This window comes from Triticum aestivum, chromosome 7B (assembly GCF_018294505.1).
Source record: "Triticum aestivum cultivar Chinese Spring chromosome 7B, IWGSC CS RefSeq v2.1, whole genome shotgun sequence".
Classification (NCBI taxonomy): Eukaryota; Viridiplantae; Streptophyta; class Magnoliopsida; order Poales; family Poaceae; genus Triticum; species Triticum aestivum.
In genome coordinates this window covers 729407566-729479654 of record NC_057813.1, presented here as the reverse complement: position 1 = coordinate 729479654, position 72089 = coordinate 729407566, and the positions used below count along the sequence as shown (strand labels likewise).

General features: G+C 44.2%; 1 protein-coding gene across 7 annotated transcripts; it reads right to left on the bottom strand.

Annotated features, from left to right (window-relative positions):
• Positions 1 to 16299: 16299 nt before the first annotated feature.
• Positions 16300 to 39396, bottom strand: LOC123155788 (uncharacterized). Of its 7 annotated transcripts, none has more exons than XM_044573918.1 (13): positions 39259 to 39396; positions 38430 to 38574; positions 35908 to 36166; positions 35488 to 35707; positions 35275 to 35398; positions 24553 to 24765; positions 24030 to 24452; positions 22672 to 23228; positions 22333 to 22558; positions 20120 to 20348; positions 19821 to 20016; positions 19558 to 19731; positions 16300 to 16933 (listed from the first exon to the last, which is right to left on the bottom strand). In XM_044573918.1, exons 2-8 carry the CDS (start codon positions 38568 to 38570, stop codon positions 22770 to 22772), a joined length of 1839 nt encoding a protein of 612 aa, XP_044429853.1. In that variant the 5' UTR covers positions 38571 to 38574; positions 39259 to 39396; the 3' UTR covers positions 16300 to 16933; positions 19558 to 19731; positions 19821 to 20016; positions 20120 to 20348; positions 22333 to 22558; positions 22672 to 22769. The 7 variants fall into 7 exon arrangements, with proteins under 7 accessions (XP_044429853.1, XP_044429855.1, XP_044429856.1 ...); XM_044573920.1 differs by having other exon boundaries at positions 22333 to 22555; XM_044573921.1 differs by having other exon boundaries at positions 22333 to 23228; positions 35488 to 35578; positions 35648 to 35707.
• Between the last annotated feature and the right edge of the window lie 32693 nt (positions 39397 to 72089).

Below are 72089 nucleotides of genomic sequence, written 5' to 3'. Positions count from 1 at the left end.
TCACTGGATATCTCATATATTTTCTTTTTGAAGTTAGCATATTTATTTTCTAATAATTGATGCAGGATGGTATTGACTGTGGAGTTGCTCAGTGGGTTGATGCCTCATGGCCTTCTATTCTGCAAAGATGTTTGGAGAAGATATGGGAGATGTTTCATGAGGAGAATCATGGCAGAATGATTGACCATGAGAAGTATAAGAAAGATTTGGACAAGGTGAACAAGCAGTTGGATACACTTGGGGATCAGTACAGTCAGCTGGTTGAGGATGTCACCAAGATGTTTGATTGGGCAGATCAGAACAACAGGGTCATGAGTGATGAAGAGTTCAAGCAGAAGCAGATGGATGTGGACAAGGACATGGAGAAGCTAGCTATCAGCAAGGAGAAGGAGAGTGCTGACTTTGGCAAGATGAAGGAGATGGAGAAGCTGGCTCATGAGCTGAAGGAGATTAAGTGCATTTATAGGTCTCAGGGTGAGATCATTAGGAACACAAGGAAGGAGAGGGATGAGGTAAAGAAAGAGAGGGACTGGCTGATAGAGGAGAAGAAGAAGCTGGAGTTTCTGGTGGGTGATCTTATGAAAGCTGGTCATGGCAACAAGGACAAGCTTGCCAAGATCAAGTCAATCCTTGATGAGTGAACAATGATGTTCAACACCTCAGTTATGTTAAGCTAATATGTGGCCTTGGAACAATATAGCTGGCCTTGGGGTTGTATATTTTGGGAATCCCCTAGTTATGTAATGTATGTAATGACTAGCTGCAAAACTTCCCCTAGTTATGTAATGTATGTAATGACTAGCTGCAAAACTACCCCAGTTATGTAATGTTGTTAGCTTTCTATAGTAAGAGCTATGCTATTATGAATCTGCAATTTATTAATCTGCTTCTTTGGACTAAATGGTGAATGGTGAAGACCAACTAGGCATGGCCAAATTGGGCAAATGCTTACATAATTGATCACATAAAGCACAAAGACCAACTTTCCTTGTCCTCCTTAATTGCCTTAGAATTTTAACTAAACTGAATTTTAACCCAATCCAACTAAAACAATCATTTAGGCTTTAGGGTGGCTTGGGGTCGACAAAACCACCCAAACCACCATTTAATCTTGAAGGTGGCTGCGGCTCGACAAAGCCACCTAAAACTATCATTTAGGCTTTTGAGTGGCTCGGGCTCGACAAACCCACCTACAACAATCATTTAGGCTTTACGGTGGCTTGGGCTCGACAAAACCACCTACAACTATCATTTAGGCTTTACGGTGGCTTGGGCTCGACAAAACCACCTACAACTATCATTTAGGCTTTACGGTGGCTCGGGCTCGACAAAACCACCTACAACTATCATTTAGGCTTTACGGTGGCTCGGGCTCGACAAAAACAACAACCCAAACCAACCATCAAATGCCAATATATTTTAGAATAGAAAAATCATAAAATCAAACAAGTAAATTGTTGATGACACAAACATTTTCTCAACCATAATAGTTCTCATCCATAGCAGTTCTCAAACTTAGCATGGTAACACAAACAAGTTCTCAAGCTAAATATTGATTACACAAAGCAGTTCACACATATCAGTTCTCAGACATAGTTTCTGAAATTTAGAAATACTTAAGGCAGGCAGTTCAAAAGACAACAGCCAAATTGTGCACTGACTAGTTGCCACTGGCATAAAAATAACCCCTCAGCCTGCTGCTCTGGAACCTCTTCCTTTTAGACCCTGCTGTTGCTCCCTCTGTTGTACTTGCAGCCCTAGGTGCCATGTAGGGCCTTCCACCTCTCCTGTTGGCTGCATTGCTTGAACCTGAAGCTCCTGTGGCAGCCTGGGAAGGAGTAGTACAAGCATCACTGGTGATGCTTGCCCTTCTAGAAGCAGCAGTTGTTTTTCTTGGCCTTGTAGAAGCAGCAGGCTGGGCAGGACCAGTAGAAGCAGCAGTTGTTTTTCTTGGCCTTGTAGAAGCAGCAGGCTGGGCAGGACCAGTAGAAGCAGCAGTTGATTTTCTTCCCCTGGAAGATGTAGCAGGCTGGGAATGACCAGTAGCAGTTGTTCTTCTAACCCTAGTAGCAGTAGAACTTCCCCCAGCTCCATGGTAGTGAGTTCTGGTTGTCTAAGAAAGCACACATCATAGACCAACAATTAGGATGAATCAAATGATTAAAACAATGACAATAATCAAAAGTGTGCATATTCCATACCTTGTGCTTGTCCTTTCTTGCCTGAAGATGAGGCTTCAGGGGCTTAGGGCAGTAGGTGTACCTATGTTTCTGCATATTGCAGTTGCTGCATGTGATAGTTGCCATCCTTGATGTATCCTTCTTTGTTGGAACCTCAAATTGCCCCTTCCTCCTAGCTATTTGCTTCCTGCCCTTCTTCTCTTTGAACAATGGTGGATCTATGTCAACAGTTGGTGTCCTAGGCCAATAGTCAGGCCCTGGTACAGGGTAGATGATGTGCCTGTATGTTTCCTTATACAATGGTTTTTTGAAGAACTCATGCACATAGTCTTCTGGCTGTCCCTTCACTCTTGTAATGGCAGAAACTACATTGTTACATGGCCAACCACATAGGTCCCATTTCTTGCAGTCACATGTCCACTTATCAAGGTTCACACAGTAGGTAGACTCCCCACTAGTGACTTGCCAAATACCAGGACCTGCCATGTATGCAGTGCATTGCCTTGAGTACTTCTTTGACTCCTCCAACTTCTCCATATAAGTGGGTGTTATCTCCCACTTACTCTTCTCTGTCTTCTCTCTGACTGCTTGGTACTTAACCATTAACTTAGTTCTGAATCCATCTACACAGCTCCTTATTGGCTTGTTCCTCACATCTAGTATCATCTTGTTAAATACTCCCTTCGTAAACTAATATAAGAGCGTTTAGAATACTAAAATAGTGATCTAAACGCTCTTATATTAGTTTACAGAGGGAGTACTTCACTAAGATTGTTGACTACTAGGTCTGTCTTGCATGTGTGATCCATAGCATGCCTTGCCCAAGTCTCTTTAGGGATATCACAAAGCCACTTCCAAGCATCTTCATCCTCCTTTCTCAGTTCATTCATTGCAACCTCAAAACCATTCTTGGTGTATGAATATGCAACATTGTCCATATGCTTCTTCAACTCCTCACTTCTGAAGCCAGCTGACTAGAAATTTGCATAGATATGTCTAAGACAATATCTTTGAGGTGATTGAGGGAACACAGCTTGAATTGCATTCAACAGCCCCTGTTTAAGTCATTATATAGATTATTAATCATATAACTTCATAATTGCAGCAGGTATTACAAATTATTAATCATATTACTTCATAATGGCAGCAAGTATTAATCATATAACTTCATAATGACAGCAAGTATAACAAATTATTATTTCTAGAAATTGCTCATTAAATTGTGAAATGAAAAATATACCTTCTGTCTATCAGAGATGATTGTGTATGTGCCCCACTTGTTCCCCTCTCCAATGCAGGCTCTTAATTGGCTAAGAAACCAAGTCCAACTTTCCTTGTCCTCCATATCAACAATACCAATTGCAATAGGGAATATGTTGTTATTCCCATCCCTACCAGTGGCAGCAAGTATCTGTTGCCCAGTACAAAGCTTGATAAAGCAACCATCTAAACCTGTATTAAAGCATTGGGTAGTGAAATCAGTGCATTATTAAGTACAAGATATGGGCAATGAATTGGAGTAATTTAGAATACATATAATACCTATAAAGGGCCTACACCCATTCAAGAAACCTTCTTTTGAAGCATTCAGACAGTAGAACATGTAGTGGAACCTAGGATTTGGGCTAGGATGGAGTTGAAGCTCTCTGGTAGTCACAATGCATCTGCTCCCAGGGTTGGTATCAAGCACAGCTTGAAGATAATCCCTAAACCTTGTGTATTGTCCCTTCATGTCACCTTCCACCACTTCAATGGCCAATGACCTTGCCCTGTAGGCCTTGGTCTTTGGCACTTCCAGCCCATACTTAGTCTTTGTTCTTTTTAAAATTGCATCAACACCAACCCTTGGATTATCTCTCAGTTGCTGCTCACATGTTCTGCCCATCCAGTCAACTGTCACTTTGGTTTTTCTCCATGTGCACCACAAGTGTCCAACAACTTCATCTTCTTGATGCAGAATGTCTTCTCATGAGCAATTGTGGATGCAGTCATGAAAAAAGGACACCCATTCTCCCTTTCTGTGCAATGCACAATGATCCTATCCTTGCAGTTCCTATGGTACTGGAAATTTCTAAGGATTCTGATATGAAAATTCCTAAGTGCTCTTCTAAACTGATACACATCAGTGAAGCACATACTGAAGCAAAGTTGTTCATGAGCATCTGGCTTGCTCTCATCATACCAGATCCTAGTCCTGGCCCTCTTGGCTTGACTCTTCCTTCCACAAGGGAGTGGTAGACCTGACTCATCATCTGAGTCACTAATGCCATAGTCCCCAGGGAAACAAGCAGAATCATCAGATGGAATGAAATCAGGAATTACCTCAATGTCAGCTTCATGGTGTGATCTTGTAGTGGGGCTTGCTTTGCCTACTTTCTTGAATGTTTGAGGAAGAGGTGTCTCAGGTTCTGTGTCCGAGTCCTCTGCCTCTGGACACATCTCTTCCACTTCCGTGTCTCCTTCAAAGTGATGCATAGGATCCTCTCTCTGTTTCCTTTTCTGCTTCAGCTTCTCAATGATTTCATCTTCCTCCTCATTACCTGTGTCATGCTCTTCCTCCTCAATGATTTCATCTTCCTCCTCATTACCTGTGTCATGCTCTTCCTCCTCACAGCAGTTCAAATCAACAAACACTTCATCATCAGAGGGGCCGACGTCTTCCTGTAATTTCTCTTTGCCCTTTGCTTTCTTCAAGTTCATGCTCTGTTGTGTGTTAATATATGCAGACTCTTGACCTGGCTCTACAACAGCAATAGGCACAGCATAGAGCTCTTCAATTGTGTCTTCAAAAGCAATAGGGAACAATACTCCTGCCTCATCTATAGAAATAATGTTGGAATCCCCCACATTACTTATAGGCACTTGTTCCTCCACAATATTTGACCTGTTAAACTCTCCTGGATTAGGCTCATTAGCCTTAATTATAGTTATGTTGAGCACCTTCTGCTCAGCATAATAGTCTAGCATCTCTTCCACACTATCTTCACTGTCAATAACTTGCATTCCTGCTGCCCCCTTTCCTTCTTCTTTCATATAGAACATGTAGTCAGCTTCCGTATATCCCTCTTCAGTCTCTAGCAGTGCTAACATGCTAATATAAGTAATTTCTGACAGAGAAATGGTCCTCTCCAAGTTGTCTCTCCCTTGAAAATGGTACCTTATTTCCCATATCTCATCATCCAAACTACAGAAAATTGAGGAGAATTAGTGCTTGATTGATTCTGTTTCAATAATGTAACATGTTATTCAGACAAGATATTCAGACAAGATATTAGCACTATCTTCACTGTCAATAAGGAGTAAACAAAGCATTCATGCATAAAACTATAAACCCAGAGCTATATTTCCTACTGAAACATGTTATACAGAAAAGATATTAACTATATCAGCTAGAACACTTGAGTAAATAAACAATAATCTTCAGTAAACAAAACCCTAAAATCAAACTGCACTAAAATCTCCTAAAATCTAACAACCCTAAAATTTCCTAAAATCTAACAACCCTACTGTAACATGATAGGTTTATATGCAATCTAACAACCCTAAAATTTCCAATGAATCCAATGAAGAGAGGGGTGGAGGGGGAAGAAATCTTACCACACGCCGCCGAACCCTGAAGCCCACTGATGGCCTTCTCCAACGCCTGAAGCCCTGATCTTGCGTGCTAGGGCCGCCGCCACACAGCGCTCAATGTCCCACTCCGGCGGCGAGGGGGGCGAAGGGGATCGCTCCGGTGAAGGAGCCCCCTGCGTCGGCAAGCTACTGCTGCCGAACCAGTTGTCCACCTCCGAGAATCCATCACCATCGCCTCCAGTCCCTCCGCCGCCTGCTGACTCGCCGCCGCCGCCGCTAGGTTTAGCCGCCGCCGCCATCGTAGGACACAGAGAGAGAGACGGGGAAAGAGGGGAGAATGGGCCAAGCAGTCAGAGCCGCGAGCGCTTTGACCACGCGCGTGCCCTAACGGCCGTCAACCCACTCGCCGTCTGGCCTCGCCCACGTGGCACCTGACGGGTGGGCCAGCCCTGTCAGAAATCGTGTTAACTGCGGCAAACCGGTCATTTGTTTTTATTGAGAAAATTTACAAGTAAAGTGGTGGATTTTTGGGACATGCTAGAAATGTGGTGGCAATTGGATGCTTCAACTTCAAATGTGGTGGTTTTTTGCAATTCACTCGAAGGACAATACAGGAAATTGTGCCGCTCCTGTACATTTTGGTTCCACCTCGCATTAGAGCCTCTCGACTAGTTGGACCGGCTCTGGAGAATGGAAGTTGGGCGATGGATGTTGGCCCTGACATAGGACCGGACGCGCTGCATGAGTCTCTATCACTATGGCAAAGGGTTACAGCTTGGGAACCCATGGAGAATGTGCCGGATGAGATATCTTGGTCATGGGAGGCAAGTGGGATGTTCTCGGTAAAATCCGCTTATGCGGATGGCTTTTGGGGTAGAGAGGTCATTGCAACGGCGGACCTGACATGGAAGTCACGTGCAACCTCATGGTGTAGCTCCTTTACTTGGCTGGCTCTGAGGGATAGATGTTGGACGTCGGAGGCCTGCCTCACCAGGACGCGTGCCCGTTCTGTGACCAGGAGGAGGAAACAATCAACCATATCTTGCTCACATGTGTTTTTTCTAGGACTGCTTGGTCGAAGATTTGCAAGGCTTTGGACAAGCCGGATTGGTCCCCATCTCAACAGGACACGCTTGCGGAGTGGGCTGTCGGCAAGCGAGGACCGAATGGCACGAGTACGAAAGACCTACGTACCATCTTTGTGCTAACATGGTGAGAGTTGTGGAAGCACAGGAATGCTATTGTCTTCGATGGAGCGCGGCCTTCAATCGAGATTCTGCTAGGAAGAGTGAGGCAAGAGGGTCAAGTGCGGGCGTCCGCTAGACTACTCAAAGGGACTGTAGCTCCCTTCTTTAGTAGGGTAGAGACGTGGGAGAATAGTGAGGAGTAATACGTAATAAATCCCTTGTAACCGTTGGTGAAGCCTCTCTTTGCCTTTCTTCTTTAATATATGACTAGCAAAAATGCCCGTGCGTTGCAACGGGAGAAACAAATCCTTGCATGCCCATTTGTCTCCGAACATGAAACTGGTAGGACAAAGTAGTCGGCAATGTGGTCATAAGAAAGAGTAGACTTGTGGACAGATAGGAGGAGGCAGTGGTGGTGGTAAGATCGAACGATACGTGTTAGAATAATGGGGTAAAACATCCTCATTACCTTGCTCCCCCTCTCCCATTCTTCTTCCTCCCGCAGCCTTTCTTCCTCCTCTTCCTCTTGGGCCATCCAAAGTTCCCAGACCCTCCCACCTTCACCTCACCTCCGTCACTTGCATCTCCTCCGCATCTGATCCTGCTCTCGAGCCTCCATCTCCACATCTACTTGTTTCTTCGGTCCTCCTCGATCTACAATAGCTGGGCCGACATCCCTGCCACCCAAGACCCCTTGGTCCTTCCATTCCTTCACATCCCGTAATCGTCATTATCACCCCAAAGTTTTGATCAATAAAAATATTGACTATCATAATGAATTACTAACATGCGAGCAACAGCCTACCTCAGTGTGTCAATGCGGAAGCAACATTTATGTATGGTCAACTTTGTCGTATGATAAAGGACCTGATGACCAACCGGGTGAGCCAGAAGAAATAGGTCTATTTAGGGCTAAGAAGAAATAGGTAAGCAGCTAGCAACACATCGATCCCTCCATTGGACTCCTTAAACAAACCGGGCGTGTCGGGGGAAATATATTAGAAATTTTGTTCACCATACAATAAATTCACTTTTCTAAAAATTGTTCATAGTTGAAGAAAAACTGTTCGGGAATCAAAATTAGATCACAATTTGTTTGTTCATGTTTTCAAATTTTCGTTCAGTTTTTCAAAGAGAATTCACATTTTAGAAAATTATTCATTTTTAAAATTTATTAAATTTTTCGAATATGGTTCATCTTTTAAAAAATCGTGTTTTTAATTTTCATCACTTTTTAAAAAAAACTCTTATCGTTTATTATCATTTTTTTGAATTTAAAAACGTGTTCACTATTTCAAACATTATTCGCATTTTTTTAAGAAAAAATGTTTACATTTTTACAACAAGCGATTGAATTTTTGATTTTTTAAAATCTGCCACTGCATATAGTTCATAAATGTTCGCGCTGCATATTAATCACTCACAGGGAGCAGCTCAAGTGGTAAGGGATAACATGTCTCCTTCAAGGGCTTGCTAGTTCGAACCCATTGAGAGCACATTTTTTGAGGGATTTTCGGCTCGTATGGTGCCACTAAATGGGCCGGCCTTTTAAAATCATGACATACGCTCTGGCATTTGGCGGGCCATAAGATTGTTTTCGCTGTGGGCCAGAAGCTGACTCGACCCAGGCGAGCGACGGACGAACAGATCGAGGGAGCGAACGACGTACGAAGCTTTTTTTCCCCACATCAAAAAAGGAAAAACGTACGAAGCTTTTTTTTGACGAAAAAAGGTGGAGAAACCATCCTTCTTTTAATATTAGGTAGAGATTATTATTATTATATTATTATATATGACAACCAAGCGAATTTATTTTTTGCGCCCTAGGCGTCAGCGACGGTGACGGACGAAAACTTTGTGATGTAAGAAATCTATATATAGCTACATTAATAAAATAATAAATATAATATTGTGAATGAATTAAAATATCTCAACAATAATTTTGACTCTAGAATTGGTAGATTTTATGAAAAACGTGTTTTTTTAAAAAAATACGGATTTTTATATAAATTGCAAACATTTTTTTCAAAAATAAGAATAATTAAAAAATAAGAACGAAAAAAGAAAAAGGAAAATTTTACACTGGTAGAAAACCTTCTAAAAGGTTCCCAAAACCAGTAAAACCCGGCTGGGAAACCTCTAAAACATGCCACATGAAAGCTGTAGTTCTACGTATAGATGGGCCGGCCCAAAAGGCATAATGCGTTGTGCATGGATTTCAAATATTTGATCTCTTAAAAATCCGAAAGCAATCGGCAGGTGTGTTGGCTGTTGTTTGCACCATCGAGCGCATGGTGCACGTTTCGAATCCTGTCCCTGTCACTTGATCAATTTTTTTTAAACACATTGAGCTGAGGCCGCATGGTGCACCGTGACGAGCCCAGTAACAGTACCATTGAGCTGAGGCCAGGCCCAATAAAAGCTGTGTTCGTATATTATTTAGACGAACGTGCACAAAAGTTTAGTACCACCTCGAATAGCAAAAAATTAAAATTAATTATATGGATGAACGGATGAAAAAATTAGCGAAACGCACACTCGTGCATATTTAAGAAAAAAAAACAAGCAAAAGAAAAAAAAACTAGGTTGTCGGACACCAAGCAAAGATATATCAAGGACTCCATCGATCGACATGGCTAGGGAAGCAGCGGTGGCGGGCAACACTGACCTCTCCGCGCATGCCGAGTAGCAGCAAGTTGAAGACCTAGCGGTGCTACGGATGCCAAGATCGACCGCTATATAATTTGTAAAGATATTTGAAAACAAAAATATATTTTGGTATTGCAAATATTTCAAAATTAAAATATGTTTTTAAATGAGTAATAAAGTTCAAAAATGGAAAAAATGAAATTAAAGAAAAAGGAAAGAAAAACAAGAAAATAGAATAAAAAATTACGCTAAGGCCTTGCCCAACGAGTCGACAACATCACTTCCTCGGGTGTCTATTAGGCCGGTCCAAGCATTTGCCGATTTGAAAAAAGTTCATCAATTTTGAACAAGAATGTTCATAAATTTTCTTTTTCTTCTTTTAGTTAATAGTAGATGTTTAGAAATTTAAAAGTGTTCTATTTTTTTATGTGAGCATGCTTCTATTTAAACGAACAATAAACAAACATTTCTGTTAAACAAACAATAAAGAAAAAAAAATTCTATTTAATAGATGTTCATAAATTTAGTTATATATATGTGAGCATTTTTCTATTTACAAAAACAATTTTTTGACATATCTATACAATTTTTTTAAAAGGTGAATATTTATACTTTATGAACAATATTTAAAAGCGAACATTTTTTGAAATTTTGAACAAAATTTTATAACTGAGAATTGTTTGAAAAAAAGGAAACAAAAAAAGAAAAATTGAAAAGGAAATAGTAAGAAAAAGAATGGTTCAATAATGGCCCGACCCATCCGCGAAATGAGGAATAAGAAAAAAAAATGTAAATCGACACAAGCACTAGGATGTATTAGTTGGTTAGTGTGGTTCTCCTTTGACCAAAAGGTCATGAGTTCTATTCAAGTCGCGTACATGTACGCAGGGCGCGTATCGGCGCGGATGAAAAGATCATCCTATTCTTTATTATGAAGGGATATAAAAAGATCTAAGCCGTCAATATGTTTAGGGGATGTATCAAAGCAAAAGTGACAACTTAAACTTCTGCACGTGAACACCGTTCAACGATCACGTACAAAATGTGAATCTTAATTTTGATTGTCTTGCAGCTGGTCGGTGGCTGTTATGTTCAAGATTCTGCTTCTAAGTTTCACTATCACCGTATATATTTCCTTCGTCCCAAAATAAGTATAATTTTGTAATAAATTTACTATAAAGTTGAGACAATTATTTTAGGACGGACGGATGCCGGTCCTCACAATTAAAATTTGTCTGCCCGTTTTAGTACAGTTCTGCTAGCTGCATATTCTGTATGTCCTCCTCGGATAACCATTTCGAGGGCACACAAATTAAGTTTCCAATCGACCCTCTGTAGCACCGGCTTCACCATCGTTAGTTCCCCCAGAATTGGGTGATGACGAATGGAGCAGCTAAACGTAGAGAAGATATTAGCACCTCAGCCTGGTTAAGATGGCAAATTACCAATTTTGGTTATCTCCCAGACGTAGAGAAGACATTACCACTTCAGCTGATTCGTCATCAAGACGGACATGCTGAAAAGAAAAAGGAGAGGAAACGTATTAAACTCAAAACAGAACTACATACTTGTTGATTTTCAATTTCTATTAACAAGAAAACAATACCTCATCATCCCCTTCAAGTGACTCTTGTGCCTGCATTCATAAAACCAACCTGTATCAGTATCACTAGTGATGTACTCCCTCCGTCCCAAAATAAGTGACTCAAAAATGACTCAACTTTATACTAGGTTTCTCGACAAATGAAACTCAATTCTATGAGCATGAATCTTATTAATCATCAAAACTATGAGTCTACGACACATACACCAGTTTCACGTACATACACCAGAACTGATGTAGGGCAATACGTGGTATACCCGAGGCCTGCTTTATTAATCATCCTGAACCCGTAATACACAAGCAGTCCATCTTTACTGACTGATAACCAAGTAGACATAATTTTGCCAATAAATGTATTTCAGAAAATAGTTAGCGAGCTCACCTCAGTCGTTATGGTAGTTACTAACTGTAGCTCACTGAGTGCCTTCGGCATCTCTTGATAATTCTGATGGCCTGCACTCGACTTCGACACAGGAGTTGATGATAAATCCACCTCAGATTTCTCCTCGTCCACCATTTTATTTTTTTGCCTGATTGTTGATCATGTCTGTAGTGAGACTCTGGGGTGTGTGATCATCGCGTACAGTTGTGTTTGGCAGCAGTGACTCATCCTTGGACTGCATTTGCGATAGCAACTCTTTGTCGGTTTCCATCTACACACACAAAAAAAAAAAAACAGAAACACACAACTTGTGTGGCCTCAAAACCATAAAAAGAATACCCACAATTAAGTTCCTTCTTGTTGATTCGCTAATTATTGAAAATTAGACTTTCTTTCAGTAACAAGAAAAACAGGCAGAAACACAAGACAGTTTGATGCACATAATGTTGTAGTGTAAATTATTCTTGTATAAACTTTCACGAAAATAAGTTAATTAGAAAACAAACATAATGTGGACTATACCTGGTCTAATGTATTAAGCCCTTGGATTATATCCTTCGCAGTAGGTCTTTTGTCCTTGTCAAGGTTCACGCAATTGAGGCCTATCGTGATACACTGTTTCACTTGTTTGGTATATTTTCCTATCGGTTTATACTTTGGTTCCGATGCAAAGTTCTCTTTCCAACTTCCAACGACCTACACATTTGCAACAATCAGCTAGTATGATGATATATATGTGCAGATGCAAGACCTTTTTTTTCTTCTTTTTGAGAAACAAGGCTAAAGTAAGTCATCTTACTTTATCTATGTAGTCCTCAAAAGATTTTTGGGCACTCTGGGAACTACCATTCCCATTGAATAGCTGGAAGTAGGAATTACTAAGGGGATAATCCTTACAACCCGTAACTATCTGGATGATAATAACACCCAAACTGAAGATATCTGCCTTGGGGGTGATTAGGCCCTGGATCGAGTATTCTGGTGCCATATAGCCACTGCAACATAATATAAAATTAAAGGGCACTTTAGGCATAAACACAACAGATGGAAAGTAGCCTAGGAGAAAAATAATGGAGTTGCAAGGGGCATAGCTTACCGTGACCCTGCACGGTCCCCAAAGATCTTTGACAAACCAATGTCCGCAATTTTTGGTACCATAGTAGCGTCCAGCAATATGTTCTCTGGTTTAAGGTCTAGATGAACAATATGACATTCCTCGTGAAGAAAATGCAAGCCTCTGCAAATTCCATTGATTATCTCGTGTCGCAAGTTCCACTCAAGGCCTAGAGATTTATCTGCTGAAATTAATGAGCAATACAGAGAAAATCATTACATTTGTTTGTGGTACCGAAACAAAGCAACTAAACAAGCTCCATTCTTGGAACATACGAGTATATATGTGCAACACCTTGGCCATATTCGCTGTCAGCCTCCTATGGGTCACACTCAAACCCCTCTTATACTTTGTCTCGCTTCATGTTATCATCGGGCTGTCACGAAGTTGGTACATTCGGAATACAAGGGTAAATACTCCTTTCTAAACTCTATGTAGATCTAAACCCCAACATATAATTTGTTTTAAAACACCAGATGACAATACTTGGGCCACATGGTTCACTAATTAGACGGGGTATTGCAGTATACGCCTCCATCACCTAGGAGACTAACTATTATTTTTCTGACACAGTTTGAGTCGTCAGTCTACTTGGTTGTGTTCTCGCTGTTGGAGTTTAGGAAACTATCCTTTAGATGTTGTCGGCGCCATGTTTGCTCGAGTTGGATTCAGAGCTTGGTGAATGGGAAATCAGCCGATTGAAGGCACATGCGGGACATCGAGGCGTTATCATCCTGGTTTTCTGGTTTCTGGGTTCAAAAACCAGAGACTGGGCTGACGTCTCCCCGATTTTGTTTTGACTCAAAACATCCACAGTTGATTGCAACCTCTCTCTCTCGATCAACACCTGGCTGGAGCGCTCCTCTTCCAACTGCCGACACACACGAGGACCTGAGACAATGGAGCGGTGCCGGCATGCTCCCCGATGCCTCACCCGCTCCAGCTCGCCACAGTCGCTCCCCACTTCGTCGCCGCCCAGGCCCATGACCCAATACCGCCCCAAGTGACCTCTTTTCCCCACCGTCCCCAACCTATCTTCCCCTCCACCCAAAGCGCGCGGTCCTCGTTGGTGGGTCCTGGCCGTCATCGGCAATGCCCTCCGACGAGCGGCTCATCTCCTCCCGTGCGAGCCCTCCATCGCCTTCCCTCCATGTGCCCTTGGACGATGATTCTCCTACTCGCATGAGCCGACGAAGGTTCCTCGCGATGGCAGTCCTGTCGTTTGCTCCTCTGTTCACAGGCGGTGCCCAGCATGGGAGCGCAAGTGGGCGACGGGGAGGGGCTCGCCGACGATGGCGTGCGCAAAAGAAAAAAGGATTATCTTTCTCGCATCTTCCGCTCTGTCGCCCCCGCGCGGGCGACCGAGGGGATCCAACCCTCCGCCGCCGGTCCCCTCCTCCTTCCTGCTCTCCCCTCCACCGCCGCTGGTGGTCGGCGCCAGGCTAAGCCCGCGTGTGCGATGGCGGCGGCGGACCTCTCACTCCGGTCTAGGGATGCACGGGATCCCCGATCTCGAGGATGAGGCCTCGCTCTATGGCAGCGACCCCGATCTGAGGACAGCGGTCTCCGTGAGGACGGCGGCGGGGCAGCCGTGGCGGCAGCCTGGCTATGCTCTGCCTGATCTGGGCAGAGGGTGCTAGATCCGAGACGGCGGCCCCTAGGCTGGCCTCCTCGTTCGGGCGCGGCGCGGCAGGTGGGCTGCCGGGGATCGGATCGGGTGGCCGGTGGTCCTCCGGCGGTTTGGTGTTGCGGCGTCAGATCTGGTGGTTACCCTCCCTCCTCCTGCCTCTCTCGTCGTCCCGGTGGTTTGCGGCTACAGGCTCCGGTGATGATGAGCCCCGGCGGTGTACCTTGGGTCTGGAGGAAACCATGGCCGGTCTGGCTGGCCCAGCGGCGGCGGCGTCCATGGGCGTTGCTCTCCTTCATGAGGGGTGCAGCTGAGGGCCCAATCTACCCACCCTGATCTCATGCCGGGCGAAAACCTACAATTCTCTTCGGATTTGGCGGCAGTGGCGCTTCACGTCGTGACCTTCCTGGAGGTGTCGTCAGGGGCCTTGGGGCTCGGTTGGGATTGCAGAAGAACTGCAGGTGGAGGGGATGGGACCAGTGGCAGCAGGTGGTGTTCGCGAAGGAGGTGTGGCGTTGTATCTGACACGTCGACAACGGCGAATCCCAGCGGCATGGAGCAGCAGGGTCTCGCTGATGGGCGTGTGTTGATGGACGAACACAGGATGGCGGCGTTGTATGGCGTCGTAGTGGCGTCGACGACAGCTAGACCCGGCAAGGTTGATGCATCAGTACAACTCTGAAGATGGATTGGTGGCAATTGGTGGCGGCGGCCTCTGAGTGTGCGCCAGATCGGTGGGTGCCCCATATCGGGCAGGTGGCTTGGTTGGGGCCTCAGGTCTTAAATGTTATGTTTGGCTGCGAGGTCTGTTTGGTATTAGGCCCAGACTATTAGCATCCCTTCATCAACTGGATAGGAGTAGCGACAGATGTTGTCTAGACGGTGGCTACAGATGTTGAATAGATGTAATGTTTTTGTGAATACATTTTTGGGGGGGGGGGGGGGTGAATCTTCCGATCTATTCATCTTCAATCATGGCAGTACAACGAATACCAAAAATAATAAAAATCACATCCAGATCCGTAGACCACGTAGCGACAACTACAAGCACTGAAGCGAGCCAAAGGCGCGCCGCCGTCATTGCCCCTCCATCGTCGGAGTCGGGCACAACTTTTTGTAGTAGACAGTCGGGAAGTCGTCGTGCTCCATAGGACCAGCGCACCAGAACAGCAACCGCCGCAGATGAAGAATAACGTAGATCGGAAGGATCCAATCCGAAGACACACGAACGTAGACGAACACCAACGAGATCCGAGCAAATCCACCAAAGATAGATCTGCCGGAGACACACCTCCACACGCCCACCGAGGATGCTGGACGCATCACTGAAACATGGGCTAGGTGGGGAGACCTTTATTCCATCTTCAGGAAGCCGCCGCCGTTTTGCCTCCCTGAGCAGAATACAAACACTAACAAAACTTAAAGGAACGACTAAAAACGAAGCCCTCCCACCGGCCCTTGGTAGGATCCACCGCGCCTCCATGGCACTAGGAAATAATTAATAAAGTGGCTGCATGTATCGCCTAGATGCAGAGGTCGGGGGTCTTCCTCTTTTTAAAAAAAAGGGCGGTGAGACAGGAGTTGTAGTCAGCTCGGCAGTGTGGATTCACGAGGAGAGGGGGATATTTTGACATAGACTGTTGATGCGCCAGGCGGGATTCCAGTGACTCGTCAGCCTACACTATCCTCCAGTTTTGGATGAAAATTATCTACTTTTGGGACATGAATGGTCTAATGGTCAAACAAAAAAAATTCTTGTGGGACCAAATGCAGACTTTTGATAAATTTGATGGACCAAAAATGTATCTTTCTCTTTCTACTATAACAGTGCTCTGCATATGGTTCGTTCTAGCAGAGTAAACTTTCACATAATAAGACAATGAAATACCTCATGTATACTGTTAGGTGATCATGCCGTCAGAGGGGGGGAGGGGGGGGGGGGTTGGGGTTGGGGTTGGGGAGAATCTAGTTTGGAGCTTCGTTCTAGCAGAGTAAACTTTCACATAAGACAAATAAAAATGAAATACATCATGTATACTGGTAGGTGATCATATCGTGAATATATTTGCCAAGGCTTTTATTGCTTATGTACTCGAAGCATAGCAATCTGTGTTGTAGTACAGCCCAAATAGGCCTTCCAGTTGGTTGGGGTGTCAGTTCCCAATGTGATTCATCACAGTATCCTACAAACTGTACTACATTTCGATGCTTAATCCGTGTAAGGTAGCTGATCTCGTTCTCGAATGTTTTTTCATCATCTATATCTATTCCAAATAACTTCCTCACAACAATAATTTCTCCACTTGGAAAAAGTCCCTGTGTAAGTCAAACATCTTTCTTAGTAGATATAGTCTAACATTCCTAATGTGGAGAGAGAGAAAATATGGCCAAACCTTGTAAGACACTCCATATCCATCTCTTCCTAGCTCTGATTTTGCGGAAAAATTGTGTGTGATATCTTGCAAATATTTTAATTCAAAAACCGTCGGTTTAACTTTTAAACCGTCTAGATTCTTCTCCAATACATCATCATGTGCCCTAGCCAAGTTGTTGGGTTCGAAGGGCAAACTCAGCTTTTGCTGGACGACACGAAGAAGCTCCACGGAGCCTGGAATCACCTGCAGGTTAAGCACTTGTGTGGTTACCATCTTTCCAAATTTAGTTAAGAATGGGCAGTGTTATCAACATATATACATTTCTTGGAATGTTCATGCAATCTAATAAATTTTGCCCTTCAACTAAGATTGTAAAGAAAATACTTAATGAAAAATACCATCTGACCAACGAAAAAAATAGCGCGCTACAAAACTACCCCTCGATTCTCCCTCCGTTTTTATTTACTCTGCATATTAGAGTTGACTGAAGTCAAACTCGTTGAAGTTTGACCAAGTATATAGAAAAAAGTACAAACATTTACTATAGCAAATCTATATAATACGAAAGTACATTCAATAGTAAATCTAATGGTCTTGATTTGTTATTGTATAAGTTAATATTTATGTTTATAAATTTGGTTAAAGTTTACAAAGCTTGACTTTAACTAAACCTAATACGCGGACTAAATAAAAATGGAGGGAGTAACATCAATAGCCATAGTTCCTAGGAGCAATACATACAGGCAATCTCCTTCTGAATCCTAGTTTCTTTTGTTGGTGCTCTGGTCGGTGGTACAGTGGGAGACGGGGATACCCCAATTGATACTTTTGAATCCATGTTTCCTTTGGTGGTGCTCTTGCCGGTGGCACAACGGGAGACTTCGAGGGCATGGAGATGGCGCGAAGGAGGAAATGGGCATGTGGTGTGGAAGCAAGAATTACTTTGTGGCGGCGTGGTTGACGTCGTCCCTGCCAGTGCTAGGCTGGAGGAAGCCGCTGCCATGAGAAGATGATACCGCCGTTGCTCCCGACCAGATCCTACAGCCGCCGCTCACGACCAGATGATACCGCCGCTTCCGCTCACAACCCAATGTTGCCGCCGCCGCTCATCTCGGCTCGGAAGGGGAATAAGAACTAGGGTTAGGTCCTTGTCGTGTGAGAATCGTAGAAAAAGAGTGAGAAGGGTGTGACCGAGGGATGCTTTTGGCCTCTTAGGCCTGCTAGACTGTGGTTTTGTTATTTTTGCATCATCTGCATGCTACAACGTTACAAGTTACAACGTTATAGCGAGGCGTAGCGTGCTAATTACATATTAGCGCCGTAGCGGCTGAATTTGCCAAAATGTAGCGTCTTCTTTCCAAATACGCTATAATGGCCCTATAAAGGAGAAATAACATGCTATTTTATTCGTTCCATGTGACACAACATACTGAACTGGTTTCGGTCATTTTTATGACAAATTCTGACAAAACCATCATTTTTGAAGTATATGAATGGCCGGTTTCCTGAATACATTGAAGTTTCTCGCTACTGCCGAGCTGCTTCACCTCAGAAAATGTGTTGCTTGCATGTAATATCATTTTCCATCCAATGCATGAACGGAACCAATTAATCACCTTTAGTTCAAATCTTCACGTGAGCCACGAATATGCTATCAGACGGTTGTACACATGTTAGTACGTTAAACATCGTAGGCAAAGCTATTCTGTTATAGTAGTGCTATTCATCCGATGCATGTGCGACAGTAGATTTCCCTAGCGAGGATCCAGTCGCTGCTTGGATATAAAACATGGTACACGAAACAATTTTGATTCCGCTATGATACTAAATCAGAATAAAAGGGAAAACACACACAAGACAGTCTGTTGACATACTGGCACTGCCGCGGTGTAAAAACAAAAGGTAAGACGTATTGAGGCATACATCACTTTGTTGCACACATACCAGAACTTATGTAATGTAATTTACTGTAATACTAAGAACATTTAGAAAACCACCTCAACTATGCACGTATAATACTAAATGTTTTATTCACTATATAATCAAGTAGTCATAACTTTGCAAGTTATGTTCTCTCTACATTTCGTAGTGTAGTGTGCGTATAGATATTTCTAGAAGTCAATTTCTTAAATTTTGACCAAAGTTATAGAGAAAAGTATCAATATCTACACTATAAAACATATATTGTAGATAAAGATAAAATAATTTACCCATGTAGTTGGTCGAAATTTACTAAACTTGATTTTTGAAGAAAAATCTATACACACTATGTCATGAAGTAGTGGGAGTATTTCATAGTTAGTGAGCTCACATCAGTCGTTGTGTCAGCTACTGATATGGACTCACTAGATGCCTTCTGTCTCCTCTTGACAGTACTTACGCCCTTACGATTTTGATAGCAAAAATGCTAAACCTGCGTAAACTCTTACGTAGCCTTGCAAACAACCATTTCATCTCAACTAAACCATGTCTGCTGCTGTAAAACAAGGATCGCAGCTCAACGCATGGCGCAGGTGGCGTCCTCCAGCACGGCTGATGCCGCGACATAGCAGCTCATGTCAGTAACGGTGGCACGGCCTTACAGCGTGGTGGTTTCTATTCTTGCTACAACATAGCAGCGTTCTAGCAGCTTGCAGCAGTGCGCCCACCTATGCTTGAGAGTTGCGGTAGTGTCCGCAACGCCGCTGGAGCACCGGTGGCTGATCCCTTGCACTTGTTCCAAAAAAGGAAAGAAACACAAGACATCCACGCTTGACAGTTTGGTGCACGTACACATATATGTTCGAATTTTAGCAGTGTACCTTATTCTTCTATAAGCTTTCAGAATATAAAGTTGACTAGGACATCATATATAATGCTGACCGTACCTGGTCTCCCGTAGTAAGAACTTGAATTATATCCTTTACAGTAGGTCTTTTGGCCATGTCAACATCCACGCAACTGAGTGCTATGGTGATGCACTGTTTTACTTGTTTGGTATATTTTTTCATGGGCTTATATTTCGTTGTGGATGCAAATCTCTTCTCCCAGTTCCCAACCACCTACACATTTACAATAGTAGAAAGCTAGAATGATCAGAGGCAGGATTTTGTTTCTTTTCTTGTCAAGAAACAAAACTAGATTATCTTACCTTCTCTGTGAATTCCTTGGAAGATATTTCGGTAGCCTGGGGACAATGATTCTCATCGAAAAGCTTGAAATATGCACTAGTGAGTGGATATTCCCTATGACCCGTGACTATCTGTATTATTATTACACCCAAACTGTAGATATCTGCCCTGAAAGAGAGCATGCCATAGAGTGTGTATTCCGGTGCCATATATCCACTGCAAAAAAGTATTTAAAAGTGAGGCACTGCAGGTGTAAAAGGAGAGATGCAAAGTAGCTGAGAGAAAGAAAGACAATGGAGTTTCAAGAGGCATAGCTTACAGTGACCCTTTACGGTTATCCTTTATAACTAATCGTGTTTGTTGGTCCCCAAAGATCTTTGACAAACCGAAGTCCGCAATTTTTGGTGCCATTGAAGCATCCATCAATATGTTTTCAGGTTTAAGGTCTAGATGAACCATATGGCATTCCTCATGAAGAAACTGCAAACCTTTGCAAATACCTTTGATTATCCCATATCGCAAGTTCCAGTCAAGGCCCAAAGATTCATCTGCGGAAATTAAGGAACGGAACAAAACAAACGTGAAGTGCATTCAATCATTATAATTACAGTCTCGTAAAAATAAAGAAACAGAACAGGCTCAGTTATTTGGATATTTGAGTATACGCTCCGATACAAACTAGAATACTCTTTAACTTCAATTTATCTCAGAAAAGTAACTAAAATGACTTTTTCAGATGGAATGTTCTCTTTAGTTTTTCATAGGGCGAAATTTGTTGTTCGTGATGGAACAATAACAAGGTTTTGGGAGAATACATGGTTAGGAGAGTCGCCTCTAGCCCCTCAGTATCCCTCTTTATAGAATATTGTGCAACGTAAGGAGGATTACGTGGCTACAATATTACATGCGGTGCCTTTGAATATCCAGTTCAGGAGGTCTTTAGTAGGGGAACGTTGGAATTCCTGGCTACACTTGGTGCGGAATTGATGGATGTTCAACTTTCAGACCAACCGGACTGCTTTCACTGGAAGTTAACGGGAAATGAAGTGTTTACGGATAAATCTACGTACTTGGATCTAATTAGCTCTGGCCCAATCCCAAGATCGATACAAATTTGAAAAGTAAAGGTTCCCTTGCGAATCATAATTTTCATGTGGTTTGTCCACAAGCGGGTAATCCTTACCAAAGATAATCTGCTAAAGCGGTGATGGGTAGGTAGTGCACGATGTTGTTTTTGTGATCAAGACAAAGCAATACAACACCTCTTCATAGATTGCCCTCTCGCGAAATTACTTTGGCAAACCATTCATATAGCCATTAACATTACTCTTCCAGCTAGCATTGATGCGTTGTCGAACGGAAGTGCTAAAGGTTTCATGTGATGCTGACCTCAATGAACCAGACCTCGAGAATTCGTTCATCCCTTCGCTCCGAGGATTGGTCGAGTACTTGGCCACATGCATGAGTATGCCTGTTGCCGGGATGTCCCATTAAAAAGGCAGGTCCCATATTCGGATTAGAATATGCGCGCTACTTTGGTCTATATGGAACTACATGAACGATATATGATATTTAAGAGGCAAAATACATTAAATTTCTTGCAGGTTATTTTCAGAGCTACGACATGGATCCCTACGTGGTTGTTACTCACTCCTATGGACTCCGGCGAGCATTTGGTTACTAGGTGCAACCAATAAGAGATGGTAGCATGGGCTATTTTCAACCGGTTTGGATGGCGGTCTCATAATTTTTCGATAAAGGGCGCTTTTATTAACTCAAAATGTAGCATCAAGCGGATACAAAAGATCATGAGTACCACCCGACCTCTGCATAACTAGGATGCACATAGCCAAACAACAAAAGTATGTCAAAAGGAAAAGTAATAAAAAAGACAAGTCGACAACAGTAGAGTCCTACAGACCGATACTATGCCTATGTCAAAAATGGAGGTAGATCGATTCGGAGGTTATGATGCCACCCATGTTGGGAAAAAACCTACATAGCCGCCTGCTCCAACCGTGTACACACCGCCTTGAACAACTATTGGTGCTCCGGTCGTTGTAGCGTAGACCACATACGAAGCAAGTGCGTACAACGGAAAATAACCTGTAGAGGAGAAGCATAGTGCGGTCTCATAATAGGATAGGTGTTTAGTCACTTTGTCCTATTTTCCAGCCGGCTGTGACTATGATTTTACTTTGTTTTCACTTTTCTCTTTGCTCCTTTTGCGAGCTGTACTTGGATGTCAGACCTTGTTATTTTGTGCCACTTTTTTAATAATACGGCGCATGCATTTTTCGGATGCAGAGGCCGGGGTAATCCTCCTTTTCAAAAAAATATTCATAGGCGCATTCTCTGCATGGGCGTGGCTGAAATGATATATAGCTCTACAATAGATATACTGCTCTGCTATGAAGTAATTGTCCGTAGGCTTGCCTGATATGAAACAGTTTGAGCTGTGTTCCAGAAAATAAATTTAATTAAAAACACAAAGATAAACAAATTGTATAATAATGGTTTGGGAAATCATACCAGAAATATACTTGTCAAGGCTTTTGTTGGGCACATACTCAAAGCATATCAACCGTTTTGGCGTTTCGGCCCAAATAGGCCTCCCAGTTGGTTGCGGTATCAGCTCCTGACTTGTTTCAGCACAGTAGCCTAAAGTTTGCACTACATTTATGTGCTTGATCCCTGTAAGATGGCTCACCTCATCTCGGAATTCATCATCTCTTAGCTGACGTATTTCAAATAGCTTCTTCACAGCAATAATTTCTCCAGTCAGAAAAACTCCCTATGTTTGTAAGTTAAAACCGGTACGATATGTACATCTAATATTTGAAAAGGGGAGTGGAAGAAATGGTGGCATACCTTGTAAACCACTCCATACCCACCCCTGCCGATTTCTGAGTTAGAGGAAAAATCATTTGTGATGGCTTTTAAAATAGCTCGTGTCAGAACCTTTGGGATCAAATTGTCGGGTTCAAATGGGAAGGAGAGGTCGAGCTTGTCGACATCCAGAGGCTGACTTTGTAGTTGTGCATCAAAACAACATCTAAATTAACCTCATCAACCATGTTCCCTCCCTCTACTTTGAACATGTCGGTAGATATATCCTCAGCCGCAAGGCCATCTTTTACTTTCGTGCTCTGCAAGATGAATGCGTAGGCTTGCTGCATATGTTCCGGTGCCTTATGCTGAGATTGCAATGTTATCGTGACAATGCACTTGGACCATGGCAGCACAACACCTTTGTTTGGCTCTGTGCAGTATGGCAGGGGGCTCGTAGTTTTGATGTTGAAGGCAATGTAAGCACCTGTCTCGTTACTTAACTCAACCGAGCTTGATATCTCCTTGTTAAGCTGAAAAGGGAAGTGAAGCTCGAGTGGCTCGATCCCAAGCATATCATCCTTCATGTAAGGGCTTACCTGCAAAAAAAGAGCACAAATGACCAAGGAAAAACACATTATGAGCTTCTTTTGTTCGCAGGATTCTCAAAATGCAGGAATAGGAAAAATAGGATATCAATGCTGGTGCAAAACAAAGGATTGATAAACTTACAAACTCTATCAACTTTGGGGTGTTATTCACAGGAATAGGAAGAACACATGAATCATATTAAATATGATCAAATGAAAGTCAAACTACATTGAAATGTATAGTGAGAATGTTATTATGGCACCATAAGGATCATAGCCTGGTTCTTCATAAGTGAGAATTCTAAAAAGAGCTAAGTGAATGTTGGGATTCCTATGTTTCTCCTTTGAAAGTGAAATCAAAGGGAAATTTGCTCCATCATTTTTTCCCATTCCTTTGAATCAAAGGTATGAATGGTACGGCCATAGAAAAAAAATTCTATTCCTACATTTTTCATCCAGTTTTCCTTTTGGACCAAGGGAGCCCTAAGGCTGCATTCAGTTAACAGAAAATTTTGCATAAATTTTAAAGGAAAATTGTTCCTGTAGGAATTTTCTCCTTCATGGCGTTCGCAACGATGAATAATTTGGAACTCTAACTATATGGAATCAAAGAGAAATAAGCGTAAGCCAGTCAAATGTGTTATATAGAATAGGACTACTAATTATATTCTGATAGTATTAAACAATAAAAAATTTGCTCTGGAGGTCTATTAATTTGGAACTGTTAACTATATGCAATCAAAGATCATTTGCCATGTACAATACTTAAATAGATGAATGATTACAAGGTAGTGTTCTTGGACAGCTCACCTCACTGGTTTTACCACTTGCTTCTTGTGGTTCGGCGTCAAAAACCACATCCAAATTTACCTGATCAACCACGTTGACCACCTCCTTCAAGAACATGCTTATTGTTATATCCTCAACTGCGTAGCAATCATTCACTTTTGTGCTCCACACAGTAAGTTCATTCGTATGATGCCTATATTTCTGAGCCTTCCCCTCCAGCTGCACTGTTATTTCAACATTACATTTGGATTGTGGTGGCATAAGGCCTTTAGGTTGTTGTGTTGAGTATTGCAATCCGCTCAAGTTTTCAACAATGAAGGCAATGTAAGAGCCCGTCCCATTGCTTAGCCGAAGTGTGCATGCCATTTGTTTGTTAACCTCAAGAGGAAAATGTAGTTCGAGTGGCTCAATTCGAAGCATATCACCTTCAGAGTAAGGGCAAATCTACAATAAAAGAGCAGGAGAACATACATGTGTTAGAAGAAGTAAATAAACAACTGGAGGTAAGTAGTCAAAAGCTAACAACTAAGGACCAGGGAGCTACCTGTCTCGATGTATTTTCATCGGCATTGCTGATTTTTCCATTAGCACCTTCAATTTCTCTTGTAATATGTATCATATCCCACATATAAGGTCGTTTGGATGGGTCAATTTCCTGGCATTGTAACCCAATTTCAAGACATTTTGCTACTTGTTGGGAAACCAACGGTGTTTCCTTCCCTGTTTTCTTCCATCTGTGCCTCCATCTCCTAAGTACCTATTATTCCACAAATGTGATGTAGAATAAGTCAAAAAAATTCACTAAAAAACTCAAGTGTTGAGACAAATAACTGCAAACCAGCATGTAAAGGTCTCTATCCTCCACACAAAATTAGGCGATGTGTGCATAGGACCGATGCAAAAAGTGTAATGAAAAAAGTTTTAGTTCCTAATATCATCACCCACCCCCAGATCTTTTCCCGAACCAAGCACCCCATGTGCTCTGTTTACTTAAAAGATGAAGGGATCAGAAGGAGTGATATATACAAAGAGGTGCTAGAGATAAATGTGGATGACAATACGTATAGATTTTCTCCCTGCATGACGTAATGGAGGTGTGGGTACTGGTTCGTGAATCTGAATATTGTTGAGTTGTATATATAAAAAAGGTTCTACTTTTGTTGGTCTTTCTAGTAGCGGTGGGGGTGGTTGGTTTCCTCAAATTGGTTCAGTTTACCATTACTATCGCACACGGAGTTATGGTTGGGTCCCACAGGTTGTCTCTCACTGTCTTGTTTATCGATCACATCAAAGATAACAAACAAGTGCTTACAAAAAACCTATAGCCAAGGGCTCCCTAAAAAAACTTGTAATGCCACTCTTTAAGAAGGGAAAAACAGAATAATCAGCTGTGACCCGAAAAAAAGTCCTTTTGTAGCTCATCATTTTTGGCAAAGATAGCAAATTTTAATATGAAGGAGGACAAAGAAACAATAGCAACATGGTCCAGGGAATCTAGCGTTCCAATCACAATGGTGGGCCATACAGTCGCGACTCATAATGGAAAAGAACATATACCTATTTACGTAACAAATCCTATGATAGGTCGCAAATTGAGGGGATTCGTGCCTACTCGGCATTTCGCGAGTTATGGATGCAAGAAATTATACTAAATCTCGCCGTAAATGAATTTTTAATAGAAAGATTAAGGAGAAAAAAAAAAGATTCAACAGATAGAAATACCGAATATCTTAATAGAACAAGATATTGGGTATTTATGTCTTTTCTTTCTTCAAAAATTCTTATATGTTAGCAGAAAAACCTTATCGATTAATAGATAGAACTTCAACAGAGCTAAATCTAGAGGGAAATTGTGAGCATGACGTTCGTGCATTACTTCCATGCCAAGGTTAGCAAGGTTGATGATAGCAGACCAAGTATTAATAACACAGAATTGACTATCAAAACTACAGATTGGTTGAAATTGAAACCATTTAGGTTGAAAGACATAGTACTTGTACTTAAATAAGTGAACCAAATTCCTACTACAGGCCAAGCAACCAAGAAGTGTAAAGAACGAGCATTGTTGAAACTAGCATATTTGAAGATTAATCGGCCATAATAACCATAAGCAGCCACAATATTGTAAGTCGCTTCCTCTTGACCAAATTTGTAACCCTCATTAATAGATTCATTTTTCAGTAGTTTCCCTAATCAAACTAGAGGTTACCAAGGAACCATGCACACCACTGAATACGGAACCGCCGAAAACACCAGCTAGACCTAACATGTGGAATGAATGCATAAGGATTTTGTCCTCTGCCAGGAATATAATCATAAAGTTCAAAGTACCAGAGATTCCTAAAGGCATACAATCAGAAAAGCTTCCTTGATTAATAGGGTAAATCAAGAAAATAGCAGTAGTAGCTGTAACAGAAGCTAAAAACACACCAACCTGACCCACACCTATACCACTCCATTACAGGCATCGAGAAACACCTGGGGTCGGTGCTAGGCTATGGGCCAACAATGTAGGTAGCCCACGCAGCAAGGTAAGCTCGTGGGCAATACGGGGAGGCATGGAAATAGAGAAATAACACATGGGCTCGCCCAATGCGCAAAACGACCAGGTGGCTGCTGCAAACCATAGTTGGCTAAGACAAGGAACGTGACGTCAGTTTTGGGCAGCTTAGTCCAATTCATTGGATGGGGAAGCTCAAAAAGGTTAGAGTCCGATGGGAAAGCTGGTTTGTGGCCGCGATTACCATGGTGAACGGCTACGCCGGTAGCTGTAGCGGTGCCACCGACGGCATGGGAGTCAGAGGAGGGGAAGGAACAAGGGGACCCATTATTATGGGGTTGGAGGGTGCCCACAGCTGGCTTAGCTAGAGGTTGCGGCGGCAGCAACTACCATGGCGAACAGCGACACCGGTGGCGCTAGGGACTTAGCTAGTGGCGTGGGAGCCATAGGTGGGGTAATGATTATGGGGATGGGAGGTGGGGACCCATTCTCGCGGCGTCGGGGGCGAGACATAATAGGAGAAGAGAGTCGGGGAAGGCGAGAGAAAATACCGAGACTTGCTCTCCTCATGGCTGGTGTAAGTTTTGAGGGATAAATCCTTAAATATTTGAGGGATTATAAGTATATAGGGGAAGGGCTAGATGGAGTTTAATTTCCTAAATGAATGTTTTAGGGGATTAAAGTATTACTAGCAAACATGCCCATTCGTTGCTATGTGAGCGAAAATAACCCTTGTAAAAATGCAGTGAAATATTTCGTGATGTCACACAACCAAGAACATGATAAGTGATATGATTGTTGAGTGTACTCAAGGTGTTTCTAAAAATCTTTATGGGCACAATTTTAAACAATATAAAAATAAACATAAAGTCACTTGTTTACATAAAGCTTTTATCAACAGTTAGTGTACTTCATCATACATTAGTTCGTTATTGTGCACCGTGCCAAATATAAAGAAGATTATGCACGTATTGTAACCGTTAGCATATGGTAGATGGTAGGAATCAAGATCACCTATGATGCCAATAGTATATTTGATGATGTTATCAAACTACCTTATCCATTTAGTTCAAATGGTCACTAGTAGAAAAAGGGCCATATCCCAGTTCGTGAGGGCCATTTATCCCGGTTCCCGAACCAGGACTAAAGGGTCATTACTAAAGCCCTATACCTTTAGTCCCGGTTCGCCCAGGAATCGGGATAGATGGGGCTCCACGTGGAGAGGAGCTCGGAGTGGTTTATAAGCCCCACTGCAGCTGCCCTCTTGAGCTCCTCTCAAATGCAGGCTTACTGGGCCTAATCACACACTATGTTGCATGTGGGCTTACTGGGCCTTCTGCTGGACTGAATCCTGGCCCATGGTTGGGTTTCTAGTCGTATTCAGGCCATGGTGGCCCAGTACGTGGCACTTTTTTATTTTTTTGTTTTCTTTTTTGCTTTATTTATTTTATTTTGTTTCTAATTACTGTTGCTATTTTTATTTATTTTATTAAAGTTTATTTATTTTTCTTTTTAAAGTTTATTTTGTTTCTACTTATTTATTAAAGTTTATTTTGTTTCTAGTTATTTATTAAAGTTTATTTTTTTCTACTTATTTATTTTCTTTTCTTTTTTTGCTTTTTAAATTTAATTTATGAAAATTATTTTTTAAATTTTTTTATTTTTTCTCTACTTACTGTTGCTATTTTTATTTATTTCATTAAATTTTATTTATTTTACTTTATTAAAGTTTATTTTGTTTCTACTTATTTATTAAAGTTTATTTTGTTTCTACTTATTTATTATATTTTGTTCCTACTTATTTAAGCATCTCATTGGTCCCGGTTCGTGGCATGAACCGGGACTAAAGGGCAGCCTTTGTTCCTTGTTGAAGCCACCAACCGGGACCAATGGTGGTGGGTCAGGAGCGAGGCTCATTGGTCCCGGTTCGTCCCACCAACCGGGAGCAAAGAGGCCAGACGAACCGGGACCAATGGGCCCATGGGTCCCGGTTCGTGACTGAACTGGGACTAATGGGCTTATATGGCCCGAACGTAAGCCCTGTTTTCTACTAATGGGTGTAGGAATATATATAATAGGCCTTTCCAAAATACCTCATATAAAGAAGTTATAAATTAGTTTTGCACCCTAAACATACTTTTGGAAATGTTTAACATGCAAGTTAATAGCATATTTGAAATCTACATATTTTTCTGTGGGATTTTCATATATAATATGTTAGATTTGGAGTTAGGGTTTGAAAGATATTACTATTTAAAAAAGCACTTGAATATGTCTGGAAAAGAAACAAAATAAACCAAAGAGTTGTTGGGGCCGAAGTTGTAACATTTTGCAGCCCATATGCCAAGAATCCAGAGAAGCAGCAGCCGATCCCTCATGGACGCCATCACCGTCACTGTTATCCTCCGTAGCGCGCAACCGTCATGGTTCCCCATTTCTCACGTCGGATCTGAGGCCGGAGATGCAGAGGAGCCCAAGGACCCTTCTCGGTCCAGGCCCAGCACCGACCATGTGGACGGTCCCTTGGGAAGCAGTGGGAGCCTTCTCATCCCCTTCCCGTTATCGTGTCCCATGTTGGAGATGTTGGATCAGGAGCAGGAAATGGGCATTGGTGTGGCCAGCCCCTGCCAAACCAAGGTTTGGCAGTTTGGTCTGTTAGACTGTATATGGATACGTAGACTTGTGTATACGTGTTGTATTTGTATTTGTACCCTTTGATACTTATATAATGAGATAGCCGCACCCCCCAACGGTGTCGAGCAGTTGCCCCCAATATTCTAGTTTTACATGGTATCAGACTAGGGTTCCCGTCTTCCGCTGCACCCCTTGCTGCCGCCGCCGCCTCCGCCGATCGCAGCCGCCGCTAGCCCGATGGCCTCCGCGCACTCCGCCGCCGCCTCGGTTTCCTCTCCTGTTGGCGCGCCCATTGCTCCCTCGTCGCCCTTCCTCGCATCCCCCCCCCCCCCGCTCGCCACGGCTTGGCGGCAGCCGTCGCTGCCCGCCGAAAGCCATCTGCAGGGCGGGCAGGGCGGGCAGGAGCAGGGCGGGCCGAGCCTGCCCCAGCCGCCGATCGCCACTGGTAGCGCCTCGCCCTCGACCTTCGCCTTCGCGCCACCGCCCTCTCGCGGCGCTGCACCGTCCGCCTACGGGGCGGCTCCCCAACCCTACGGAGCCCTCCGCCCTACTATGGCGCTACCCCGACCTACGCTCCGTAGTACGGCGCCCCTGCACCAACCTACGGCGCCGCGCCACCAATGCCTCCTACCTGGCCGATGCCTCCGCCGTCACAGATGGCGCCGTCGCCCTATGGCACGGCCTACGGCGCCGCGCCCGCCGTGTCTTCGGTGGCCACGCCGGGTTCGGTCGATGCCCCTTCCGGTCCTGGCTACGAGGCGTCCTTGGCCCTCGCTCCCCATGATGGGCAGAACATGGGTCCCCATGCGGGTTATGCTCCGGCGCCATCGCCGTTCTACTTCTCGCATCTTCTTCCGGTGAAGCTTACACCGGACAACTAACTATCCTGGCGGGCGCAGGTGCTACCTCTCCTACGGAGTCGCTACTTGGAGGGCTATGTTGATGGCTCTATCCCGTGTCCGCCGCCGTATCACCCCGCTCATCATGTGTGGGTGGCCCAAGACCAGGCGATACTTTCGGCCATCCAGTCCTCGCTGACTCCGAGCGTGTCGTCGCTTGTCATCTTCGCTGCGACATCCCGGGAGGCTTGGTCTGCACTTCACAGCAGTTTTGCCTCTCAGTCTCAGGCGCGTGCTCACTCTATCTGCACTGAGTTGGGGGAGACCAAGCTTGGAGGCCTCACCATCACGGAGTACTTCAACAAGATGTCAGGACCTGCAGACACGCTGGCCTCCATTGGCCAGCCCCTTGGAGATGAGGACTTCACCACTCATGTGCTCAATGGCCTCGATGATGACTATGACAATCTCATTGAGAACGTCCATGGGCGCGAGGCGCCTCTCCCGCCACGGGAACTGTATGCGCGGCTCCTTGGTCGCGAACAGCGCATCAAAGCGCGTCGATCTACTCCGAGTTTTGCCTCTGCTAACGCCGCAACCCGTGGCAAATCGCAGAAGCCGTCGCTCCCTGCCAAGACGGCGGGCACTTCTCAGCCCTCATGGGGAGCCGCGCCGTCCATCACAGGGGGATCGCGGCCGGTGGCTTGCTGCCCCAGTTGTGGTGCTCAGCAGGCGTGCCAGCTGTGTGGGATTGAGCGCCACGTAGCTTCTCGCTGTCATCGCCGCTACAAGAAAGATTTCCTTGGCCTCGGCAACAATGGCAAGGGGAATGAAAAACAGGCGGCCGCTGCGGTGGTGGGTCATGAGCACGGGCGTACTCCATCCTACTCGATTGATCCCTCGTGGTACATGGACACGGGAGCTACCAACCACCTCACCAACGACATGAGCAAGCTCTCGTCCAGGAGCCATATCGCGGTCATGATCAGGTGCACACCGCTAACGGAGCAGGTATGCGCATCTCCCATGTTGGTCAGGCATCCCTTCTTGGACACAATTCACGAAAACTGCATTTATCTAACATCCTTCGTATTCCCACTGCTTCACGTAGTTTGTTGTCTGTTCCACAACTTACTCGTGACAATAATGTCCTTGCTGAATTTCACCCTTTTCGTTTCTTTATCAAGGATCGGGACACGAGGGCCGTTCTGCTTAGCGGTCGTCTTCACCGTGGCTTGTATGCACTTGACGCGCCAACCGCACCTCCCATGCAGTTTTCTCCTCAGGCGTTTAGTGGTGTTCGTGTCTCACCTACACATTGGCACGCGCGACTTGGCCATCCTGCCGCTCCCAGTTGTGTTAAATAAAACTGCTGAAACTATTTGTGATGCCTGTTAGCAGGGCAAGAGTCACCAACTCCCGTTTTCAGAGTCTAGTCGTGTTGTGAAACATCCTCTTGAGCTTATTTTTTCCGATGTATGGGGTCATGCCCAAACGTCTGTTAGTGGCCATAATTATTATGTCAGTTTCATTGATGCTTACAGTCGGTTTACCTGGCTCTATCTTATTAAGAAAAAATCTGATGTGTTTGATGTGTTTATCCAGTTTCAAGCACATGTTGAGCGTCTCCTTCGCCAGAAAATTATTCATGTCCAAAGCGACTGGGGGGGTGAATACCACAACCTCAACTCGTTCTTTAACAAGCTTGGGATTACACACCGTGTGTCTTGCCCCCATACGCATCAGCAAAATGGGACTGCCGAACGTAAGCATCGTCACCTTGTAGAAACCGGCATCACTTTGTTAGCCCATGCCTCCGTACCTTTTAGGTTCTGGAGTGATGCTTTCTCCACTGCCTGTTTTTTGATCAATAGGCTTCCTTCACGACTACTGAATATGAAAACCCCATTTGAACTCTTGCTCAATGAAATCCCAGACTACACCTTTCTCAAAGTCTTCGGGTGTGCTTGTTGGCCTCATTTGCGTCCATATAATAAACATAAGCTAGAGTTTCGGTCGAAAAAGTGCGTTTTTCTTGGGTATAGTTCCCTTCACAAAGGGTACAAATGCCTACATGTTCCCACCAATCACGTTTACATTTCTCGTGACGTTGTTTTTGATGAGAATGTGTTTCCCTTTCGTGCACTTCCGAATACGTCTATCACTCTTATGCCAGACGCTTCTTCTACCACACCTCTGCCTGATCAATTTGTGGATGTTGCATATGCTCCTGTGTTGCTCCCTAACCATGCTGCAGGTGTTGGCCGTGGCGCTCGTCTCGAGCTCCTTGAAGAACAAGCACCGGCACGTCCGGAGGACGACCACGTGCATGGGGCATGCATATCGGGCGGCACACCGCAACCCGCAAGAGCTGCGCCCGCGGCTGCCTCGCGGGCATCGCCCGACCCCGCTCCGCGAGCGGCGTCCTCGCCCGCCTCGCAGGAGGTTGCTCCTGGGCCAGCCACGCCAGGCTCGCCTGGGCCGGCTTCGGCTCCCGATGGGCCGGTCACCCCAGGCTCGCCTGCTTCTTCGGCACTCAGCGGCTCCGGCGTGGGCTTGGGCGACGTGGCCGTGTCGGGCGCCACACCGCCCGCCTCCCCGACGCCCAGTGGCTCCGGGCGTGAGCCTTGGCGACTCGGGGTCGCCTTCTTCGTCGCCTGCATCATGCCCTGCGTCGTCACCACAACCTGTTGCTCCTCGACCTCGCACGCGCAGTCAGACCGGTGTCTTTCAGCCTAAGATCCGGACCGATGGGACTGTTGCATGGCTCGCCGCGTGCATGGCTCATGCTGCCGCGGATCCCACTGCTGAGCCTCGCCACTTTCAGGCTGCGCTAGGCATTCGCCACTGGCGTGCCGTGATGGAACAGGAGTTTCAAGCATTGCTGAAGAATGACACCTGGCAGCTTGTTCCTCCAGTGTCTGGGGTCAATATCATTGACTCTAAGTGGGTGTTTAAAGTTAAACGGCATGCTGATGGCTCCATTGAGCGTTACAAGGCAAGGTTAGTGGCTAAGGGCTTCAAACAGAGGTATGGTCTTGACTATGAAGACACGTTTAGTCCAGTTATGAAGCCTACTACCATTCGTCTGCTACTATCCCTTGCTGTTACTCGAGGATGGTTTCTCCGCCAGCTTGATGTGCAGAACGCTTTTTTGCATGGAGTTCTGGAGGAGGAGGTTTATATGCGTCAGCCACCCGGGTTTGTTGATCCTGCACGTCCTAATCATCTCTGTCGTCTTTTTAATGCGCTCTATGGTCTTAAGCAGGCTCCCCGTGCCTGGCATGCACGTCTTGGTTCGGTTTTGCGAGCACTTGGGTTCATTCCTTCTACTGCTGACACATCACTGTTCCTTCTTGAACGCCCTGAGGTTACGATGTACTTACTGGTCTATGTTGATGATATTATTCTCACCAGTTCCTCGGATTCTGCGGCAGACCGCCTTCTGGTTGCATTGAGTGGTGATTTTGCTGTCAAGGATCTCGGTGCTCTGCACTTCTTCCTTGGTCTGGAGGTGTAACGGTCTTCTGCTGGAGTCACTCTTACTCAGAAGAAGTACGCTCTGGATTTGTTGCGTCGTGTTGGTATGCTGCAGTGTAAACCTGTCGCTACTCCTATGTTTGCCACTGATCGTTTGTCTGCTTTTGATGGTGACCCTCTCTCCTCTGATGATGCCACTGAGTACCGCAGTCTTGTTGGAGGCCTGCAGTATCTTACTATCACCAGACCAGATGTCTCTTATGCAGTCAATCGTGTCTGTCAGTTTCTTCATGCGCCCACGACATCCCATTGGTCCGCTGTGAAGCGCATTCTGCGATATATATGCCTCACTGCATCTCATGGTTTGCTTCTTCAGCGTGCGCCGTCTTATGAGATCTCGGCCTTCTCTGATGCTGACTGGGCTGGTAGTCCTGATGACCGGCGATCCACGGGGGGGTATGCAGTGTTTCTTGGTCCCAACTTGATTGCCTGGAATGCTCGCAAGCAGGCTACGGTGTCTCGCAGCAGCACATAAGCCGAGTACAAAGCAGTTGCTGATGCGACAGCTAAGATCATTTGGGTTCAGTCCTTGCTGAGGGAATTGCGAGTTCCTTCAGCTCACTCTCCAGTGCTTTGGTATGATAACATTGGTGCTACATACTTATCATCTAACCCAGTGTTTCATGCTCGAACAAAACATATTGAGGTTGACTATCACTTTGTTCGAGAGCGTGTTGCACAGAAGCTGCTTACCATCAAGTTCATATCATCAAAGGATCAACTTGCTGACATCTTCACGAAGCCTCTTCCACAACCACAGTTTGTAGGCTGCAGGCACAATCTTAACTTAGTTTGTACTTCAGGCCATAGTTAAGATTGAGGGAGGGTGTTAGACTGTATATGGATACGTAGACTTGTGTATACGTGTTGTATTTGTATTTGTACCCTTTGGTACTTATATATAATGAGATAGCCGCACCCCCAAGGGTGTCGAGCAGTTGCCCCCAATATTCTAGTTTTACATGGTCATATGCGGTTTTGATGTGAAATCAAAAGTTGACGGGTTCCATCTCAGCAACGATGGTGCCCTCATGTGCTATTTTCCTCCTTGGAGTTGTCGCAAAAGAACTTTGCTCACAACACACCGTGAATGGTGATCAACTTTGGCAGTGTAAGTCAGCATGGGCCGGGGACGACGTTGTCAACTTCGAGAGCGCATGGGTGAGTCAAACAAGCTGGTGGCGTCGGGTTACCGGTGTTCCTATTTGCTGGATAACGCCACTGGCCTAGTTTAGCTAGGTGATTGTCCTGTTTGTCAGTGTTTTGCACCATCTTCTTTTATCAACCACACTCTATATAGTTTCTCACCAAGTTACCTCATAAGCTGGGCAAGTCTCGTGAAAAACAGAATAAACAACGCCCACAAATTATGTTTCCTAAGAGGAAAAGAACCCTCGTAGTAAATTTCATTGTGGATAAATTCTCTGTCTCGATACTTCCTAAATCCAGCGGAGTGACATATAAGTAACCTGATGTGGTATACCATACAATTTACAGCTTAGAGAGAGCGAGAGTGGTCTAGGGATTTTGGGAAGCCAGGATGGGCATCTTGCACTGTGTATTACTCCCTCTGTGACCTAAAATGTCTTATACAATTTTACATAGGGAGTAGTATTTAACTAGAGACGCATTCCATCCAATACCATAATATGCAATTAAGTAGGATAAGTCCAAAAAAAAGATAACAAATATGCAAGGTAGAAAGGATATTTATAAAAAGATATTGCCCGCATGGAGAGCTTAAGCTTCTTACATTGCTTTTGTTAGGGACCTCCCGTTGTCCCGTCACCAGTTCGATAATTATACAGCCTAAACTGTACATGTCTGATTTGAATGACATCTTTCCCTCATACGCGTATTCAGGAGCACAATATCCTCTACATACAAGGCCGGTACTTCAATACATTATAGCATCAAAAAATGTGGGTGCACATGTCAATAAAGCCAGTTATTTAGATGCACTTACAATGATCTGAAACGGTCGTTGCTCATGGTTTGTGACTTTTCATCAAGTCTCGATAAACCGAAGTCCGTGATTTTCGGCACCATATCATTGTCTAATAGTATATCGTCAGGTTTCAAAGACAGATGATATATTTGCTTTTCCTTGTGCAGATGATACAAACCTTCACAAATGCCTTTAATTATTTCATAACGTGTGTTCCATTCAAATCCCCGTAATTCATCTGCATAATGGAAAGAGTAGCATGGAGCCAAGAAATTTACAAACATTTGATTTATTCATGCTATAGATTGCACAAGAAATGACCCTCTACATTGTGTTCCAGTATATCTCACTTCTTGCCCACGGATAAACGTGTCAAAGATGAGTTAAAAATAGAAGAGGGCAAATAAGTAATGATAAGAGTTGCATGCAGTGACATACCGGTAATATATAGACTTCCATTGCTTATATACTCAAAACAAAGTAGTCTTTCTCTCAGCTCAGCGTAAACATGTTCTTTCAATCCTTCGATCTGTATGGCTATTTGCTCTGTGTTAGCACAGTAGCCAAGAAACCGTACCACATTTTTGTGTTCAGTGTTCAACAGGCAGTCAAGTTCACGATAAAATAATGTCTCTTTGATTGAATGCGTGCTCCTTATCCTCTTTACCGCGACGTCGCTCCCATTTGGGAGCACTCCCTGTTTAATCTCTCTTGTAAGCATTTAAAGAATACTCTATATCTAACTGAATTTGAAGTTGCTGTATTTATGCAATAAAGAGATGGAGTAATATATGAAGGTGGGTACCACACCCAATGGAGCACAACACTCATGCCACCAAAGGTGCACATGCTGGGAGAGATATTGTCTAGTGAGAGATATTGTGTACAGTGTGAGAGAGCTTTGCTGGTGCATGCAGAATCTGCATGTGAGACAGCTTTTAATAAAGAGTGAGAGACAGGTCGCCGGAGAGAGATATGTGAACAGTGTTTGAGAGAGAGCTCCCATGTCGCTCCCCGTAACGGCCCTGGAGAAACCCGAAACTGCCACCGCCGTGCCACCCAACCCCCTCACCGCCCGCGGAGGGCGCTAGCCCTTGTGGCGTCGGTGGCGCGCGGCCTTCCCCATCTGGTTTAGAGCTCGAGCGGCGCAGGGTGACTCGCCGGCGGAGATGTGGGGAGATGTGGGACCAACGTTTTGGCTACCGAATCCCAACAAAATTCCGAGGGTGGGCGAGAAACGATAAAATAATGTCTTTTTATTTTTTACTTTTTAGAAATGGAGGAGAACCCCCGGCCTCTGCATCTGAAAGATGCATGCAACCACTTTATTAATTATTCACACAAGACCTTACAAAGTCATACAAAAGTAAGACTAAAGCCACCGTCTAGGCAACATCTGTTGCTACTCCTATCCAGTTGATGAAGGGATGCTAATAGTCTGGGCCTAATACCAAACAGACCTCGCAGCCAAACCTATGTCTCTTTGATCGAATGAATGAATGTTCTACTTGTTTAGTGAGAGATATTGTCTAGTGAGAGATATTGTGTCACGGTGTGAGAGAGAGCTTTGCTGGTGCATCCAGAATCTGCATGTGAGACAGCTTTTAATAAGGAGTGAGAGACAGGTCGTCGGAGAGAGATATGTGAACAGTCTTTCAGAGAGAGCTCCCGTGTGGCTCCCCATAACGGCCCTGGAGAAATCTGAAATCGCCGCTGCCGCGCCATCCAATCACCTCACCACCCGCGGACGGCGCTACTTGCCCGTGTGGCGTCAGTGGCGCGGGGCCTTCCCCCATCTGGTTTAGAGCTCGAGCGGCGCGGGGGTGACTCGCCGACGTGCTCGCCGACAGAGATGTGGGGAGATGTGGGACTCGAATGGTCGTGGGAGGTCTTCTAGTTGCTTGTGGGGGTGGTCTGTGCGACCGTCATCAGTGCGCACGCGGATCTAGCACGGTCGCCAGTGCACACAACAGAGGGGGGCGTAGTGCGGCTAGCCGGGCGTGAGCGAGCATGGTGCTGTGCGCGAGCGGCCCCCTGGCTCCCGTGGAGGAGGGTCGGGCCTTCGCGAGGTTGCGTGGGCACTGGCTTGCATTGGCTTACGCTCATGCCGTGTGCGGTGAGATAGGTATGCGACTCGCTAGGGATGGTGGCCATGTTGCTTGCTGTCCGCGTGAACAGGATGGCATGAAGACTCCGGCTCTGCCGGAGGTGCAAGATCCGTAGGCGGCAGGGTGGGTTCTGTGGGCCTGCGCCAGAAGGTCCTTGCGGTGTGTCGTGGCTCGGCTGCGCAGGGGCGAGATGTGGCATGGTGCTGCACGTTGGAAGGTGCTAGGAAGGTTCGGCCTGCCGAATCAGGGGTCTTGGCAAATGAGGCTGCCGTTGAAAGTCATATTCCGACTGTGTCCGGAGTCATTGATGGCAGCGCCTACGGGCACTATTTACTTGTTGGAGTCGTCGATGTTGTCGCCCTCCATTCTTTTCCAACATAATTCGGGGAAAGCCCTAGGTCCGGTATCATTGATCAGGCGATGACGCCGTCAGTGGCTTTGCTCGGCGTCGTGCTTCCTCTTTGGGGCATCATTATGAAGTTGTACTCGGTTAGAGGGACTTGGGGCTTGTGAAGGTGGTCGGCGGTGGCTTGTGTGATATCTCCATGAGAGCAGCACAAGTGAGTCATGTTAGCCGACCTCACGGGATTGAAGTGGCATATGTTTGCTCTATCAGGTATGGCATTCCTCTTTGATGTCGTTGAGTTTCATGGATATGCTTGTGGTAGCCCAGATTGATGCGACAGTTTCGGTGTGTACTCTAATAGCGACGAAGGCGCTCGAGTGCCTGACCGGGTGTGTTGTTGGGTGTTGGCCTTCTGGTTTGTTGCTGGGTGGTGCTTTAGGTCTAGTTTAGAATTGCAAGTGTGGCTTTTACATCTCATAGGCCTAACTTTTGTTAAAATAGTTTACCTTATAAACTATTGCGAATCCACCATGGCCTATTTCTCGATCATCCGAGAAATTTTCTGTGATGTTCTTCAAAAGCGTGAATGGTAGGTTTGTCGGCTTCTCTCTTCCATCAAGTATATGCACCAGCACCTCATGATCCATTTATCTGCAGTGCAATCCATTTCAAACTAGGAACTTTCAATACTAACAAAAAGAAATGTTTGTTCCTACTAGACCACCGCTACATGGAGAACTGACAAATGACTGGATTACTGGTATACAGTTCTATAGCAGCATAAGCTAATTGTACAATAAAGTTGTCTATTGTAATTCATTCACACGCCAATAAATATTCAGGGTAACACTATTCTTATTATGCTACCATGATCATCTTTTGATGAAATAAGGAAATGAAAATGTCAGTTGCAACCGTGGTGTGGGTGCCTGAGTTTTATGCTTTATTTATGCATTATAAAAAATTCTACAAAACTAATAATGTTTGTGCATCATGTTAAAATATTCTTGTAACAAGGGCCGAGAAAGGTCCTGGCCAAGTTGAGCTATAGCACTAAGGTGGACCAAAATCCTGTAGAAAGCTAGCCCCAGACTTGGCTGTAGAAAATGTAAAATGAATGCTATTTGACAGATAAAAATAGCCTTAGTGTAGCATAAATTCATGCATATGTTAGTAAACAGATAAAAATCTGGCTCATAGTTAGGAAGCTACCCTAACAAGTCATGATTCATCTGTTTTTCAGATCAGAAAGCGTCATGGTAGGATTCAAAAGAAGCATATAGAAAATGTAAAATGAATGCTATTTGACAAGTATAAGAGCTCGAGCACTAAAACCTGGAAGATCTCTTCGGGGATCTAGACAGTGACTCGCATCCAAGTAGACGAGAGGCGCAGGAAGATTAGACTGGGTTAGTTTGGGGTTGCAGAGATAAGGAGGAGGAGAGGTCTTGGGGTTTCATACATAGAGATGAGGAGAGGTGCAATACGAGACGTTAAGTATGGTTGAGATCTATGGACATTTATTAACTAACATTGTCAGATTAGGGCGATGCACGTGATGGCTGACAGATCCCACCTGGGTAACCGCGGTTGTCTCGGTGTAGCTGAAAGTTTCAAGCGGATCTCGAGAAGGAAAAGGAAAAAGGACGACATGAACAGAATAGTTACATTTAACAAACTTCTTACGAGGACAATGCATGTGATGGCTCACAGTCACAGGTGCACCAGTAGGTGAGCAATTAAATATGGTAAATCTGAGAATATGTAGAGGCGGGAGGATAATACATTGCAAGAGGACATCAGCAGCACTACACTGCAATAGGAGATCAGCAGCACTGCAAGAGTAGGCAACTTCTCGGATGCCTCCTCTCCCTAAAACAAGTAGAACAAAATTAATTTCACATGGGAGTGCCCCCCTTGGGTTGTGCTTTATTAACTGGCCCGGCGTTCAAAGCATATTAGAAAAAACATGTCCTTGGTGCGCTCCATGACCATGTCAGGGCATCTCCAAGAGGTTGTATGTTAGTCTTGTTGATAAAATGTCCATGTCATCAACCAACAAGGTATCATACAACTACTTCAATGGGTTGTATCTAAGTTATCCAATAGATGATGAGAAAATAAATGTGATTGCTCTCTATTTCACCTTGGAGCTTATGCAAAGGTTGTTGGTTAATCTACATACAACTTTGCTCTCTCTCCGCATTCATTACATGCCACATCATCACTATGTCCTAGGTGGCAAATTTACCAACACCTATCTTACAACTGTTGGAGATACCCTCAGAAGGTTCACGCTACACCTTTAAATATCCATCCGTCTGAGAGGACCTAAGATTGTGCCGCTCTTGGTTAATCAAACAGTGTGGGGACAACATATGTCGGCATAGCCGGTCTGTTCTTGCGAAACAAATGCCACGGCTTCGGTTTTCGTATTGGCTCGTACTCTAAGTTTAGATCTAGCTTTAGTAGTGGACTCCTAGATGCTTGAGGTCCATTGGATGGCGCTGCCAAAAAGGAGAGAGATACTATTGTTCAATACTCTAGACCTGTGTAAACGTTCCCAATGTTCCGTTTCCACGTTATCAGTTGTAGGGCGCCTGTAAAGAAATGTACTTACTTCACGTGAGAGGATGCCCATGAACAGCTGCCGTTTGATCAGCAGTGCATACACAAAGTTGTTGGTGCAAGGATGTTTCGCCAACGACACAGATGGTGGGGCAGCGTTTAATTTTTTTTTAAAAAAAATTGGCAACTCTAACCCATAGATCCAAACAGGGCCAACGTTGGTCTCGGTGTAACTGAAAGTTTCAAATGGATCTCGAGGTCAAAAAGGAAAAAAGGATGGCATGAACAGAATAGCTACATTTAATAACTTCATACAAGGACAATGCATGTGATGGCTCACAGTCAAAGGTGCACAGGTAGGTGAGCACTAAAATATGGGAAATCTGAGAACATCCTATTTGGCTGCGCGTTAACAAACCCTATATGCACATAACTAGATTATGTAGAAGCAGGAGGAGAATGCATTTAAAGAGGAGAACGGCAGCACTACACTGCACTGCGAGTGGAGGCCATCAACTTATCACTGAAGAACGCAAGATATGAATGACCAAATACATGTTTATAACCAATAAAACATAACCCGTGCGCAAAAGAGATGGACAAATACAAGTCAGATTGCAAACAGTGGATCGAGCCGGTGGTTGGTGAAAAGAAAAGGAAAGTTAAAGCGAATCTATGCTATACATTTGAGGATGAACCTGGTGTTTTTTCCACCTTCATAGAAGGTGTCCTTGGGTGGTTTACAAGCTTGGTCTCAACGTGTGCCTTGAATCTTTGATTGCTTTGAGATTCATACCCTTCAGCACGACTTATTTCAGTTCTGATAGATAATTAATGCCAATAACTCTATGGTTATATAACATACTCGAGCAGCTCAAGATTCCTCGTTGATGTTGATCCTAAGGTTACATGCAACTTGCTGGCACTGCAAGCAATATCAAGGATCTAAACCTTTTTTAACCCCATTGGCTGTATATGTTTTCACATGTCAACATATGTATCTAAAAATAGAAAAAGTTTAAGCACCTGGGATTCGAAATGCCATATGGAGGGCAAAGTTTTACAACTACACCACTTCTTAGTATGTTGTTAAATAAGTGATTGGAAAAAATCAGTGCGTGTTTAGTGGTTTACCCCCTGTATTCAAAACCTTGATCACCCCCATTATTTATTTATTTCCTGTTTCTTTCTTTGTTTCTTACTCCTACCTACTGGCTACTAGTTTTGCAGAGATTGAGTTGGCAACTTCTTGGATGCCTCCTCTCGATTACAAGTAAAGAAACCCGAAGTTCACATGGGGCGCCCCCCCTTGGGTTGTGTTTTTCTAACTGGCCCGGTCTCAAGCATATTACAAAAACTTGTCCTTGGTGCGCACCATGACATGTCAGGAGGTTCACGTTGCCTCCTCAGATAGACCAATTGATTGAAGCCTACGAGTATGATGCTACATATAAAAATATGCATCCTTCTGAACGGAGCCTGCTGAGATTAAGCTCTTGATTAAACAAACGGTGCCGACAAAACAACAGTCGCAATGGTGGATCTGTGCTTGCTAAACAAATGGCAAAGCTCCGGTTTTCATACTGGCTCGTACTCCAGGGTTAGATCTTGCTTAAGCTTAGTAGTGGAGTACTATTAGAAAACATCTCTTTGATGCTTGTGGTCCATCAGATGGCCAAACAGAAGAAAAATATGGTTGAAGACTCTACGCACGGTCACCCATAAAGTACTCCACGCGAGAGGAAGCACACAAAGAGTTGCCATTTGATCAGCAATGCACACCGAAAGTTGTTCGTACTAAGCAAGGATGTTTCGGTCATTGTATTATCAGTCATGTTATTTTTCTTTCGCGGCTGATAACTGTAAGTGTTCATCAATGAGACAAATGGTGGTGAAGTGTTGGAGGAGGTGAAATTGGAGTTAACTAACAGTGCATTCCGGGTGCCGCTAGAGAAGCCGGAGGAGACACTAGATTGGTTGAACAAGAACATAAACACATTTTTTTGGAAAAATGCAAACAATTTTTGAAATTCCAAGCATTAAAAAAACATAAACATTTTTTAAAATTTCTGAAAAAAAAAGAAAAAACAAAAGAGAACAAAACAAAATTGGTAAAGAGTTGAATAGAAATAAAGAGGAAACAGAAAACCGGACCGGAACCTTCTAGAAGGGTTTAGGGTTAGGATGGAAAAAGACCCGTCTCATCTTGCCTCGCTCGGCTCCCTGTCCGAAACAACGACATCTTGACACAAAGGTGGTAAATATGAAATGCACACAAAGGTGTTGAATAGAAAGAGGCTCTCACCCGAAAAGCCTCCCCCCCCCCCCCCCCCCCGGTGCGGCGGCGCCGCACCGCACCGTGGCCAACCCGCCGGACCTCCTCTTCCTCCCCCAGCAAACGACTCTCCCGCCGCCACCGCGAGGGCGTCGCAGGCTAAGCCTGCGTGCCGCAGTGGCGGCAACGGCTATCTTCCTCGGCCGGCGATCAGATCTGGGTGATGGCGATTCATTCTGGCTTATTCAAGGGCGGTGTCGCGGGCCGGCGGCGACCATGGTTGTCGTCTTGGCGGCGGCAGCGACGAAATCGTGGGGGCGGCTAGGGCGCCCGATCTGGATCCATATCGGATCTGGATGGTGGTGTTCCTCAGGCCGTCATGCGTATTCTTTGTTCTAGTGCAGCAAACGGCCTCTAAACTAGGCCCGCGACATGAGGACGTCGGGGGCTCCGTCCGTGGGCGCGGAGGTGGAGGCCATCTTCTTCGCTGGAGGTGGTCGGCTGGAGGGTCGTGGCTTCTCGCATCCAGTCCCGGCGTCGAGCGGGGAGGCAAGGCTGCCGGTGAAAACCGTGCTATGACTCCGGTCATGGTGAGCGATGGCGGCGTTTTCGCTTCGTTATCTTGTTGAAGACATCGCCACTGCAGCTTCCGTCGACTTCCTTGCGCCGCTCTCGGTGAAAACCTAGACCCGGGGTTCCCGGATCGGATGATGGCGGCGCTTTTGGCGTCGTTCTCCGTCATGGGGGCATCGTTTTTGAGCAGTGGCTGGATGGAGGAGACAAGTGGTGGAGCGGTTTTACATTTACCACGTTGGTGATGGCAGATCTCGACAGCGTGGTGCAGTGGAGACTCGGCGCCCGATGCATGGTGATGGACTCACGCAGGAGGGTGATGTTGTCCGGTGTCGTGGTGGCGTCGACGACAGCGAGACCGGGCAAGGTAGATCCAGCAGTACAGCTCTAAAGATGGATTGGTGGCAGGTGGCTGCGGCGGCCTCATACCCGACATGAGTCTTGGTTGAGGAGCACGCTGGACTAGTGGGTGCCCATACCCGGCAGGCGTCCTGGTTGGGACCTCTGTTCTTAGATGTTAGGTTTGGCTGCGAGGTCTGTTTGGTATTAGGCCCAGACTATAAGCGCCCCTTCATCAAATGGATAGGAGTAGCGACAGATGTTGCGTAGACGGTGGCTTCAATCTTACTATTGTATGACTTTCTAAGGACCACTGGTAGAATAAGGGCCTATTGTCCCGGTTGGTAAGGGCCTTTAGTCCCGGTTCCTAAACCGGGACTAAAGGGTCGGTACTAATGACCTGGCCCTTTAGTCCCGGTTCAGTCCAGAACCGGAACAGATGGGCCTCCACGTGGCCTGTGCGCCGAGCCCAGGCAGGAGGGCCTTTGGTCCCGGTTGGTGGCACCAAGCGGGACCAATAGGCATCCACGCGTCAGCATTTCTGTGGCTTGGGTTTTTATTTTTTTAAGGGGGGGGGGGGTTGGGGGTTTTGGGGGTTTAATTTAGGTGTTTCATATATTGTGTTAGCTAGCTAATTAATAGAGAGAAGTGTCCTCTCTTTTGTCCGTGCTTGGTCGACGCTACGTACTATACATACGTATAGAGAGGACTAGCTAGACACGCTACGAAGGAAACAGAAGATCGTCATGAACATATATGCATACAGAGAGAAGTGATATCGACCACCTCTCCTTCTCCGAGAGATTGGTCGAACAACAAGTTCTCGTATATCTATCCGACACTACCGGCTACATAAATAATTATCTTTTACAAATATAATCTCCTAACATACGGATGCGTGGTCCACATAGTATTCTCCGTCTTCAGCGATCACGTGGTCAAGAAAGAATGCCGCTAATTCCTCTTGAATTGCTCGCATGCGATCTGGTGCTAGGAGTTCATCCCGCATCCGAAACATCTAATTTTAAGAAGGGGGTCAATACATATATATATGAATGAATGAAACTCAACACAAATGATGGTAATAAAATAAAAATTGTGAATATTGTTATTTACGCACTTCATATTGTTTGTCAGAGTAGCCCCGCTCACAGGTCGTGTGGCGGATGGACTCGCAAATGTAGTATCCATAGAAATCATTCCCTTGTTCCTGCCACAACCACATTACAAGAAATAGAGGTCAATCAAACTGATAATTAGCAAGCATGCTAAATGGTATTGATGAAACTAGCACTTGAATCAGTAGGAGATGCGGGGAATATGCTACTATAGTACTTACTTTCGGGTGTCTAAATTGCAGCTTCTTCGGCAGTCCCGGATCTTTTTTTGTTGAATTTTCTCCAAACCCTGCCATACAAAGAAAACAATTACTTGATATCAGAAATGAACAAAGTTGCTGATATGGTGGATAATGATCGATTTAACTTACTTCTCGAGCATTTCAGTCATGTCCGCATACTCCTCCGGATTTTTTCATTTGGAGTCTAAGACAGTTACTACTCCCTGCTCAAGCTTAATCTCTAGGAGAATATAGTGGTAGCTGCGCGCGCATGCATAACTCATCAATATTACATTACTATAACCTGGACTAATAAGGGAAACCGAATATGCCACAAGACAGTAACACTCACCTGAAGTTGTAAGGAAAGAGTATTATATCTTTGTGTTCATTTATTACCAACTATTGAAGCAAGTTGGCCTCGGTATTTTCGGCATGATATTTAACCTCAGTTGCATCTATGAGATATGTGTTAATGAACCCAATATCACCCACTTGTCTTTTCTTCAATTCGGCGATCTTCAATATGCATAATATAGTGAGGATAATTATAAATACATGCAATGAAAGAGCTGAGTTATATAGAGAGACTTAATGACAGAAGTAGTACTACTTACAGACAGTAGCAGGTAACTGTTGCTTTATCGAGGGCCAATTGATTGAAAAACTGATAGAACTCCTCAAATGGAATAGGCAAAAGTTCAATTCCAACGAGGTCATGCTCCTTTTTAACTCTCACATACAAAGTACTCCTCCCCTCAGACTCTCTGCATGTTTTCATGTACCAATCATGCAATCTTCGCATCATCGTTGATAGAGATCTTTCATCTTTGACGAGAGGTTTCCCGTACTCGTATCTTTGTATCTGCACCTCTAAGAAATCATAATGTACATCGTCGGGCAGGTAATCTCCAGGATTGCTATAACCGGGCACCATCCTCGGATCGACGATGTTGCTAGCAGGCACCTTGAGAGGGGGGCACGATTGCTTCGCTTCTTCGCCGAGCTGGGCAATTTGTTTCCCAGCTCGTCGTTCTTTCATCCTCTGATCACTGACAGTACTTCCCGACCTCTCCGCTTCGGCAAATGCCTTTCCAATAATGCGCTCATAGTTGCCTTTCAGCGGAGACTTGCGTGGTTTTGTCAGGGAAGCCAGAGTGCGCTTTGCTTTCACCGGATCAACCTTCTCCTCCGGAGGTGGATGTCTCTGTGCTTTCAACCCTTGAAACCAGTCCTTTACTTCGGTTCACGCGATCTTCGCGTTCTCCTCCGGGGTCATCTCGTATGGTAACTTCTCTGGAGTCTTCAGAGAAGGACCAAATCTGTATGTCCTCCCGCCTTTGGTTGTATTGCTAGACGTCGGCAGAGCAGACGGAGCGGATGTCTTCTTTCCTTGCTTACGAGGCGGAGGAGAAGGACTACGACGCGCCGGAGCAGCCGGAGCGGCGGCGGGTCTCTTCCGCCCTTGCTGACGAGGCGGAGAAGGAGGAGGCTGGCTGCTGAGGCACGCCGGCGCAGGCGGAGAAGGAGGCGGAGTGCTGCCACGCGCCGGAGAAGGAGCCGGCCGAGTGCCCTGATTGTCACTCACCGGAGGAGGAGGCGGAGTGCCCTGACTCGCCGGAGGAGGAGGAGGAGGCGGAGGCGTCCAGTTCGGAAGGTTGATGAGATCCTTCCGCCATAGGCATGGAGTCTTCAGAGCAGAACCCAGCCGAGTCTCCCCTTCACCGGTAGGATGGTCAATTTGGAGGTCCTTGTAAGTGCATCTAGTGCCCCTTAGAGATTTTGGTGTATTGAAGACTTGTAGGTTAAGGGACTAATGTGTTTATGAGTGTACACAGGTCTATAAGTCTATGAGGAGTTTGATATTTACAGAGAAAGTCGACCCCTAAAAATGAAGTTCTTCGACTGAAGACTTTGATATTCTGAAGACTTTCTGAAGACTTTGACAGTGAAGAAATTGGTGTGACCTTGAAGACTTGGTATTCATTTGAGGAACATGAAGCGTGAAGACTTTTGTTTTCGTAGTTTCGTTTTCTCTTTCTTGAGTCATAGGAAACACCGTACTGTTAAAGGGGGTCGAGGAAATACTAAGGAAAAATTTCCATGTGATGCTCAACTCAAAATCCTACACCTACCAATCCCTTCGAGTGAAGCCTTTGGAAATCTCATACAGTTCAGTCAATTTCTTCAGTGATAGAGACAAAGTTCTTCTGGTCGCTGAGGAATTTGTTCTGACTGAGGAGTTAGGAATTCGCCAGTGCGGATTGCCTACAAAATGAGGAACATGATAGCCCTGAGGAATTTGTGATTCAAATTTCCGACCGTTGGTGTGCTGCGCGCCAGCTGTCCCAAAATATCTTATCCACCTAACGGTCATATCATTGAAGGGCATTTATGTCTTATCATGTCGGCCTGCTCCCTAGGCTATAAATAGCCGCCCCCTACAACCACTAGCTGGTTGGCTGCTCTGAGAGAAACTTGACACTTGTCATTTGAGAGCAACCCATCCTCCGAGGACTTTGAGCGAAAATCATCGAGTGAGGAAAAACCCAAAACCAAACCCCTACAAACCCAAAGTGATTGAGCATCACTGAAGAGATTGATCCTGCGTGGATCCGACGCTTGTTACCTTTGAAGACTGTGCTTCTTCCAGACGGTTAGGCGTCATGGTCTAGAGCATCCAAGAGGAATTGTGGATCGCCGAGTGACCAAGTCTGTGAAGGTTTGGAAGTCGCCTGAAGACTTACCACGAGTGATTGGATGAGGTCTGTGTGACCTTAGTTCAAGGAGAATACGGTGAGGACTTGGTGTCCTGAGCTGCGTGCTCAGCGACTGGGTGTCCGGTACTGTGTGTCCTCGAGTTTAAATACTCAGCCGCTCCAACCAGACGTACAACTGAGACAGCAGTTGGAACTGGTCTACCAAATCATTGTCTTCACCAACCTTACTGGTTCTATTTCCTCAACCCTTTCATTTCCTCATTACTGTGTTGAGTGTTCATTCATATCTGTGTTTTAAGACTTTGACTGAAGACTTTCTCAATTTCCCCAGTTTAATTTCTTCAGTCTGTTTGTCTTAATCTTGTGCTATCCTGTGTTTACGCTTTCTGTACTCTTTGATTGTCTTCATTTCATCATGATGACCATGCCCGCATTCTGTTATGCATATTTCTGAGTACTTATTCCGCTGCAAGTAGTTCTTCACTTAGGAATTTCCTCACCGGCAAATTCCTCATTGAAGAATTCATAAAAATCGCCTATTCACCCCCCTGTAGTCGATATAACGCACTTTCAATTGGTATCAGAGCAAGGTACTCCCTTGTTCTGTGTGATTTTGGTTTAACCACCTGGAGTTTTTGTTATGTCGACCGCAGATATGAAGAAAGTGACATGTCCTATCTTTGACAGTCTTGATTATCCCAAGTGGAAGGCCATGATGAGGAAGCGCCTCATGGCAATGGACAGCGAGCTGTGGACCGTCACTGAAATTGTTCTTACTGATCTATGCAAGACGGCGAACGCAGATGATATTCACAAGTACACTCGACTTGACATCATGCCGAAGGATATCATCTTTTCTTGCCTATCTAGAGATGAATTCAAGCGCATTATGCATCTTTGCAATGCGAAGCTTATCTGGGACCGAATCTCCGACGTCTATGAAGGTCATCGAACCCGTCATGATCCTTGGATTGAGGACTTCAAGGAATCTCTCAAAACGATGACTTTTGAACCAGAATCATCATCTTCTGCATCATGTCTCATGGCAAAGGGTGTCGAGGTAACCGAATGTTCCTCATATGAATTTAGTGACTATGAATCTGATGATGATGAATCTGATGATGATATTGAACCTAGCTATACCAAGCTTGTTTGTATTGCCACCAAACAACAAAGGGCTTTTGAAAAGGTTCAAAACATGCTAGATAAAAGTGATGATATGTTTGGTGAGAAATGGATCGCACTAAAGCCCTGACTGAAAATCTTCAGAGACTTCAGTCTAGGTTTGACAACCTTCAAGGTCATCATAACTCTCTCTTATCTGATCATGAGAAGCTCTATTATGAGTTTCTTCAAAAGAAGCAAGATCTTGAGAAGCTAAGAGTGAGTTATGAAGATCTTCAGAAGGAGCGCGATTCATCACTTGCTCAACAAATCAGCGCTTCTCAGGAAGAATTTGTTCCTCCATGCTTAAAGTGCATTAAACGTGAATCTGCTAATTCTTCACCTGAATGTTCAAATGCTTCAACTGTTACAAATTCTTCACCTGCCTCTGCTATCACTAATTCCTCATCTGAGGACATTGCTAGTATCACTGACGATGCAGGGCTGAAGGAATTGTACATGACAGACATGTACAAAAGCCTCAAAGGGCATCAGACTCTTTGCGATGTGCTTAAAAAGCAGATCCTCAACAGGAACCCTAGGAAAGAGGGTATTGCCTTTGAGAGGAAACTCAATGCTGATGGACCATATTGGAAGCCTGAGCAGTATCCCAAAACCTCATGGGTTGCTGCAAAGGGACCTCCAGTTGATCCATCTAACTTATCTGGCTTTAAATGCGAATCTCCTCATTCTTCTGATGAGTCATTTGACTCCAACTATAAACTGTTCAAAAATCAGAATGGTGAAGTATTTGCTAGATATGTTGGCACTAACTGCAGGAACGGTTCCCCTATGAAGAAAATCTGGGTTCCCAAGAAGTGCCTTGAAAGTCTCTAGGTGAATGTCCTCATGACACCACCTGTGAAGAATAGGAACCCCAGATCAAACTCTTCATATGGACCAAATTCTTCATATGGATCCAAGTCCTCATACGGACCAAATTCCTCACGTGGATCAAATTCCTCAAAAGGATCAAAGTCCTCATATGATTATCACCGTGCTAACAACTCTGTTTCGCAGGGTAGAGCTAAGGGCTATGAATATGTGCATTATTCTTCAAACCAATATGTTCATAAGTCCTCGAAGAATTTCTCTGCTTATTCATATGCTTACCCTAACCCCTCTTATGTGAAACAAAATGGATTGGCCTCTATGCCACCATTCTCATATGGTGCTCGCAGAGTGATGAACTCTTTGCCACCCCTTCAGATGTGGGTGGTGAAGAAAAATAACTAACCTCTTCTGCAGGGTCAGGTCTCCAGACGTGCATTAAACGTCTGAAGAATTTGCTGGGGGCCTGACAAACATGCCTGAAAGGACGCAGGCTAATCATGATGAAATGAACTTTCATTTCACACGTCCTCATACTACTTATCTGTTATACTGCCTGATGAAATTCATCTGATGAACTTGATATCATATTCTTCACTGATGAAGTATATGAGATCGTAAGTTGCACTAATTCATCTGCAGGATGATCAACCCAAAGCCACTGAGTGGGTTCTCGATAGTGGATGTACAAATCACATGACTGGTGACAAGAATCTATTGATGGATGCTCCCTTATCACCGTCACATCTGAAGCATATCATCTTTGCTGACAAAGGCAAAAGTCAGGTACTGGGTCTTGGTAAGGTTGCGATCTCTAAGGACATACACATGGACAAAGTCATGCTTGTTGAGTCCTTAGGATACAACCTCATGTCAGTCTCAATGCTTTGTGATCTTGATATGGTTGTTATCTTTGGCAAGTATCGTTGTGTTGTGATTATGGAAGCTGACAATTCCAAAGTCTTCGAAGGCTTTAGGAGAGGAGACTTGTATATTGTTGATTTCTCTACAGGACCACAACCAGCCGTGTGTCTACTTGCAAAAGCTTCAGAAGGCTGGCTATGGCATCGACGACTTGGTCACGCAGGCATGAGGAATTTGCACATGCTTGCAAAGAAGAAGCATGTCATTGGCATTGAGAATGTCAAATTCCTCAAGGATCACTTGTGTGGAGCTTGTGAAGCTGGAAAAATGACCAAGGCCAAGCATCCAGCGAAGACTATCATGACCACTACTCGTCCCTTCGAATTGCTTCACATGGACCTCTTTGGTCCTAATCATTACTCAGCAGTCACTAATGATGCATCTCTATATGGCTTTGTTATTGTTGATGATTACTCTCGTTACACATGGGTACACATTGTTACTTACAAAAATGAAGTGCAGGAAGTCTTCAAACGATTTTCCTCGAGGGCTTCAACTAACTTTGATGTGAAGATCAGACACATCAGGAGTGACAATGGAACTGAGTTCAAGAATTCCGGTCTTGATGCCTATCTTGATGAACTTGGTATTACTCATGAGTTATCTGCTCCCTATACTCCTCAGCAAAATGGCGTCGTGGAGCGCAAGAAAAGAACTCTTGTTGAGATGGCTCACACTATGCTTGATGAATACAAAACGCCTAGTCTTTTTTGGATTGATGCAATTGATACCGCGTGCCACATCATCAACAGAGTATATCTTCACAAATTCTTCAAGAAGACTGCCTATGAACTCCTCACTGACAAGAAACCTAATGTGAGTTATTTCAAAGTCTTCGGTGCTAAATGCTGGATTAGAGATCCTCATCACAGTTCTAAATTTGCACCAAAAGCACATGAAGGTTTTATGCTTGGTTACGGAAAGGACTCGCACACCTATAGAGTCTTCAACATCGCTCTTCACAAGATTGTTGATACTGTAGATGTGCGGTTCGATGAAACTAATGGCTCACAAAGAGAGCACCTACCTTCTGTGTTAGATGAACCAGCACCTGAGAAATCTATCCAGTTCAAGGCAACTGAGGATGTCATTCCTACTGAAGAATCCGATGAAGAATTCATTCCTGTACGCGAAGAACGTTGAGCTGATGCACCTGAAGATAATGCTGAAGACAATGGTGCTGAGGAAAATGATCAAATTCCTCGACGACAACCAGCTCATCCTCGCGTTGCAAAAGAAGTGCACGTTGACAAGATCATCGATGACATTGAAGCGGCAGGTCCTCTCACATGCTCAAAAGCTTCACATTTATCTAACTTTTGTGGGCATTATGCTTTTGTCTCTATCACAGAGCCCACTAAGGTAGATGAAGCATTTCTGGAGCCTGAGTGGATTCAGGCCATGCAAGAGGAATTACATCAGTTCGAGCTCAACAATGTCTAGGAACTGGTCAAACGTCCAGATCCTCGCAAGCATAATATCATTGGCACAAAGTGGATCTACCGCAACAAGCAAGATGAAAATGGCCTTGTGGTGAGGAATAAGGCACGACTTGTAGCTCAAGGCTACACACAGGTTGAAGGAATTGATTTCGATGAAACTTTTGCACCTGTTGCTAGACTTGAGTCTATTCGCATATTACTTGCCTATGCTAACCATCACAATATCACTTTATATCAAATGGATGTGAAAAGTGCATTCCTCAATGGTAAGCTTGAGGAAGAAGTATATGTTGCTCAACCCCCAGGTTTTGAAGATCCAAAGAATCCTGACAAAGTCTTCAGACTCAACAAGGCCCTATATGGTCTCAAACAAGCCCCACGGGCATGGTATGGTACATTGAAGGAATTCTTCGTGAAGAATGGTTTCACACCCGGTTCACTCGACCCTACTCTCTTTACTAAATCATATGATGGTGAACTGTTTGTGTGCCAAATATATGTTGATGATATTATCTTTGGCTGTACTGACCAACGATATAGTGATGAATTTGCCTATATGATGAGTGAATAATATCAAATGTCTATGATGGGAGAGTTGAAATTCTTCTTAGGTCTTCAAATTCGTCAACAACACAATGGCATATTCATATCTCAGGAGAAATACCTCAAAGATGTCATGAAGAAATTCGGCATGCAAGATTGCAAAGGCGTCAAAATTCCTATGCCCACAAATGGCCATCTATGCAGTGATGAAAATGGTATTGACTTTGATCACAAGGTATACCGCTCCATGATTGGTTCTCTGTTGTACTTATGTGCATCTAGGCCAGATATAATGCTTAGTGTTTGCATGTGTGCCCGATTTCAAGCTACACCGAAGGAATCACACCATAAGGCTGTGAAGCATATTCTTCGATATCTAGCTCACACACCAACACTAGGATTATGGTACCCCAAGGGCTCTACTTTTGATCTCATTGGATATTCTGACTCTGACTATGCTGGTGATCGTGTGGACCTCAAGTCAACATCTGGTACTTGTCATTTCCTCGGACGATCTTTGGTCTGTTGGTCCTCGAAGAAACAGAATTGCGTATCACTGTGGATGAAGCAAACTCTCAAGGATTACGACATCAACGTGAAGAATATGCCTCTCTACTGTGACAATGAGAGTGCCATCAAGATTGCTCACAACCCAGTTCAGCACTCGAAGACAAAGCACATTCAAATTTGTCATCATTTTCTTTGTGATCATGTGTTGAAGGGCGACACCTCCATCAAGCATGTGAAGACTGAAGAACAGCTAGCCGATATCTTCACTAAGCCCTTGGATGAGAAGAGATTTAGCAAGTTGCGGTGTGAGCTAAATATCTTAGAATCTTCGAATGTTCTTTGAAAAGGACACACATCCTGATACTTATGCAAAATTGATGACGTAGATGTGCAACACATGAAGAAACGTTTTTCTTCAATCCATGAAGAATAACACTCTAAGTGTGAAGAAATTAATGAAGAATTTGATTCTCAGAACCCTACGACAATTGTACGCGGTGTCTGAAATCATCATTCTTATACGGTGGGTCACGCCACCACCAAAGTTGAAAATCTTCAATTTTAGTTTTTCCTCAGTTTTTGAAATTCTTCAGTTTTTCAAATTCTTCAACTTTTCAAAATCTTCACTGTTTCCGTCGTTTTTCTTCATTGGCTATATATATATATGGGTTTATGTCCTCTACAGCGTTCACTTATGGCTAATTCTTCAAGTTGCTTTTTCTGCTAAGTGAATGTGATCGGACCCTTCCCCCTCTATGCTATACTCAACCCAATCTATTCACAAATTCTTCATGTGCGTTCTATTTGAAACTCGTTCGAAATCTTCACTGTGTCCTTGTCAGCTGAAGAAATTGCGAATGGAACTTTAAAACTGATCTTATCCAAACTTTCGGTTTTGCCGCTCAAACCGTTCCGCATCCCACGATGGATTTATCTATTCACCCACGATCTAACATGATCTCAACTTTTCAGTACGTGGGTGACAGATGTCAAGCGAATGAGAAGGGTCAGGGGCACGTTCGTCCCAAATCTTTGGGTGAACAGTTTTTCACCGTGGCTATATATACCCCCTCTCCCCTTCCTCACTTCCTTTAGTCCGCTCGACCGCTCTCTCTCGCTCGAGCTTCTCAAACCCTAGCGCCGCCGCTACTCCATCGTCGCCGGTGAGGAAGAGCTTCACTGCCTCGACCTCGTCGCCGATGTACTCACGCCGATCGCGGAAATCTTCACTCCGCCGCCGCCGTAGCTATCTTCCTCCGCCGAGTTAGGGCGTGGAAGATCTGAACTGACGAACTTCCCATCTGTTCTTCTTAGTTCGTCGTGTTCTTCACTTCGGGTAATTAAAAGTTACTATTATTACTCGCTTTGATTCTCAAACCTTCCTGAAAATCTTCAAAGGTGTTTATTCTTCAAATCTTCACCTATATGAACACCTCAAACAAAATATGCTCTTGATTCGTTTCTCTAAGCAATGATTTTCTTCAAGATTCCTCAATTGTGTGGATCCTCGATCTATACAACTCTGGAACCTAAGACAAAGATCGCTTAGTGAAATTCTTCAAGGCTCATCTGGTCAAATTCCTCAAACTAGTTCTTTTTGAAAAACCTTCTGAGAACGCATATGACCTCTCCAAATTCCTCGCAACTATACTCTGTTCACAGGTACTCATGTCCGCTGCTGAATCACTAGGTTCTCATCAACTTAACTCATTTGCAGCGTTCCTCAAAGAAAAGTTGCATACTTCTTCAGAGAATTCGTTTGTTAAAATTCCTCACCTGAAGAATATGGCAGAAGGAAAGAAGCCACAGAAAGGAGGAAAGAGGCCTGAGGTCATGACTGCGTTTGAAATCCCTGAGGAAATATATGCTGATTATTGCACACCTGATGAAGCCGAGTTCGGCAAAGAAAACAAAAATCAGCGCAAGGTGCGCATTCAAAGGATTGAACGGAGATGGGCAAGGGAATGGAGGGAGTACAGATATGTAACTCCAAAGTACATGAAGAAATTCGCACTCAATCCTCCATGCCCAAGAGCTTCATTGGCACCTGGTCAAGAAGCTGACCCCACCAGCATCAAGCGTGGTGAGGACTTTCCTGAAGAATGGGCCGAGCGCCAAGCCAAATTGGCAAGACAAGCCAACGAGGCAGTGAGGAAATTCAATGATGACTCTGCTACTGCTGCTGCCACCGAGGCCTCTGTCAAGCCAAGAAAATCTATGGCAAAGAAGCCCGCAGACAAGCCAAATGCTTCACTAACAGTGCCCTCACGGCCAAGTTCCTCAGCTGTGCCCTCATGGCCAATTCCTCATGCTGCTCCTGCTCCTCCCAAGTCCTCAGCTGCTCCTACAAAATCCTCAGCAGTTCCGACAAAGTCCTCAGCACCTGTGCATCTGGCCACGTGCCAAAGGACTGCAGGCATCTCCATTGCCTCTGGTGTTTCAGCAAGTTCCTCAGCTGCAACAAAGTCTTCATCTGGCCCGACTATGCTAAAGACTAAGGCCACAGCTGGACGAGGTCCTCGGCCAAGTCCGAAGAAGAAATAGGTCGCCTTCCAAGAGCCACCTGAAGATGATGAGGCTGATGATGATGAACTTACGGAAATCATCAGAGACCGCCAAGAAAGGGCCGCTAGAGCCAAAGGCACATCTGTGCCACTGCTGTTGGATCCGAGGAAAATCCTCGATTACATTGACCTCTGGCACAAGGATCCAAACACCCCCATGCCTGACTTTCATCTGACTCCTGGACAAAGTCATATGCTGACCCATTTCATCACTGAAGAGAAATGGAAGTTTGAAAAGGCAAGAGAGCTCAAGAAAGCTCAATACAGAAAGGAGAAGTTCCTGAAGAAAAACGTTGTCTGAATGACACCTGAGGAACTTCTCAAAGTCCAGACTGAAATCCAAGCCCTCAGCAAAAACTTCAATGCGTATTATGCTGATTGGCAAGGAGCCAAAGTCAGATTCATCAACCTGACGAAGAAATTGACCAATGTTGCTGCCCCAACGCAACAAGAAATTCCTCAGCTCCTCCTGCACCAACACCAACTCCAATTCTTCCATCTGCCTCTGATGTGAAGAAGACCAAGGCTGCAGAATGAGCTGCAGTGAAGAAACGGAAAGCATCAACTGCGTTAAATTCTTCGGCTGCGAAGAAAATGAAGCCAATGACCAGCTCCTTTGAAAATCCTATTGATGCTGTTCCAATTTCCTCAATTCCATCAAAGGACCTTGTTCCTTTTGGTGAAGATTATGAGATCCCAAGCGGATCTGATGAAGAAAATCATTCTGCTGCTTTGTCAGAGCAGATTGATGAAGAAATTGAAGTGGAAGCAATCCCTTCAACCCCAATCATTTCCTCGCCTATGCCTCAGTTCACAGCTGAAGAGGCCGGCGTTGAGGAAATTGAAGAAGATGTGGATATTGAAAGCACAAGGCCAGTGATGAATGATGACTTTTGGGAAAGTCAGCATCCAAATTCTCCACTCTTCACCCCAATCCAACAGATTCCTCAGTCCCCTGCTCCAACAGTTCAAATGGGATCTGAAAAAACTCATCCCACTTCATCTGTCCATGAAGAAATTCCAGCCACTAGCGCTGATGAACCTGCTGCTACTGATCCTCAGACTGCACCTGTAGAGGAACAAGAAATTCCTCAGCCTGAAGAACCTGAGATTGCGATTCCAGAGGTCGTGATGCATCTCACTGACACTCCACTGCCAAAGCCAAAGAATCCCTTCTCAACGAAGCAAAAGTTCAAGGCTGAAGATTTCTTCAGCGAGCATGTATTCTTCACTGATTACAATCCAAACGATTCTACTCGCATAAGGAAGAGGCGTTTCTGGACTGCCAGTCAAGCCAATTTCTATTCCTCATTGCTCTTCAACAAAGACAAAGTCTTTGATCATGCACATATTCCTCATGTGGACATGGAGTCTCTGCCAGGCTTTGAGCCAGTCCTCAGTGTTCTTCACGACGCAGGACTTCTGAATTTCTGCACTGACATCTGTGATTGGAATGAAGAACTCATTCTTCAATTCTATGCAATGCTGCACATCACCGGAGACGCTGAAGACGTGAACTCATGGGTGTTAGACTGGATGTCTGAAAATACTCACTACAAGGCACCAGCAACTGAATTGCTCCGTGCCCTACCACTCAGTCCTCCACTTGATGGTGCTCGTTGTATCTACAACAAACTTGAGCTTTCAAATCACTATATGCAAGTGCTGATGAAGCCTTTGAAGCTAGGGCAGGCCCCAAGAATCAAATTCCTCGTCAAGGAATTATTGTATGTGCCTCGGACTGTCTATCGGATTCTGACGAAGATAATTAGTCCTATCAAAGGCCACGACTCAAATGATGAAGAAGTCGTTGGCATCATGAAGAATATGCTTTTCAATATCATTCATGGCGTTCCTGTCAACTTCCATGATTTCTTCATGAGGACTCTGGCAAACATTGCTATGTGACCATTTGAGCTGAAGCCTTATGCGCCTTGGATAATGAGATTCATCAGGACAAGGTCTTCACTCAATTACAAGGCTGATACTCTGAACCACTTCAGCTACTTGCCCCCGATTGAAGTCCTCAAACGGACATTTACCTCAGCTGATGACAAGGGCAAGGCTACTGCTGTGATCGATGAAGGCATTCGTCCATTGAATGGACAGTTTCGCAAAGCTGCATCCTACTCCACCAATGATGACTCTGCCACACATGACTCTGCCGCAAATACCTCAGCCAAGCAAAGTCCTCAAGCCACAGCTCCCAGGGTGATGACTGATCGTGAGTTACTCCTCAGTCTTCATCAGAAGGTTGATCGCAATCATAAATGGGTCAACCGTCAGTTTGGTTCAATTCTTCACAACATGACCTCAACACACAATGTAGTGAAGGAAAACCACTACTACCTCCATGAAACCTTCAAACGCACCTGGGCTATTCTTTCAAATGTCTACAGCGCGGAAGAACTGACGACAATGGGTCTCAAGGAAGAATTTGACTGGTCTGCACCTCCTCCGAAGAAATACAAGAAGGTCAAAGTTCCTTCCTTGGTGGCCAGCTCCTATTCTTCATCACGAGACACTGATGAAAATGAAGACTTGGACGACACTGCGGAAGGCCCTACTACAACAACCGACCCCAACCACGTTGGCGCTCCTTCATCAACTTGAAATTCTTCAGGGGCGTTAGTCCTCAGTTTTGATCCTTTTGGTCATTCGATGACAAAGGGGGAGAAATTTGAGTTAGTCTTCAAGTGGGTCTATTATATGGGCAATTTTTTTTGTTTGTTAAGTTACAACTCTCGTTCTTCTGAAACTTTTATTGAATCGAGTTGTAATCTTAAACCCGATGGTGCTTTGATACTTTTGATGCACTGTGCTCTGGCACTATGCTCTGATACTCTTGATACGTTATTTTGCATGCCTGTTCCTCATTAATATTATTGCACGCATGCTGAATTTCATCAAGCACCATATTTCATCATGCATTTTCAAATTCTTCATATTATATGTCAAATGCGTGTATGAATTACAAGATATAGGGGGAGATCTCCATGATTCAACTCTTCAAATGTGCATTGCCTCAAAAGCAAATTCCTCACTATGCACATCTTCAGGGGGAGTTCTTCTATATATTGCAACCAAATTCCTGAATATCAGTATTTACACTTCATATGTTTATACCCGTTGAAAACTTAACCTATATTATCATCAATCACCAAAAAGGGGGATATTGTAAGTGCATCTAGTGCCCCTTAGTGATTTTGGTGTATTGAAGACTTATAGGTTAAGGGACTAATGTGTTTATGAGTGTACACAGGTCTATAAGTCTATGAGGAGTTTGATATTTACAGAGAAAGTCGACCCCTAAAAATGAAGTTCTTCGACTAAAGACTTTGATATTCTGAAGACTTTCTGAAGACTTTGACAGTGAAGAAATTGGTGTGACCTTGAAGACTTGGTATTCATTTGAGGAACATGAAGCGTGAAGACTTTTGTTTTCGTAGTTTTGTTTTCTCTTTCTTGAGTCATAGGAAACACCGTACTGTTAAAGGGGGTCGAGGAAATACTAAGGAAAAATTTCCATGTGATGCTCAACTCAAAATTCTACACCTACCAATCCCTTCGAGTGAAGCCTTTGGAAATCTCATACAGTTCAGTCAATTTCTTCAGTGACAGAGACGAAGTTCTTCTGGTCGCTGAGGAATTTGTTCTGACCGAGGAGTTAGGAATTCGCCAGTGCGGATTGCCTACACAGTGAGGAACATGATAGCCCTGAGGAATTTGTGATTCAAATTTCCGACCATTGCTGTGTTGCGCGCCAGCTGTCCCAAAATATTTTATCCACCTAACGGTCATATCATTGAAGGGTATTTATGTCTTATCATGTCGGGCTGCTCCCTAGGCTATAAATAGCCGCCCCCTACAACCACTAGCTGGTTGGCTGCTCTGAGAGAAACTTGACAATTGTCATTTGAGAGCAACCCATCCTCCGAGGACTTTGAGCGAAAATCATCGAGTGAGGAAAAACCCAAAACCAAACCCCTACAAACCCAAAGTGATTGAGCATCACTGAAGAGATTGATCCTTCATGGATCCGACGCTTGTTACCTTTGAAGATTGTGCTTCTTCTAGACGGTTAGGCGTCATGGTCTAGAGCATCCAAGAGGAATTGTGGATCGCCGAGTGACCAAGTCTGTGAAGGTTTGGAAGTTGCCTGAAGACTTACCACGAGTGATTGGACGAGGTCTGTGTGACCTTAGTTCATGGAGAATACGGTGAGGACTTGCTGTCCTGAGCTGCGTGCTCAGCGACTGGGTGTCCGGGACTGTGTGTCCTCGAGTTTAAATACTCAGCCGCTCCAACCAGACGTACAACTGAGACAGCAGTTGGAACTGGTCTACCAAATCATTGTCTCCACCAACCTTACTGGTTCTATTTCCTCAACCCTTTCATTTCCTCATTAATGTGTTGAGTGTTCATTCATATCTGTGTTTGAAGACTTTGACTGAAGACTTTCTCAATTTCCTCAGTTCAATTTCTTCAGTCTGTTTGTCTTCATCTTGTGCTATCCTGTGTTTATGCTTTCTGTACTCTTTGATTGTCTTCATTTCATCATGATGACCATGCCCGCATTCTGTTATGCATATTTCTGAGTACTTATTCCGCTGCAAGTAGTTCTTCACTTAGGAATTTCCTCACCGGCAAATTCCTCATTGAAGAATTCATAAAAATCGCCTATTCACCCCCCCTCTAGTCGATATAACGCACTTTCAGTCCTCAAATCCCTCTGTTATTTTATCCACCATCACCTAGCATATCCTTCTGGAATCGACCGGCAGTGAAAAGTTGCGCCGGATTTAGTAGGATAAACAAAGCCAACAGCCACATTGACCTTCAAATTCATCCATTGCGCCATAAGGTGGCAATTTTCAGCCTCCGTGATAGCATCTATGGGATAGCCGGCAGGAGCCGTCAAGGCATGCTCCGGCTGAAGCAGCTCGGTGGAAGCCACGCTGCTTCTCCGCTGAGATGGCGGGGTAGCTTCGGGGGAAGCTTCGGCAGGTCGTTGCTGCGATCTGCTTCTCGTTCCTCTATCGCTTGTACCCTTGCATGCAGCGCCTGCAGTTCGGTCTGCTGCACTTTCTTCCTCCTCTCCTGGCATTTGTAACCGCCTGTGTCCGGAAACCCGGCCTTCCACGAAACGGAGCATGGCATGCCTCGTGTCCGTCCAGGGTGGTCAGGATTCCCGAGGGCCATTGTGAGCTCGTCGTTCTCTCTGTCTGGAAAGAACATCCCTTGCTGCGCTGCTTCGATATATTGCTGAAGCCTCTTGATTGGTATGTCCAATTGATCGTCCGTCCAAATGCACTCCCCTGATACAGGGTCCAAGGTTCCGCCAGCCCCGAAGAACCAAGTCCGGCAACGGTCTGGCCAGTTCATTGTCTCTGGTTCGATCCCTTTATCAAGCAGATCATTCTCAGCCTTGGCCCACTTAGGCCGGGCTATGAGGTAGCCACCTGACCCCGTGCGATGGTGAAGCTTCTTCTTCGCAGCATTTTTCTTGTTCGTCGCCGACATCTTTTTACTCTTTTCCGATGTCTTGTGGGCCACAAATGCGGGCCAGTCATCTCTGATCTTCTCATATTTTCCCTTGAATTCTGGGGTCTCTTTTTTATCGACAAACTTATTCAGGTCTTTCTTCCAATTCCTGAATAGGTTTGCCATCTTCTTAAGAGCAAAATATTTGATTAATTGCTCAACTGGCTTCTCCGGATCATCCTCTGGTGGTAGGGTGAAATTTGACTTCAGCTCAGTCCAAAGATCATTTTTCTGCATATCATTGACATAAGACACCTCAGGGTCTTCGTTCTTAGGCTTATACCATTGCTGGATGCTAATTGGGATCTTGTCCCTAACCAGAACCCCACACCGAGCAACAAACGCCTTCTTTGTCCGGATGGGTTGAATCGGTTGGCCGTCGCGCGCGATTTCTATGATCTCAAACTTTTTATCCGAGCTCAACTTTTTCTTCGGGCCTCGTCTCTTTACCGAAGTTGTGCTCGATCCAAAGGGCTAGAAAAAAGAACAAAGACGAGAGTTAATTAATATGTGTACATACCAAAACAATGAATGCATCAATTAGCTAGTCAGCACAGGCTTAACTAATATATATACCTGGCCGGACTCGGTTCGGTCACCGGAGCCATCCTCATGGTCTACTTCTTCTTGCACCGGCATGGGCTCATCAGAGCCATCATAATCATAGCCAGCTGCTTCTTCACCCTCTCCTTCCAGACCATCGGCGGTGTCGTTGAGAAACATCAACGAGCAGACAACATCACTTCCTTCTGCGATTATTTACAACATGGCAATTATTATTCGAACGTGACAGATATGGATATATTAGTGGCAAACGTAGAACTCGCTAGGTAATCACAATAAGGAATCATATTAATTAGTGGCCTCGACGCTGCTTCTCTAGGGTTTCGGGTGGCCTCGACAACGCTTCAAGGGTTAGGGGTGGCCTCGAGAATGCTTCAAGGAGGGGGTAATATCGACCCCCCCCCCCCTCACGTGCTGAAGCTATCGGGAGGGGGTATATCGACAACGACGACATACGTACATGGGAAAAAATATGCTTGTTTTCTCCTTCTTAAAAATACATGAAGCTATCGGGAGGGGGTATATCGACAACAACAATGACGACACTACATATATTCTTTCTTCTCTATTCTTTCTTCTCCTCTCTTTTTTTCTTCTTCTTCCTCAATGACAACCTGACACGACAGCAAGAAAAAAACAACGTGGCAAAACAAGAAAAGAAACAAGCGTGACTCAATCCAATCTATGAAAAGAAAGGATGAACGACTCAAAAAAAGGTCCCGTAAAAAATATACAGCATCCCGTCCAAAAAAAGATGTATGTTTCCTTTCTTAAGAAAAATCACCCGCACGTTACTTGAACTTTTTTTTTGAGGGAAGCACGTTACTCTATCTAATCTGTCAAGGAAAGATTGAACGACTCAAAAAAATGAACAATGTCCCAAAAAAAAAATGTAGTGCATCCGCTCAAAAAAAGATGTACGTTTCCTTTCCTGAGAGAGAAAAGGCTCGATCTAATCTATCAAGAAAAGTAAAACAGCGTCCTAATAAATGAAAAGTCCAGCCTAAAAAAAGGACTATAGCGTCCTATCTCAGGAAGGCATGCTTATGTGACATCAACTCTCCCGATTTAGAAACCCTTCCGATTGATTTCCTTTAAAATAATCTATCCTGATTGATTTCCAATCCAAAGAGAGAAAAACACACCCGCATGCTGCCGCAAAAATCATTCTTCAGTCGCCGCCAGTAATCTACCTTGAAACAAGGTTTACAAGAGTCCATAGAGCCGCTCTGCCTAATCCTCCGCCTTGACGCGCGTCTGTCCTTCATGCCATCGGCACCGCCTTTAATGTTCCATCAACCAGTGGAATCGATCTGGAAAAGAGGTATAGTTCAATCCATCCTCTCCTGTTGTGATCATGTTTCTGTCAACCTTGGAAAACACAATTGTCGTCATCCATCGAACATAGATGATGTTTCTTACTACTCATGTTAAGATGTTCTCTAGGGAAGTAGGAAATAACCTGAGTGCGTACATACATATTTCTTGAACATCAAGAAATCATGCAGATTGTCAAAGAAATCGATTGATATAGGCCTCAGTTATTGATCCAAGCATGAAAGCAGAAGCGACAAAAAATAAGGCTCATGAAAATAAGCAACCATGATCGACTATGCCAATAACCTACTTATGTACACTGCTGTGTGCCGACCACATCCAGTGTCTCTACATGTGATGCGGCGGTTATATCTGATCTCTCCCGGTACGAAGTACAGATCATGCATGCAGAACGGTCAATGGGCTACTACTAAACTTGCCTGAAGGGTGCAGCTGTTGTTGTCCAATCTGCATGTCCATATGGTTCTTTCTAAAATGCGCTTAAAACTTATAAATGGTACTACAGATCTTTCTCTTTAATCTACTATACTAATGATGAATAAATGAGGTGAACTATATTTATTTTCTTAGAGCATTGGTTCGTATGATTCTTCCAAGTATGGAATATATACACTTCTGATACTTAATCACATCTTTTATAGAATTTTTATACGACATTAAGCGCAGATTGATTTCTATGTGTGCATATATTACATTTCTCGGAGATAATCATAAATTTTACCGAGTGGAGTTTTTTGGCCTAAAATTTGAGATCTAAAACTTTCTTAAAATTATCATAATTTTCATGATAAGACTTTTAATACTTGGGTGTAGATTAATTTTTTATTCTATGTAGTTATATAGCGCCACCAATATATCTTTATCTTATTTTGGACTTATAACTAGCAGACAAGTGTTTTTTTAAAACATCATCAAATATAGGAATTCCACGAGAATAGTTGCTTTCAGTATTATGTGTCAAAAAGATCTCATGCACATGCAAGACTATATATATGCCATATAGTATACTTTTCAATCTCATTCTTTATTAAAACAAATCTACAATAATACTTTTAAAACATCATGTTTATAATCAAGAAACTGAATACTCTCGAATATATTCTTGATCTAAGCAAATTTCATGTGCAAACACCAACGAGCTTTAAGGGAAAAACGGAGAACATATGGTACAATGACGCATCCAATTTTGGGAACTTACATAGGCTATGAATGACGAGTACAAGAATGAATTACCCTCTATTGTATATGTTTTAACTCTGTTTACTTTCAGGTTGGTTAGCAATCGCTGACGTGAAGTATTACTTTCTCTATTGTTAGTAGCATCATTTTCTTTCTACCCTTTTTAGCATTTGGAACTAACGTGTATTTTCTGCAATCCATAGACTATCCAAGACAACTGAAAAATATCTATAATATTGTGAACTATTTTTGATTGTTTGAAAGTGATTCGCAAATACTGACAGGGAAGCGTTGGCCTTAGGGTCGAAATTAATTTCTTACATACTATTTATGTCCTTTTCTTTTCTATTGCAAAATCATTTGTTGATATTTTTTTCCCGGTTCTGTCATAGAATGTAAGTATCTCACGACTTCATAAGACAATGTTTCACATTTGGTTTGTCGATTTTTTTTTCATGTGTTGAGTTTACTTATGACCGCCTGTTCCTTTAAGATTATGAAAAACATAAAGATCATGGAATCCTATTTTTGCAAACTCTTTGGAGAAATGTTATCATTTTTGTTTCAACACTGCAGGTTATTACATGTCCTCAATAGTAATATTAGAAATGGTTATCCCCCAAAAGAATTCAAATGTCTCTCACAAACTTAAAAAACTTCTATCATTACACACATAATATAGGTCGTCACATATTTATTTCAATATGGAATGCATATGAATTAGCTAGGCCGTGCGAACCCGTGCGCACGGGTTGACGACTAGTATAACTAACCTAAAATGTACTAAATCAGAGAACATATATAGATAATATAGATAAAACTTTTCTAATTAAAAATCTAACTTTTGCATATATGTATTTTTAAAACATCATTACAATTGAAAAAATACATACATACATACAAAAAACATGTAAAAAATACATACATACATACAAAAAACATGTAAAAAGTACATACATACATATATGAACATACATCAAAAAATACATATATCTAAAAAATACATACATACATATATATATGAAAATGTAAAAACATGTAAAAAATAGCATGTATAATAAAAAAATTGCAAGGCGGCGGCGGGGGCGGCAAATGCGTGCGCGGTGCTCACAGAGGCGGCGACACGTCGGGGCAGGGGACGGCGGCATGACGACGGCGATGGGGCAGGGGCGGCGTGCGTCGGCGCAGGGGACGGCGGCGCGCGGCGACGGTAGTGTCGGGCGAGGGCGCGGGCGACGGCGTCGGGCGAGGGCGCGGGTGACGACGACGACGGGCGCGGGCGACGGCAATGGCGGGGGCGGCGTGTGGCGTCGGGGCAGCCTGACGGCGTCGATGTGCTCGGCGTCGTCGGGGGCAACTGCGAGGGAAATGTGAAAATTTCCTAAGTCTTTGCTTATATAGCAAAGCCTTTGGTCCCGGTTCGTGGCACGAACCGGGACTAAAGGGTGCATTAGTCCGGGTTGGTGCCACCAACCGGGACCAAAGGCCTCTTTTCAGCAGCCCAAAGGGCGGGAAGCGGCGGCCTTTGGTCCCGGTTGGTGCCACCAACCGGGACCAAAGGCCTTATGCTGTCGCGCGTCCAAAAGTTTAGTCCCACCTCGCTAGTTGAGAGGACTCGAGAGTGGTTTATAAGCGCTGTTGCGCCCACCCTCTCGAGCTCCTCTCAACTGCAGGCTTTCGGGCCTAATCTGTCACTATGTGCCTATGGGCCTACTTGGCCTCCTGCGGGCCTGAATCCTGGCCCATGTAGGGTCTCTAGTTGTATTCAGGCCGTGGGGGCCCAGTAGGAGGCACTATTTTTATTTTTTTTTTCCAGTTTTTTTGTTTTGTTTTCTGCATTATTTATTTCTTGTTGGTTTTTGCTTTATTTTTTAATTCTTTTTGCTTTTAGTTTTAGCAAAATTATAAACTTTCTGTTAGTGCCATTAGTTTTCAAATTTGAAAACATTTTTTTGTTTTCTTTGTTGCTTTATTTATTTTATTTTGTTTCTACTTACAACAAAATACTTATTGTTGCTATTTTTATTTTTTTCCAGTTTTTTTGTTTTGTTTTCTGCATTATTTATTTTTTGTTGTTTTTTGCGTTATTTTTAATTCTTTTTTCTTTTAGTTTTAGAAAAAATTATAAACTTTCTGTTAGTGCCATTAGTTTTCAAATTTGAAAACACTTTTTTTGTTTTCTTTGTTGCATTATTTATTTTATTTTGTTTCTACTTACAACAAAATACTTATTGTTGCTATTTTTATTTTTTTCCAGTTTTTGTTTTGTTTTCTGCATTATTTATTTTCTTTTGGTTTTTTGCTTTATTTTTTAATTCTTTGTGTTTTTAGGTCAGCAAAATTATAAACTTTCTGTTTTTGCTTTATTTTTTAATTCTTTGGGCTTTTAGGTCAGCAAAATTATAAACTTTCTGTTAGTGCCATTAGTTTTAGAAAAATTATAAACTTTCTGTTTGTGCTATTAGTTTTCAAATTTGAATAGTTAAAAATTGAATTCTTTGAAATTTGTGTGAATCACAAGTTTGAGATTAACTTTACTAAAAAAATGAACATAGATGCACCTATAGAGAAAATTCGACCTAAATTCATAATCAATTTCGATGAATTTCAGAGAAAATTCACTATGAATTTAGGTCAAATTCCATGTATAGGGGCATCTATTTTCACTTTGAGAGGAGCTCAACAAGGCAGAGAGGGACGGGCTGATAAACCGGTGTGAGCGCCCTTCGGTTCGCGAGGTGGGACTAAACTCTAAGCGCAACGAGGACCAACCCTTTAGTCCCGGTTTGTGGCACAAACCGGGACTAATGGTCATGGGCCAGGGGCGAGCCACATGGGCCAGGGGCGAGCCACATGGGCCAGGGACTAATGAACATAGATGCACCTATAGAGAAAATTCGACCTAAATTCATAGTTTTCAAATGAACTCTGAAAAAGTTGGCATATCATGTGCATGTACAAAACGGACAATGGTATCATACTCGTCTGTTACAAATTTGGCATGGTATCATCATAATAGTTGCAGGAGAAAGTCTTCACTTTTTCTTCACTTGTGTCATTTGCTTATTGCGCCGTAACCATGGATAATCTTCATCGTTTATCAGGATGCTTGGGTCAGCCTTGACTTTTAAGGGAGGAATTTCATGAAACTTTTCATACTCTTCAGACATGTCTGTCTTGCCCTCCACTCCCAGGATGTCCCTCTTTCCTGAAAGAACTATGTGGCGCTTTGGCTCATCGTATGATATATTCGCTTCCTTATCTTTTCTTTTTCTCGGTCTGGTAGACATGTCCTTGACGTAGATAACCTGTGCCACATCATTGGCTAGGACGAACGGTTTATCAGTGTACCCAAGATTTTTCAGATCCACTGTTGTCATTCCATACTGTGGGTCTACCTGTACCCCGCCTCCTGACAGATTGACCCATTTGCAATTAAACAAAGGAACCTTAAAATCTACTCCGTAGTCTAGTTCCCATATGTCCACTATGTGACCATAATATGTGTCCTTTCCCCTCTCGGTTGCTACATCAAAGCGGACACCGCTGTTTTTGTTGGTGCTCTTTTCATCTTGGGCGATCGTGTATAATGTATTCCCATTTATCTCGTATCCTTTGTAAGTCAATATAGTCGAAGATGGTCCCCTGGACAACAAGTACAACTCATCACAAACAGTGCTGTCACCTCTGAGACATGTTTCCAACCAGATGCTGAAAGTCCTGATGTGTTCACATGTAATCCAGTCGTGGCACTGCTCCGGGTGTTTGGAGCGCAGACTGTTCTTGTGTTCATCGACATACAGGGTCACCAAGATAGAGTTCTGTAGAACTGTGTAGTGTGCTTGAGACCAAGAATATCCGTCCCTGCATATTATTGAGTTCCTTCCAAGCGTGCCTTTTCCAGTCAGTCTCCCCTCATACTGCGATTTTGGGAGACCTATCTTCTTAAGGCCAGGAATGAAGTCAACACAAAACCCGATGACATCCTCTGTTTGATGGCCCATGGAGGTGCTTCCTTCTGGCCTAGCGTGGTTACAGACATATTTCTTTAGGACTCCCATGAACCTCTCAAAGGGGAACATATTGTGTAGAAATACGGGCCCTAGAATGACAATCTCGTCGACTAGATAAACTAGGACCTGCGTCATGATATTGAAGAAGGATGGTGGGAACACCAGCTCGAAACTGACAAGACATTGCGCCACGTCACTCCTTAGCGTTGGTACGATTTCTGGATCGATCACCTTCTGAGATATTGCATTGAGGAATGCACATAGATTCACAATGGCTAATCGGACGTTTTTCGGTAGAAGCCCCCTCAATGCAACCGGAAGCAGTTGCATCATAATCACGTAGCAGTCATGAGACTTTAGGTTCTGGAACTTTTTCTCTGGCATATTTATTATTCCCTTTATATTCGACGAGAAGCCAGTCGGGACCTTCATACTGAGCAGGCATTCAAAGAAGATTTCTTTCTCTTCTTTCGTAAGAGCGTAGCTGGCAGGACCTTCATACTGCTTCAGAGGCATGCCCTCTTTTTCGTGCAAGCGTTGCAGGTCCTCCCGTGCCTCAGGTGTATCTTTTGTCTTCCCATACACGCCCAAGAAGCCTTGTAGGTTCACGCAAAGGTTCTTCGTCACGCGCATCACGTTGATCGAAGAGCGGACCTCTAGGTCTTTCCAGTAGGGTAGGTCCCAAAAATATATTTCTTCTTCCACATGGGTGCATGATTCTCAGCGTCATTCAGAACAGCTAGTCCGCCGGGACCCTTTCCAAAGATTACGTGTAAATCATTGACCATAGAAAGTACATGATCACCGGTACGCATGGCGGGCTTCTTCCGGTGGTCTGCCTCGCCTTTGAAATGCTTGCCTTTCTTTCTACATTGATGGTTGGTCGGAAGAAATCGACGATGGCCCAGGTACACATTCTTCCTGCAGCTTCCCAGGTATATACTATCGGTGTCAAGTAAACAGTGCGTGCATGCGTGGTATCCCTTGTTTGTCTGTCCTGAAAGGTTACTGAGAGCGGGCCAATCATTGATGTTCACGAATAGCAACGCCTTTAGGTCAAATTCCTCCTTTTTGTGATCATCCCACGTACATACACCATTTCCATTCCACAACTGTAAAAGTTCTTCAACTAATGGCCTTAGGTACACATCAATGTCGTTGCCGGGCTGCTTAGGACCTTGGATGAGAACTGGCATCATAATGAACTTCTGCTTCATGCACATCCAAGGAAGAAGGTTATACATACATAGAGTCATGGGCCAAGTGCTGTGATTGCTGCTCTGCTCCCCGAAAGGATTAATGCCATCGGCGCTTAAAGCAAACCATACGTTCCTTGGGTCCTTTGCAAACTCATCCCAGTACTTTCTCTCAATTTTTCTCCACTGCGACCCGTCAGCAGGTGCTCTCAACTTCCCGTCTTTCTTACGGTCCTCACTGTGCCATCACATCAACTTGGCATGCCCTCTATTTTTGAACAGATGTTTAAACCGTGGTATTATAGGAGCATACCACATCACCTTCGCAGGAACCCTCTTCCTGGGAGGCTCGCCATCAACATCACCAGGGTCATCTCGTCTGATCTATACCGCAATGCACCACATACCGAGCATGCGTTCAGATCCTTTTATGCACCGCGGTAGAGGATTCAGTCATTAGGGCATGCATGTATCTTCTGCACCTCCAATCCTAGAGGGCATACGACATTCTTTGCTGCATATGTACTGTCGGGAAATTCGTTATCCTTTGTAAGCTTCTTTTTCAATATTTTCAGTAGCTTCTCAAATCCTTTATCAGGCACAACATTCTCTGCCTTCCACTGCAGCAATTCCAGTACGGTGCCGAGCTTTGTGTTGCCATCTTCGCAATTGGGATACAACCCATTTTGTGATCCTCTAACATGAGATCGAACTTCAGCTTCTCCTTTTGACTTTCGCATTGCGTCCTTGCATCGACAATGACCCGGCGGAGATCATCATCATCGGGCACATTGTCTGGTTCCTCTTGATCTTCAGCAGCTTCGCCCGTTGTAGCATCATCGTGCACATCGTCTGGTTCCTCTTGATCTTCAGCAGCTTCGCTCGTTGCAGCATCATCGTGCACGTCGTCTGGTTCCTCTTGATGTTCAGTAGCATCACCGTATTCAGGGGGCACATAGTTGTCATCGTACTCTTCTTCTTCCCCGTCTTCCATCATAACCCCTATTTCTCGTGCCTCGTCCAAACATTATAGTGTGGCATGAAACCCTTGTAAAGTAGGTGGGTGTGAAGGATTTTCCGGTCAGAGTAAGACTTCGTATTCCCACATATAGGGCATGGACAACACATAAAACCATTCTGCTTGTTTGCCTCAGCGACTTCGAGAAAATCATGCACGCCCTTAATGTACTCGGAGGTGTGTCTGTCACCGTACATCCATTGCCGGTTCATCTGCGTGCATTATATATAATTAAGTTTGTCAAAAATCATTATAGAACATCATGAATAGATAATTAAGTGACCAAATTAATAGAAGTTCATCATCACATAAAAACCAAAGTACATACATAGTTCTCATCTAACAACATAAAGCTCTGCAGAGCATCTAAATTAATTAAACCATATATTGAAACTATGTAAAACATTTCAATGCGAAAACAAATGCGATCATAATCGCAACCAAGGTAACAACTGATCCAATGACATAATGATACCAAGCCTCGGTATGAATGGCATATTTTCTAATCTTTCTAATCTTCAAACGCATTGCATCCATCTTCATCTTGTGATCATCGACGACATCCGCAACATGCAACTCCAATATCATCTTCTCCTCCTCAAGTTTTTTTATTTTTTCCTTCAAGAAATTGTTTTCTTTCAACTAAATTTAACCTCTCGACAATAGGGTCGGTTGGAATTTCTGGTTCAACAACCTCCTAGATAAATAAAATCTATGTCACGTTGATCGGCATAATTTTCATAAACAATAAATGAACCAATAGTTATGAAAAGATAATATATACCACATCCGAATCATAGACAGGACAAGGGCCGACGGGGGCGGATACTGATGAAGTCATGTACCTAGGGTAGGGTCATGAACCTGTCCAAGATACCCTCCCCAAGGACATCCTTAGAATAAACTGCCTTCCAGTCGACCTGGGAGGATTCCACTCGACAGACTCAAGCACACTCGACTATGAAGACCCACTCGACCACCAGGAGTTCTAGAGCCACTCGGTGTCCTAACGTCTGTAGTTAAGTAGTCTTTATGGTCATGATGACACTTTATGTAAGGCGTTACCAGTAATGCCTGGTCTTAATGTACCTTTAACCCTCCGCTATGTGGGCTGGCTGGGGTCCTGGCGCACTCTATATAAGCCACCCCCCTTCACAGGTAGAAGGGTTGGCACCCCTATAATTCATACGCATATAATCCAGTCGACCGCCTCCGGGCTCCGAGACGTAGGGTTGTTACTTCCTCCGAGAAGGGCCTAAACTCGTAAAACTCGGGCGTATACAACTACTCCATAGCTAGTATCTTGCCTCTCCATACCTACCCCCATTCTACTGTCAGACTTAGAACCACGACAGTTGGCGCCTACCGTGGGGCTGGTGTTCTAGCGATTTGTTGGAGAAGTTGGGATTCTTTCGATCTCCTACATCATGGTTTCAGGTGGAGTTTTGGTCGAGGGCCGCGAGATCTGTCTCGGTGCGCTCACGTTCATCGCCGACGACTCCGCTTGGCTTCAGGAGGCTCC

Bases quoted from the DNA above. Each gene is read 5' to 3' on its own strand.
- LOC123155788 (XM_044573917.1), bottom strand. From the start codon at position 38,570: ATGGATCATGAGGTGCTGGTGCATATACTTGATGGAAGAGAGAAGCCG. The intron at 35,708-35,907 runs GTATGTCACTGC...TCCATTATGCAG, and splicing joins TGGAAGTCTATATATTACCG to ATGAATTACGGGGATTTGAA. The intron at 24,453-24,552 runs GTAGCTCCCTGG...CTTTTATTGTAG, and splicing joins ATGAAAATACATCGAGACAG to ATTTGCCCTTACTCTGAAGG.